This window comes from Arachis duranensis, chromosome 10 (genome assembly GCF_000817695.3).
Source record: "Arachis duranensis cultivar V14167 chromosome 10, aradu.V14167.gnm2.J7QH, whole genome shotgun sequence".
NCBI lineage: Eukaryota > Viridiplantae > Streptophyta > Magnoliopsida > Fabales > Fabaceae > Arachis > Arachis duranensis.
The window spans coordinates 15,496,647-15,550,355 of NC_029781.3; the positions used below are offsets into that span (position 1 = coordinate 15,496,647).

General features: G+C 30.4%; 2 protein-coding genes and 1 pseudogene across 2 annotated transcripts; all 3 read left to right on the forward strand.

Annotated features, from left to right (window-relative positions):
- Positions 1-5,359: 5,359 nt before the first annotated feature.
- LOC107469249 (RING-H2 finger protein ATL7) lies at positions 5,360-6,212 on the forward strand. The gene has a single exon (XM_052255484.1). The coding sequence runs from the start codon at positions 5,473-5,475 to the stop codon at positions 5,962-5,964; it is 492 nt and encodes a 163-aa protein (XP_052111444.1). The 5' UTR covers positions 5,360-5,472; the 3' UTR covers positions 5,965-6,212.
- Positions 6,213-17,548: 11,336 nt separating this feature from the next.
- LOC107469233 (phosphatidylserine decarboxylase proenzyme 2-like) lies at positions 17,549-19,245 on the forward strand (annotated as a pseudogene).
- Positions 19,246-23,337: 4,092 nt separating this feature from the next.
- On the forward strand, positions 23,338-25,178 carry LOC107469234 (alcohol dehydrogenase 1-like). Its single transcript, XM_016088609.3, has 4 exons — positions 23,338-23,433; positions 24,605-24,718; positions 24,804-24,965; positions 25,062-25,178. Exons 1-4 carry the CDS (start codon positions 23,338-23,340, stop codon positions 25,176-25,178), a joined length of 489 nt encoding a protein of 162 aa, XP_015944095.2.
- Positions 25,179-53,709: the final 28,531 nt, after the last annotated feature.

A 53,709-nucleotide genomic window follows, 5' to 3' on the forward strand; every position in this document is an offset into this window, starting at 1 on the left:
GAAAGTTTGCATTATTATTATTATTATTATTATTATTATTATTATTATTATTATTATTATTATATGCGCATGTATATATATATATAAAAGGCGGCAGCCATTTACTTAAGGAAAGCTATTGTATGCGTATACACATATATGAAATATCTAGTTATGATTATCTGCCGCCATATACATATATATAGTATATGAAGGAATGAGTGGCGAGAGAGAAGAGTGACCGAGAGAGAAGCGTGAGAACGTAAATCCCTCCAAACTTCCGGTTTCGATTTCTTGCAATCCGTAACTCCAATCAAAAATCTAATCCGGTGAAAGTATTCGTAACTTCCTCCTCTACACGTTGACACCATTTTTGATTAGTGGAAGTTGACAATAACGTAGCTCCTCTTTTCTTTGGATTTGGCCAACGAGAGTTTTAGGAGGCAAAGACGATTTTGGACGTTTTCTTCTTCAATAGCTCGGTCAGAAAGTTTTTCCAGAGCTTTGAATATTTTGATTCTGTACGAAGGTATGGTTTTGGTTTCTCGTAGTTAATGTTTAATGTCACGTGAAAACTTAGGTTAGAAAACCTTAAGATAGGAATGAAACGAATGAATAATTGATAGATTGTGTATATGGTATAAAATGTGAGGTTTAGTTGTTGTTAATAATTTGCTGTTGAAGTTGGTTGGTTTTAGGAAAAGATTTAATATTGGTATTTGTTTGATTATAAAATAATTTGTTACCGGAAATGATTTGAAGGACTGAGAGGTGTTTGATTTGATAGTTGGGACCCTTGAAGGGTGGCAGAAATTCGAGCTTTAGAGGAGATACTGCCAAAACTTCTATAAGAATTGGAGTTTGATTTGAGGTGGTATTTTAAAAAGAAAGAGATTATTATGTGGCTTGTGTATTTGAGACTATTTGTTGACCCTCTGTCGCAAGATGTGACCAGGCACTTTAACTCCCTGGATTCCCCCATAGGCATGCACATATATATGAATATTGAATATTATATTTGAGCTTGGAATCATATGCATTTGTTTGTTTGTTTGAGTGTGCATTGTTTTGGTTTGCTTAACTGTTTAATTCTTCTTATCCGCTACTTGTTCTACTTGCTGTAAATGCTTCTCTATCTGTGTTTTCTTTGCTTGAATTGTATGTGTATGTTTTTGGGAAATTCCTCCTGACGAAGGTGTGATGAGAGAGGATTGTTCCACCAATGATTTGGAGGATTAGAGGAGACAGAACGTGAATTATTAGGTTAAAGTTAGATTCAGAATTAGAACACCTTAGACAACTTACCTAATTTTCTGGTTTAGTTGAATTCTTAAGCTGAAATCTGAGTGTCGAAGTTCTAGGAATGCCTCTGGCTTTCCCGAGACCTTTTATATTAACTATGCGCAGTGACGGACCCAGAAAATTTTAAAAGTGGGGGCAAAAATATATATACTAAAATAAATTTTGTTAAATATTATTAATTATATAGAAATATAAAAATTAAAGAGTTAGTGAACACTTTCATTTTTAAAATACTATTCATTATATATAATTTATAAAAAAATAATTTTTATTTCTAAAACTTTAACTTAAAATATTTTAATTAAATTATAAATACCTTATTATCCTAACTAATTTTGTATACACATTTAATAATAAAAGACTGAATTAATTGGTATATTAGCACCTAATGATACACTAATATTTATAATTTGAAACTAGAATTATATATAAATACTAAAAAAATTAAATCTATATACGAAAAGTATGTTTATATAAAATAATAGAAAATAATTCACTATTTTTTCTTTCTTTCTTTTTAAAATAATTAAATTTGTTATATATTTTTTAATTTAATTTTGATATAATGTTAGATGAAAGATTTTATACATCTGTTTAATTATGTATTGTAATTAAAATATTTTTTTATTACTATTTCTAAAAATAAAAAATATATTCTAAATTAGTAAATTAATCAATTCATTTTAAAATTTTATACGTAACATAGGTACATATAATAGAACAAAAGATAAAAAATAAGTAATAAAAATGAATAAATCGAAAATAAAATAAAATATATAAAGTCACGAAGAAAATAAAATATTAGATTAATACCTAAACTACAATTGTTTGAATTAAAATTTGTAATTGAAAATATCAAAAAGAGAAATAATGGAATTAAAAGATACATAGGGTCATAGAAAACTATATAAGAAACATAAAAAATTTAAAATTTATTTTTTGATAAAGAGAAGATGACCACTAGATAAGGAATAGAAAAAAAAGTTAAAAATATAAAAATACAAAGAGGGTTTAAGGAAATAAAGGAGTGACGACACAAGAATTAAATTTGATTAGGTTAAATAATAATCAAAATAATAGAAAAATAAAAAAAGTGAATTTGAAACTTTAGCTAATTGAGTTTAATTTATTTATAGTGGGGTCATTTAAAATTTAAAGTGGGGGGCATATTATATATAACTATATATTTTTTAAAAAAATTAAAAACACTGTGGGGGCAACTGCCCCCTCTTCTTAACTAATGGGTCCGTCCCTGACTATGCGGGCACCTTTACCATACTGAGAACCTCCGGTTCTCATCCGCATGTATATTTTGTGTTTTGTCCCTCCTAGAGGTCGACTTGGAGATACAGGGGTTTATTTTGGGGTTTGAGTTTTATTTTGGGTTGTATATATACATAATTATATACTCTGGTCGGCCTTAGCTTCGCAGGTCGAGTCTGGAGCTTGCTATCTGAGTTTTGGAACTCTGATATGTATATATATGTGTTCAGTTATCTTTCGATTTTACCTGTCCGTTTTACGAATATCCATGCGAGTGTGTCACGATTTTCTGTTTATCGATTTTTTTAGCTTGTTCTTCAAGGCTCCTAGATATGATTTCACCCAACTATATCTATGTAGATATCATCTTCTTTTAGAGGTCGTAATACCTTGCCATCTCTGCTTTACGACTTAAGCGTAAGGCCCTGTGTGGTAGGGTGTAGTGACTAGATCAAGCACAAAAGCAGAGTATAGGACATTAGTAAATTCAGTGGTAAAGTTAATTTGGATTAAAGGCTTGATTAGTGAGATAAAGTGTTCAGTACAAGAAGCACCTATGGCATACTGTGATAATCAAAGTATTGTGCTCTTAGCAGCAAGTCTGATACTGCATTAAAAAATAAAACACTTTGAGATAGATTTGGACTTTGTAAGAGACTGTGTCACAAGTAAAGTGGTTCAAGTAAGGCATGTTCTCAATTTAGTTCAGATTGCAAATATTTTTACCAAAATTCTTCCTTCCACCGCATTCATCCAACTTCGGGACAAACTCAAAGTGCAGAATTTGGAGAAGTTAGCAACTTCAAGTTGGCAGGGGCATGATAGAGAATGTGGGTGAAGAGAAATGTGAGAGTCATGTAAGAAAAGAGTATGATTTCAATTACACACTAAGCAAATATATTGTCAGCAGAATTAATTACTTACCCCTTTCTATTATGTTAAGATGGCAAAGTCTGTTGGTACCTCACCAAATTTAGTCCACATATATAAACCTGTAATAGAATAATTGTTGTAACTACTTTCCATCATAATGAGAATCACACTTTTTCTCTTTCTCTTTCATTCTTCTTCTACTCTCTAAAAATTAATTTGTTCATCCTCACTCACTAATTTTTGATATTTTTTAGAGAGAAACATATATTATTGAATTGGATAAAATCTTGATAAGTGTTAATTTTATAAATAATAAAATTATTATTAGTAAAAAAAATTTTATTTTTTTAACAAATACAAAATAAATATATTAAAAACTTAAATTTTTTATATTTTTAATAAAACTTTTTTCTATATATAACTTTAACATATATTCTAAGAGTACAAAATAGTTAAATTGAATTAGAATGATAATTAGGTTTATCGATTAGTTCTATCAATATTTTTCTATTATGTGAAATCATCAAATCCTAAAAAATTCTTTTAAAATAAATCGTATCATTTATTATTTTATTTTTAGGCGTTATGTTTCTCTATTTGTTTTTTGAAAATGAAAAGTAAACATGATACATGTCTTTGGTGAACTCACAATGCTCATTTTATAAATGGGAATGTAACATGTGGTCATGTCATGTGGATATATAAAATATTCACACAATAAACGTTAACATTCTGTTTATTTCACTTTCAAAACATTGTGTTTATTCCGATTTTATTTTGTACACAATCCACACATCAGTTTCCACTGTAAAACCAAAAATTATTTACAATTTCGTATTTTATAAAAATTTCAAAAAATTTTGTGGAAAAAACATCTCCTTTTTAGTTCTGGTCCTCATTTATTAACAACCTTAAAATAATTACCCATTTTGGGGATTTTCTCCTTACCATATATCAAGGATGTTGATGTTGATGTTGATATTCATCAATCATTGCCAAGCCTTTTGAATGCGAGGAGAAAGAGTGGATGCCAAATGTGAGGTCAGAAATGTTGACTGATGTATTGGATTCTTTTGTTATGATTTTTTTTTCCATATTCATAATCATTGCTTTGTGTTATGCCTTTTTCCCTAGTCATGAGTGGACAACACGCTAATAACACCAACAGCTGCTATTTTCTAGGTTCCTACCTCAACTCTATAACCTCTACCACTATATCTGTCTTGGATAATTCTAAAAATAATATTTCCACAATGACCCAATTTTCTAGTTTGGTTTACCCACCATAGTCGTTAAGCTTTTTTTACTTTTTAGAGCTCTCTACATCATTTTTCAATATTTTATAAAAAATGTATGTCCAGGGGGGCTTCTTTTTCAATGAACAAAATATTTAGGTAAAATACTACTAATTGAATAAATAAAATATATTGTATAATATTTTTTTATTGCAGTAATTGAAATATATTTTAAAAAAGTATTAAATTTTGATTTAATAGCAAATTTTAAATATTGACATGATTTTTATATTAAAAATAAATAATAAGTAAACAGATTATTTGATAATATTTTTGGCATAAATACTAATTATTTAGTAATATATTTTTAACTAATATTTTTAAATATTATTTTCTTGTAATATTAGTGTTACATTTATTGTACTTACATAAATTATATTGTAAGGTGGGTTTTACGTAGCCGCATAATTCAACTCAAATGGTCACCAAAAGAAGAATTGAACTCAAATTGGACTATTCGAGAGAGATTCTAGTCTTATCCTTTACGTTTAATTGTTTCAACTGTTTTTTTTTTAAATAGTAAAAGCCACCAACCACGTCATCTTTTTCTCACTATTTTTGACTTGTATTCAAAAGTTGAAGGTAATCATAGGGTTTATAACGCATTGAAAGGTAATTATTATTCAGGCACCCATCATACATATATATATGTCCCATCATTTCAAATAAGAAACCAAACCATGATGATGATAGGTATGGCTATTATTATTCCATATTCCAATTAGAAATAGAAATCTAGTATTAGCATCATCAATCTTCCATGGCAATTTTTTCTAAGCTCTTCCACAAGCTTTGTTACAAAATCATAATCCTATTGGCATTCCTTCTGACTGAAATAATCATCCTCATCAGGAAGCTAAAATCATCATCATATACAGGTCCAATCACAACAAAGAAGTACCTCAGATTCATCGAAGAGAAGAACCCAACAATTTGCTACAGCAAGAAGAGTAGTAAGTTATTGAAGCTGAAACCGCCACGGCACGTGGAGTGCACGCTATGCTTGTCGGAGTTCATGGAAGGGGAGAAGCTGAGGAGTCTGAAATGCCAACACACGTTTCACAGGGATTGCTTAGACACATGGCTCAAAGACTACTGCGCCACGTGTCCTTTGTGTAGGTTAAAAGTGGTGTCCGATGATGTTGTTTCCCAGCACCGTGAGCTTAGAAAGCAAGCTGATTCTAACGGTAACGGTGAACAGCTAACGTATTTTTTAGCCGTGTTACGTGGCGGTAACACTTTGCAAAGTTAGCTGCCATTCCGTTGTTTCCATCCTAGTTACATGGAGCGCAATATGTTTCGACATGTTATCTAATTGGTAACTTCATGTAATTATGATTGGGATTGCAGGCATGGTAGCCATTACCATGTAATGGAACTTAACATTAACCATTGTACTTTGAAATTATGTTGCTAATGTTAAGTTTCAAATTAAGTTGGGAATATGTGATCATTGTTTCATTATGGTGAATTAGATTATTATTCTTGAGCTGTTCTCAATTACAATTGTAGAGAATGAAATTCTTTGGAATATATATTTCCCTTGTGCTGGGAAGAATGTCTATGTACTCTGTTCTTTAATGTAAAGAAATATATTAGAATCCTGTTAATAATTACCTTAGCTTTTATTAATAATGTTCTGTCTTGGAAGGCTATTCTTAATAAAGTTGAATTTGTTAAGTTGGATGTTGCCACTTGCCAGCTTGGAATTCATAAATTTGAAAATATATATCTCGATTTTTCTTTGCGAAAACAGAAAATAATTCTGTTAGAAAATTAAGAGAGGTCCAACCAACAATAAGTCAACAAGTATTTTTGAACTACACTTTACTAATTAATTGTCATTGATTAGTAATTATTTAAATAATTTTTAATTATATAAAATTAATGATTATTAATTACATTTTCTTATTCTAATTCACCTTTTATTATTTTTACTATTTATTACGTAAATCCTAATTCCTCTTTTCAAAAAAAATTTAAAATTCCAAAAAAAAAATACCAAAATATAAGATAAATAATCATCTAAATTCTAAGAAAAAAAACATATAAAACATAAGAAAAAAATTCATCCAAAACTAATAAAAAGAATCATCCAAATCTAATAAAAAGAATCATCCGAAATTTAGGAAAAAGAAACATAAAAAACTAGTTAAAAGAATCATTCAAAATCAAATAGGAGAAGGAGAAGAAGAGCCGCAGGATAGCCGGAGACAACGCCTTGGACAGTGTTGTGTGGACGGCGGGAGACTCGCGGTGGCGCATTGCGAGGAGGAAGCCACGAAAGCCGTGTATCGCGAGTGGAAGAGTCGCCATGGATCGGAGTAGTTGATCGCGTATCGCAAATGGAACCCGGCGGTGGCTACGTCGTAACGGAAGGAGAGTCGTGGGGTGAAGAGAACGGTAGCTCCAGATATGATCCGTTGCTGTTCATCAAAAATTCATTTTTTTATAAAAATTTACAAATTCTCCATTCCTAAAGATTCATAACCAAAACCAAATCAAGCCTCTTCCATCTCATCATACAACATTACTAAACATTATACTTTACCTTTCTATCATGTTTCAACCATCCAAATCCAATATCCATCAATTCCACCTCTATCACCCCACAATTTCATATTTTGCATATCAACATTCAATATTACACACTTACACCAGTTCTCACCACTCACAAGCTTCATCTATCATGCATCATCATAATTCTCACTTCTAGATATCAAAACCATCACAAACATTAACATCATCACACATTATCAAGTTAACACCATCATCATGCATCATCAAAATCAAACAATCAATTCAATCCAAACCTATCCTATGAGTCGCTAATTTAAGTGTCCATAAATATTATATATTACATAGAAAAAACCGAAACCATACCTTAGCCGATTCCCAATATGTACCAAAACCCAAATTGAACGCAATTCAAGCTTCCAACCACAACCAAGTCACCAACCAACTCCAACAAGCATCAACAATCATTCCAAAGCTCCAATCAAATGTCAACAATCACAAACTCAATCTATATACACATAATTTACAACAATTCAACCTAGGGTTCATCAAATCTATAAAACCACAAGAGATTTGAATTGCTCATCTTACCTAATGATGATTGGGGCAAAATCCAATAGTAATCAAGTGCTAGAGTGTACCTAAACACCCAAAATCACAAAATTTCACTTAATACAAAATCCTAAAATTTCAAATTTTTGAAAAGAAGAACTGAGAGGGATTTCATTATTTTCTTACCAGTTTCTTGGGTGATTTTTGTAAAGCTCTCCGTGGTGATCGCGTGGCTGCAAACGGTGCGGCGATCGGAGCTCCGTAGCTCAAGTTATGAGTTTGGGAAGTTACATGTGAATAGTAACAATGGGGTTTCTCTCCTTCTTCCCCTTTTCAGCTGCATGTTCTGTGTTTTGTGGCTGAGTGTGGTTCATTAATTGGGTTATATATGTTGGACTTTGGGTCCAACTTGGGCTCGGTCCAACCCGTTAGCGTTTTAACTCGTTTGGCCTAACTTTGGGCCAAACCTTTAAAATTAATGCCCGGTTTTCAACTCTAAATATTTTTCTAAGGTTTTCTACTATTTTTAATTTTTCTCGCACAATACCAGACAGACTTGAATCAGTTCGACCGGTTCATCTGTCGGTTCGTGATTTTACTCGGTTTTTCACGAAAAATTATATTTTCCGACTCAGAAAAATCTACTAAGTCCAAATATCATATTTATATTTTCTAATTCTCATTCTAAATTTTTGGGTCCTATTTTGGACAATTATTAATCATTTAATTAAACGGTTAATTAGTCGCGGTTCTTACACACTGCGGGCATGGAGAAGGGAAGGGTGAAAAAACGGCGCAATTGATGAGCAAAAACAAAGAATGTGATTGGCATTGGTGTTATTATACAAATCCTAATTTTACACCAGTCTTTACCACAATAATGATGGAATTTTTACTATCTTTAACAAAGAATACATTCACCAATTTTTCTAAGATTCAACCCAATCCTATCTGGGGACAAATCCAACTTCTACCCAAATTAGATTTGATTAGGTTCACTTTCTAGATTTTCAACCACTAAGTGCTCACCCAACTTAGCAAAGAAATTTCCTTAGGATCATAAAAATAAAACAGAAAAATGTACAAAGGATATCTGAAATAAACATTTGCCTTTTCTCCAAATCTAATTTTCTTTGCCTTTTTTCTCAAGATTTTTTCTTAATTCCTCATGTTAATGCCTTTTTCTATTAAAACAAAGAAAAATAAAACTGAGAAAGCAGAATACTTCAATAGAAAACCATGAAGAAGAATAAGGTATAGCTTGTAAGCTATGAAAACCCAAAATTTATGCTCTCACTCCTTGAATCAACCTCTAGCCATTTATCCCTTTAATAGAGGAGTAAAGCTTCCAAAGCTTAAAGCTTGGCTTCGGCAATTTGACTTATTCTTTTTCCAATTCAGCAGCAGCGACGCAAAAGAGAGATAGAGTAGTAGCGGTGATTGAACCTTACATGCGTACATACCTACCATCTTCTCTTTCATCCTTTTTCAAATTTCTTCAAGGATCTAAGCCATTCATTTGTGCTTTGGCTCCAAGTTTCTTTCTTGTCCCTTGATTTGTAGCAGATCTCTATAACCTTCAGTTTACCATTTCAGTGTATGCAGAGAGAAGACTTATTCAACAATCTTTAATGAAGCACAAAAAAGAAAACTTTCTCTAATGTAGCCTTCAAATTTGATCTTTGCTTAGTGCCCTAGCTAATTGACTTTCTTCTTCTTATTTGATTTTGGTAACTCACTTTTCATCTTTAATTTGAACCCTAAATAGAGTTTCCTTTTCTTGCTTTACTTTTTGGAATGCTTCACATGGGTGAAAGAGAAGAAAGAGACAAAGAGAAGAGAGAGAACTAGTTCAGTTACTTTATATTATGGTTCAGATGAAAGTGAATCTTCCTTCCCTTGATGGTAAATCTTCCCATAGGCCATGAATGAGTTAAATAATATGAGCATGGGCTTGACTCATCTTTAAATCTTCTGGGCCTGAACCACTTAAGGACTTTGCTTGTTATTCAATTCTTTAGATTTGGCCTGATGATTGCTTTTGTTTCTGATGAAAAATTATTAGTGTAATCAACAAATATTTTCTTGAGCCATGAGTGTATGTGGGCCTAAAACTTGTTATTAAGCATGTTTGCTTTCTATTAATTCTACATAGTTAACAAACTAATCACACATATAATTGAGATTTTATTCTAATAATTAATATTTGGTCATCATCAATTAATTATTATTAGTTCTTTAAACTCAAAAATCTATAAGTCGCTTCAATTAGGTCATCGGAGCCAATTTTTTCCTGTAGTTTCAAGCCAAGCCTTTCGGTCAACATCCCAAACTCATTTATTTTGGAGGAAAGATTATAACTTTAGCGACTAAACAATAATTAGAATTTAGGAATGAACCAATTGAATTAAAATCTAGGATATACAAAAATGGGGACTAAAATGGTATTTTTATTAAGCAAGGTAGAGTGAAAAAATAATTTGTTAAATTTATGAGAGGAACTAAATTGATAGGGTGACAAAGAATTAAAATTTTGGTATGAATACATAGGTTAAAATCAAAATTGTTGTTTGGGAATAATAAGAAAGTGAAAAAGAGAAAAAAACATAGAAAGGAAAGGGAAAATGAAATGAGATTATGATGATACCAGAGCTATGTGAATATCGTCAGAAGTAAGATGAAATTTGAATCCGTAATTTGAAGCAGAAAGTAAGAGATAATGATGATATCCGAGCTTATGCAGCCATGATACTGGTATGGTGGTGCTTTTCTGTTCCAAAAGATGGATGAGAGAAAGAAGGGTAAATTAGGAATTTAGAAATTTAGTAGTGTGAGAATAAGAGTAAATTAATAATTTCATTTAATTTGAAAATTACGATTTTTAAATTTGCTATATTAGTCTTTGTGTTGGCTCAATATTTTTTGATATTATAGAGAAATGTGTGATTTTTATCATTATTTTCTTACATGTAAGTTTAACACTACTTTAGAAAAACATTTACTTTTCAAAAGATAAAAAATGTCATTGCCATTTTTTTTGTTAATTTTTTAATAGGTTAAAAAGAATACAACACCATTATTTTGTGAAAAAAATAATTTTTAAAAAAAATTTAAAATGTGAAAACGGCAATGCTATTTTGTTGAAAAATTTTTAAATTAGAAAAAAATAGAAAATGAAAATGTTGTTTTGTTTGTTAAACGAGTTTAAAAATAAAGTTGGTCAAAATGTCACTAACCTATTGAAAAAAAGTGAAAACGTCAATGACATTTTGTATAGCCACAAATAGAAAAAATATAAAACTAACTATAAAAGGAGCCTTTGGTGTTAGCTAAAACGTATTAAGGAGAATAGAGGTGAACAAGTTGTTCTTCATTTTGAGATTTTGAGAGAGATTTTTAGTTCTTCAAATTGTTATGCATATTAAGAGAGTAAAAAAATTTGTGAGTGAATGTAATAAGTGTATAAAAGAGAAGGTTATGTTAGTTTAAAAATATACTACAATTGTCAGATTTTGCCTCATACATATGAGGGCGTGAGCTTTTTATATGAGAATCCATATGTTATTGTTATTCTTCTTTCAATAACATATGAGCGACCTAAAATTATATTTTCTCAAAGTGTAGATCATCAAGTGTTGAAGAGAGTGACAAATATTTTGTCGAGGCAACTTGTAATAATATTTGGTGGTTTCGTTAAATTTTAAATAATGCATATGGTTGATAAAGCTAGTATGCAAGAAATATTTTCGGCCTACCATCAGCAACTATTGAGTATAAAACTCATATGCTTATCGAGAAAATTAGTTGGTTGAGGATCTCTGAATTTTGATGCGAGTGTTTTGAATTTTCTACCCTTGTATTAAAGTATTCAGAAGTTGCAAGTCAGTGGTATAGGTGATGGCACACTTGTATGAAAAATATAAAAGGTATTTTTTAGTTGCGATATCACAATATAGCAATGGGAATATCATGTCTTTTGCATTTGTCATAGTTAAAGGTGAGACTGCTGATACTTGACACTTTTTATTAGCCATCTACGAACACATGTGGTTAATCGAGATGGTGTTGGTCTTATATTTGATTGACACAAGTTCATTATCTCAACTATAGGTCGTAGTAATGGAACATGGCAATATCCAAGAATTATTCACATATTTTACATCAGACACATAGCATCTAACTTTTTGAATAGGTTCAAGGCATCACATATGACTGTTTGGAAGGTTGTTAGGATGATTGTGAATTTGTTTATGTGTACGGTGGTAGGTATGGTTATGAGTACAATGGCATATAAGTTGTGTGAAAGGTTGTAAGGATTATTGAATATGATGGTATAACTGGTTATGAATATTCATATGTATATGATAGGTGTAGATATCGTGGTGGATATAATATGGAGGTGGGTATGGTTGTTGCTGTGATAGTGAGTATGGGTATGGATATAGTGGTTGTTGTTCCTGTAGTTGTTACTCTGGTTGTTGCTCAAGTTGTTGTCATGGTGGTTTGATCTTGTTATTGGGGTTGTTGCTCTTGCTTGAAAAGTCACATGGGATCACCAATTTACAAATATACTAATATTTGTACTAGTTGGAAGGTTGATAGTTCTCAACATGTTGACCAGTTAAGGTGCACATAGAACTGTTTGTCCATTTTAAGATTCATTTCTCATGTTCAACTGTCTAATTTTTGTTTTTTAGACTAGTCAGCACTATGTTATGGGACGCTCCAAGGTTCATAACTTCTCATGGGAGCTCTTGATAAAATCCAAACTTCTTTCTTACCCTATCAGTCGGATGTCACTCCACAACCTCAAAACATATTAGAGGCATTATTGCACTCCAGAGATCTGAAACCCTCGTTCAGCTCAAGTGGAATAATATGAGGTGCAATCCAGTTAGGATTGTATGCATCCCACACAAACTTAAATAACATATGAAAGCTCAAAGGTATAAATATGCAATCATCAATTTAAGTCAATATAAGTAAAAGTACAGATGACAAAACATATATCCCGTCCAGAGAAAGATCATCCAATATTCTCCTAATGTCAACAGTTGTCAAATTTCTATATTGATCTATGGTGGGTTGATAAATCATTCTACTTGACATATAATGTTTATATTAGAAAGTACCAACAACAGAAATAATAATCAAATTCACATCTTATTTAAATTTTACCTATGAATGAGTGAAAAGCTAGTATCCATCAGCTAATGCCCTAATGACAACATTCCTATCCATTCCCACACAAGAAGCAACGCTAGAGGACCATCTATATCATACCTTGATGCTCGATATAATGATTAATATATGTGTACAAGGTATGCAGAACCCCAACTAAACCTATTAATTTATGAAAACTAGTGAAACAACGGCAAATACTTCCAGTGTATAGTAATTCCAGACTTGTCATTGAATAATGTCATAGCAAATAGCAACATTATATGACATTTCACATATATTTCCTTACTTAGTTGGTCCATCAAATGTTGGTGTTGTTTTAGGTTGCAAAACCATGATAGCTTATTTCACTTCCTCTATGGTCGTGAGATCCAAGAGCACTACAAATTGGTTTATCCACTCTATTTCTAACCCGCTTGTGTTGTGATCAGTAGATCCAGTCGTCGGGTGATCATGTGTTCAAAGTCCAAAGATCATGGCGATATTCTCCAAAATAATCATGCATTCGGCATGTGGAAGATGAAAAGTGTACGTCTCAAGACGCCACCTTTCAACCAATATGTTTATACTCGAATTGTGAGTCATAATCTTCCCAATCTAAGATATATGATAAAATCGGTTCTCTCTTAGTTGTTCTTCCATCGTGAGTTCGTGACATTTTATAAGTATACTTGATTTAAGTGTCTGTTATGCAGGTTTTTTAAACTTTGAAAATAAAAATCATAATTAGCAGTCAATAACTATAAACTACTATGACTAATAATATAAATTAATATTCATATTAATTACTAACTACTCAATTCAATAAGAACTATAATTAATAATGACTAAATTAATCGTTAATTATTAACTACTATTATAAACACAAAAGTTACTTACATATAAAGAATGTCGAAGATATTCTAATAACAGTCTAGATCGCAGCATGTGTGATGTCATATTTTTCTATCTTCGTCTTTTCTTAATTCCACAATAAAAAAATATACAAACAATTAATAATAACTCTATTCTATTTGCTAGTGATTAATCATTTATAATCAATATTTAAAAACATACACTAAAAATTAATAATAATAATTCTATTTCTCCTAATGAATATGCAAAATAAAACTAAAATTACTAAAAATGAACACTAATTGTTGCTAATATAAAAATTAATAATAATACTATTTTGTAACAAATATTTAAGGAAAAACTAACAAAACTGAGTTAATAACATAGGTTAATAATTAATAATATTGTCATTTTGTAACTAAATATTTAAAATAAAATATAATTTACTAAAAGTACGTCCTAAGCATTAATAGTAATAATAACAATGTTTTTATTTTTAATAAATATTTCAAATAAAACTAAAATTAGTAAAAATATATGCTAAAAACTAATAATCATAATTCTATTTTTTTCAATAAATAATTAAAATACAAGACAAAACTCTAAAAATATGTACTAACATTTAACAATATTCAGTTTTATTATTAAATATTTTAAACAAAACAAAAAATAACTAAAAATATAAATTATAATAATTGAAGCTTCTAACATTTTATGTAAGATAATAAAATTTAAAAATAAATATTAATCATTAATAATAATCAAAGCTAACATATGTTAATAAATTTTCAAACTAAAAGCTAAATCACTAAAAATTATATACTAACAACTATTAAATAAATAATTTTGCTTTTGAAAAAAATATTTCAAACAAAACAAAACTTACTAAAAATATGTAATAACAACTAATTAATAATAGTTACCAACAACAATTAACTAACACTAATACTATTACTATTGCTACATCTACAAGAACAAATCACATTATTTAACTAGGTATAATCATATTTTTTTAACTACTTTCAGCTTAAACAAAGTAAAAAAAAATCACAATAACTAACTACTAATAACAACAAAAAAAAAAATAAAAATAAAAATACTTACTTGGTTGACTTAGTGAATCTCCCTTCTCTCTTAACGTTTTGTTCGACAAGTGACAAAAAAATTTTGAGAAAGGGATGGAAGAGAATCGAAGAAGAAGGAGAAGAAGAAATAAGGGTTGAAGAGAATGGTTTTAGGTTAGTTTTTTTTTTTGAATAAATATCTCCGAGCTAGAGAGCTCCCCACATCCCACGCCGGTTCCAGTCCCAGGTGGATGCTCTCCTCCACGGTGGCACCTCCTCCACCTGGCTTCTCACATTCAGGGATGCATGTACTCCTCTGACAGTAGTCGTCAGCCATCCCTTTCACCTTCTCTCTCACGCAACCTGGCATCCTTTTCAAAGGGAGTGGGCGAGTTACTTGCTGCCCACTCTCCTCCTTTCTCTCTTCCCCTTTCCTTCTTACCCTTCAACCCCAAGAGTGATCTTCTTCATTCCAATTTAGTATTGGCCAAGCTGGATAGGTACAGAGGATACTGCTACAGAAACAACAACAACAACAATGATGATTCTCATGGCCACCATCATTCTTCGAGGCCTCACTCTCGCTTCTTTGATTCTCCGATGACGTACCACAACCCTTGTCCGAGTCCCATGCACTTCCGCTCTGGCGGCCGGGGCTTCCAAAGGCCGCCACATCGCTCTCCCAATAGGACTGTAGGTTTCCACCCAATCGGCCTCGGTGACGGGTTCGGACTGATGAATGGTGACAGTTTCGAGGAGTTTCGCCCGGTGAGGTGCTATACTTTTTACTGTGATTTGGATCTTGGTTGTCCTTCTCCTATTTTGATTTTTTTACCTTTTTTACATTTTTTGATTATTTTGAACATAAGCGGTCGTGCTGAACATGATAATGGAAAACAATGAGTTGAAGTCATTTCTTGGGGGTCTCGAGCTTATGATTATCATAAATTTTTGGTCATTTGAAATTTTCCAGGTTTGAGATCTGAAAATTACGACGATAACGTTTGATCTAAATTTTAGACTGTTGGGTATAGTTAATTGGGCGCTATGGACTGAATTTTACAAGACAGAATATATCATCTCTTTGGTTTTTGTGTAAACAGGTAACATTTTTTCATTCTCTTCTGCTGTTGGTTTTCACCATGTTTTTCTTTCTGAGTTTATATATAGTCTTTGATGTTTTAGTCAGAAGAAAAGGAAAATCTTAGTGATGCTATAGAGTTTGATTCTCTTATTACCAATTAAGCATGTAGCCTTTTTCGCCCTACTGAGGTACGTTTGTAGTGATGCTGTAAGTCTATTTTGTGACCTAATGATCTACTTTTTCTTTATTTGTATGTAAATTAAGATAGATTAGAACTAAGTAATAAAAATCATACAAACAATAATACACCAAAAGAAAAATCAAAACTGAAGATAATAAAATGAAACTTTGATATATTGATATGGTTTTTCCGCTTTTTTTAATCTTGAAATGAAACTGCAGATTCCATAAAGGTGGTTTGCTGTTAAACTGAAGTTTGAATGCTTAAAAAGTTGCTATTGTTGAATGGGTATGAAAAAATTAGCTTATTATTCCTGTTTCTGCAACAACCATGTTAACATGTCATTGCACTTTTTTCCTTGCTGTTTGCATCCATGAATTTTTTAAAATGCTCATTCTTGTGTAAATAGATTATGCTGCTGGAGTGGACAGATGACTTGGAGGCTTATATTCTTAAGGGTTATGGTAACTCCCTCAACTATAGAATGGGATTGCAGTCTATGGAACAAGCTATTCAAGCTGAAAAAGGTACTTCAGATGCTGTAATGTTAAGTGTGTATTATATCTTCTTGTGTATGGCATATTCATTAAATGAAACTTTTGAGGCTATGAGATTTATGTATGGATTAGTCTCTTTTAGTTAATGATATTTCATCTATTAAAGATTTTTAAAAAATAGCTTTTGATGGTACTAGAAAATTTGAAAAAGGTTAATCAAGTCCTAGGAAATTTAAAAACTTTTCGTAAACTAAAAAAATTTTGCTAGAGTAGGTCGGTCAAAATTTAGAACAATTCTCCTAAATTTTGAACTCAAAATACAAGAACATGAAAAACTGAAAAGCATTTGATATTCATATACGGGTGAATATATTCATATATTCATTATTCTATTAGTTTTTCATTTAATTAAATTTTCTTTATTTTTGGCAGCTTAGCCACTTACTCTTTCTCAAATATATAACAATATAATTCAGGTTTTAATCTTAATTTCCAAACTATCAATGATCATATTTCGATTCCCTTGTGAACCTATCTTAATTTGTCTTCAAATTTTGATCCCCCTTTTTGACATTTTTTTTGTTCTTTTGAGGATAAGCGGTACACAAATTGAACAATTCAGAAGAAGAGTCGGCCATTTGGTTTATATTCTTCCACATTTGCTTAACATCAAGCAAGAGATGTAAGAAGTGTAACATATGAAACCATTTGGTTTTTACACAATATCAAGTGATGCATGATGAATACTAGTTTCAGGTAACTATTAGTATATCTACTACCATTTCTTGATCACATTCTATATTTCAACTTCTTCCTTAATTTTGAAGATTTTATGTTCCTTGAAAATTGGAATATATTCTGTCGTTTAATTCTTTCAACTTAAATTATGTATATTTATGGTTGTTGATTGTTCTTTTTAGGGTCAAAAGTTTTCAGTTCAAGGTCTTTTGGAAAAAAAAATGTGTTATAATGCTTTTGTTAATGGAACTTTAGTAATATTCCATTTGGCACCACAGGTATTTGTTGCTTTCTTTGTGTCTTATTTCTTTCAAATTCACTTTCATTTTACAAGTAATTTGATTGCAAATTTTTATTTGAATGCTTCTTTATTGCAGGATTATCACCGTTTCCATGTTCCAGTATCAGGAACTATTGAGCAATTTGTTGACATCCCTGGATGCTTATATACGGTATGAGATAATGACCTAAGGAGAATCATTTAACATTTATGTTTTCTACTTTTCTTGGTGTTGATTGTCATTAGTATTTTTTTAAGGTCAATCCAATTGCTGTAAATAGCAAGTACTGTATTGTATTCATAGAGAATAAGCAAGTTGTTTCAATAATTTCTACTGTGGATTTTGGAAAGGTTTGTCATCCCTATCAATTTTAATTTACAAATGCCCGAGTTCATAACTAGGTCCTGCTCAAAATTCTGCCACGTGAATTTATTGGAGAATATTACTTTGTGGATAACAATTCCAATTTGTTATTTCACCATTGGCTGGGTTGCGAAAAATGTAAAAGCTTACATTTCTTACCTTGAATAATTTATAAATAGCCATCATCCTAGAATTGAAACTACACATTTTTGTGTTCACAACAAAGTTATCCCATAGCTGCGCGCCTGATATTTAGTATTTTTTTAACCTATATCTAGGAGTAATATATGATTTGGATTCATGTGGTATTTGTTGCAATAGGAGCTACTATGGTTGGCAGCATTACTTTTACAAGGAAAAAGGGTGATTATGTCAAAAAGGGAGATGAGGTTTACAAGTTACAGTTTGTTACTGATGTCTCATTTTTCTGTTGCTTGAGAAATGATAAATTAGATTTTTGACTGTAGTGTCAAAATTTTTTTTTATTTGAAATTTCACTAATATCTATTAAACGGTCGTTGAATATTGTGGATATTACATATAACATGATGAGTGGAATTTTAAATTAATAGGATTGTTACACTTAACATTTAGAAGCTATATCAACACTATGTTGTTTTTGCTTCTAATCAATATTTATTTACTTAATATACAGTTTGAAAATTTTAATTATATGAATACATTTTTTTTTGGGTTTGATAATTGGTTCAACTCTTTGAATACATGCAAATTATGCATGGGTTGAAGTCCATTTTGTTTTGATTTGTTCTCTGCAGAATTCAATAACAATTGATGAAGATCTTCTAGCAAATAGTAGGAGATCACTATAGACTTTGGTTTGTGTAGGGATGAGATTGGGCATCTCTATGAAACTGTCTTGAAATCTGGTTGACCAACTTGGAATTGTTCAATTTGTGTACCATTCTCTTCTAAATCTAACCAATAACCATGACATTGCTAATTTGACATTTTTTCTGTTCTTCAGCTTCAGGTCTTCTTGCATAAGGGAAAAAGAGTCGGCGAAGGCCGAAGAAGCATGGGCCCTCGGTAAGTATACCTTTTCTTTGAGAAATCATTTTTGGCAAAAAAATGTATTATTTCTTTCAAAAATGGTATCAGTACAGTTTGTAAATCGAATATAATATTCTTTCTATTTGATGAATAGCTTTCTGTCTTCATATTTCTATATCTGCACAGGTGTTTTCAATTTTGAATACTTTGGCATATCTGCTGAGGCGTAGCTAGAATCAAGTCCATTGAACATTAAGACTTTGAAGAGAGGTATAATCCTGTGAATGCGAGGGTCCCTGTTCTAATCTGCCATGGCAAACCCATCTCTAAGTCTCTCATCATAGTCGAATACATTGATCAGAGTTGGTCTAATAATAATGCCCCTTCAATCCTTCCTTCTGATCCTTATGACAAAGCAACTGCTCGCTTTTAAGCCACTTATATAGATGAAAATGTGATTCCTTTTTGTTTTTTTCTGATATGAGTTTTTGCTATTTTCGCTATTTTTTTCTCATTGTTTCATTAAAGTTGGATTATTTCTAATTATTGAGTAAAAGATCTTAAAAGTTTATTGTAACACCCTAACTACCAAAGCTCACACTTCCGGCTGCGCAACTCTGATAGCTCGGACATTACGATGACACTTATAATATTTAATACTAAAATATGAGCCTGTTTAAAATTTTAAACCGCAATACCGCTCCCAAAAATACTTTTGCTATACAACATACATCCATACATACCATACAACATACAGAAAATCATAAAGAGTACATCCATATATACATACATATATATAAATAATATTACAAGCATTACCCAATACAATTCCTAACCCTCTTACAGAATATATCAGGATAAAGGCGAGGGTACAAAAATAATAATCTAAAGCAATACAGAGCATCTCAGTAACAAATAAATAAACTCTTCGTGACTTCTGCGCCCATATCCTGAAAGGGAAAAAATGTAAGGGGGTGAGAACATCATCCTCGAAAGGGTTCTCAGTAGAGGGTTTTTGGGAATTACTATAATAGGATACGTGAAGATAACCGCGCCAGTGATTAATAACTGACTTATGCCTCTTTTCAAAAACAACGGTTTACAATAAAAGAGAAATCTGAAATCTTTTCTGAAAGAGAAAACTGTTTATTTAAAACAATATTCAAAAGCCTTTCAAAATGGTTTATCTATGCTGAACCAAATTAGCATTCCATACTTTTCCAAACCAAAAACACAAAACCGGAACCAATCATCGGTCCACCTCATTCTAACCACGGCCCTAGGCGCAAACAAACCAACCATCAACCAATCACTACAATCCAACAGAGACCCAGATGCAAACACAGATAGGAAGTTCAAGCACAAACAAACAGTTACAGCAAGTAGAACAATTAACAATTAATCACAAAGGCAAACCACGTACATTATGCACACCCAAACAATGTCACATAGATGCATATGATGCATGCCTGTCCCTAGTGGCTGATGATATCATCTGTCGGTTACCAAGCCAATCCGACGTGTCCGGTAGCTAACCCGGGCACAGTCTCTCCATTGCGCATTAATATCATTAGAGGGTATCTGCGCCCTGTCGCCATTATTGGGTATCGGTGCCCTGTCACCCTTACAACCAGAGAGAAAACACAAGCATACTCGCTTACGACATTCATCTCAGCCATTCGGCTTAAATTCACAATTCATTCAATTACATACATGCATTTATATTCAACCATGGATCACCATCCATCTCAGCCATCCGGCTCACGGTTCAGTCCAGAACCAACCAATATTCATAGCATACACAGCCATTCCGGCTCATGATTCAATCCAGAACCAGCCAATATTCATAGCATACACAGCCATTCCGGCCCATAGCAAAACAGCACTTCCACCATCCAACATCATTAAATTCATAAAACTGGCATTTTAAGCCACAAAATCACTTTTTCTCAAATCGTTTCACTTTGAAATCAAGTTTCAACTCTTTTCAGCCTTGGCTTTAGAAATCTCGTTTCTCAAATCATCTCAGGCTCATAAGCCAAATTTACTCAAAGTAAATGTCCCTTTTAAAACAATGTCACTCTCGGCATCCTCTTTTCAAAACTTTCATAACCATGGAAAGTTAAAGATTCATTTTGAAATATTCAAAATCATCCATCTAACAATGGGATTTTATAACAAAGTTTCTCGACAGAGTCCCAAGTCTTTAGGGGAGAATAGCATAACTCATTTCGCCAAATTCATTTAAAATCATTAAAACCTTGGCTTTCCGATTTAAGTAATAAAATAGGATCTAAGCCAAACCGAGTCACGTAATCATTTACTTCTTTCAAAGCCGTTTCCTTTACTTAGGCAAAACCAGCTTTAACCCCCATGATAAATTCTGGAACGTTTCAACGGTTCAAAATTACTTTAGTCTTGCAAGAATTCAGAATTCAAAGAATACTTAAAACCTTTCTCAAAACATTTTAAAATGAAACTTGTAAATAGACATTTAGGTTCTTTCAAAGTCATTGAAACCCTCAAGTCAAATTCAAAGGCAATGCCCTTATCACATTTAAAACAGCTTTAAAACATAAGTTTCATCTAAATAACTTTCTCCTGAAAGAGATATAATGCCTTTCTTAAAAAGCAAGACCAAATCACAATTTCCTCTTTAATAACTCATCTCAAAGGCATGAATAGTCCTTTTCTTGATAATTCAAATATAATAGTAGAAGTCTTTAATTCATCATTTTTCCATACAACATTTTAATAAGGACTCCGATTTTATAGAAATTTCGGCAGCATCTCCCCTAAAACTTGGACGTTTGCCACCCGATTCGGGTCCCAACTAAACCGTTTCTCATTCCTTTTCAACGGCTCAAAACCTGAAATCAATTCAAAAGCAAGCTAAATCCAACAGTCGCCTCAGTGGCATATCTTAAGGAAACCATTTCAAAATCAACTCAATATCAACCAATTTAACTCATTTCCAAAGTTTAAAAGAATCGATTCAGCAATAAATCATTTAACAAAACCAAATTAATTAAAGCAACCCAGGCTGAATTTCAAGAGTATTCTATCTTTCACATCATCAAAATAATTGACTTAATTCAAACCAATCCCTCAACAGATTAAACTCATATTTCAAATCTTTAAAGAATCAACTTGAAAAGCATTCTGTTTCACAAAACCACACAACAATCCGTTCATCAAAACCAAATAATAATCCATTCAATCATACAATTACATTCATCCAGGATAATCAACATCACATAAGGCTTATACAATCACCAAATACATTATCTCACATCAGCATCCATATGTAATAATTCCAACATATAAAATATAGTTTTCGAAAAGCGCCCCTACCTCAAAACGCAAATCCATAACCCAAGTGCGTCACAGTATCCTTTCTGCCTCAACCCGAAATCGACAATCAAAATCTCGGTTCCGCGTGTCTTTCTCAATAGTAGAAACAACCTCAACGCCACAAGTAAACTCGGATTCTAACCCCTACAACCATCAAGATTACAATTACTTTATTACACGGAACAGAACACTAACGCAGAGCTATCGAAATAGGAATACTTACTGAAACTAAGAAAGAACGGCTGAACCAAACCGCAACGCCCTCTGAACCGGTTGGGCGGTGGCCCCGGCAGCCACTTCCAGCGGCTGTGGTGACCCGACTCCGGCAACGATGATTGAAACCAACATGCCGTGACAATAAGATTCCCATAATCTCACAAGAAATGAAGACCAAGTTTGAAACCCTTACCGGCATTGGATCTCGACGGCGGCAGAGGCATTTTTCGGCGACGACAACGGGGGTCTCAAGTGGCAGAAACGGCCAGAAGCTCCAGTGTGGTTCTGGCAGCCACAACCACTTCTCCGGCAGCCATAAGCATAGACGCACAGCTCCCCTTTCCAACAGCGTCACCTGCGGCGGTGGCTGGTGCAACAATTCAAGACGCAAGCAGCAACGGTAGAGATAGAGAAAGGCAGTTTCTTCCACTCTCATCCATCTTCAACCACGATGGAGGTGGAAGCTGGCAGTGATGGCATGGTTCCGACAGGGGCAACTCTCCTCTGTTTGTGGTCCCAGTGGCGGCGGAAAGAATGGATTCGGCGATGGTTCCCCAGGCGGCGATGGTCTCCCCTGTCGCGCTCTCCCTCTCGCTGCTGTGCGAACTCCCATCTCCCCCTCTCTTCGTGCTCGCCGGCAGAGGCAAGATGGCAGTGACAAACCCCAATAGTGGTGGCGGTGACTCAACAAGGATGAGCTCCTCTGGCTCGGTGACAGAGGCGCGACTCAGGATTCTAGGAAGAGGACGGCAATGGAGGCGAGGAAGACGATCGGCATGGTGACGGCTCGGCGGCTGCGTCGCCCTCCTCCCCTCTCGGATCTGTTCCTCGCTCTTTCATCCCTTCCGGTGCAACACGGCGGCAATGGCTCCTCGTCGGCCCCATACCTCCCCTCTTCGCTCTCCTTCCCGGCTTCCTCCTAACCCTTTTCTTTCTTTCCGTTTCATTTGATGGCAGCTGCTGCTGGGTTTAGGGTGACCGGGTAATGGGTTAGGGTTTTAGAGAAAATTAGGGCTAGGGGCATTTTAGCAATTTCACATAAAATTGGGAATAATATAGTAATTGAAACCCAATGTAAATCCAACACTAATAGTATATGGAAAAATACTATTTGCTCATCAATTTTTACAAATTATTTTCAATAAAGTGTCTCAACCAAATAATTAGAAATAATATACTTAATTTTTTCATTTTCCAAAATAGTAATATCAATATTCTTAAATATTAATTATTTAGTCCAAAATCATATAAAAATCCTTTTTATTTCGCAACTACCAACTATATGATTTAAATATAGAAAATAATCCAATAATTGTAAAATTGGATAATAATCATAACTTATCTCAAATTTAATAAATCAAAACTTGCTCTGATTTTCTTTAATAAAGAAATTTCTGAAATTAAAGCTACAGAAATACTGAATTTGAAATTAGCTAATAATAGCCGTTTTTCAAAAATTATGGGTCTTACATTTATGTTGGTGAGTTTTCAGAGACTTTGAATTGTTTAAAGACCATCGGTAACTCCATTCTTTATTAACAACTTTATAACTAGCTCACTATGATTAGATTATTACTATTAATTATATTGATTATACTATTATTTCAATAAAATAAACTTCCATGGAGTTCAGATGGAAGTTTGTTACATGTTGTCAGTTAATAACTTAAGATTAGTTGGTAGGTTATAGTAGTTACTCTAATTAGTTAGCTTTCTCTTAACAATTTTTTCCTTTCTGTGCAAATAGGGGTAGTGGTTTCCTTCTATGAAGAGCATTATAACTATTAAAACAGAAGAAGAGAGGGAGCAATATTATAAGGTGATGGAAGAAGTGATTGAGAGGGTGGAAGAAGCTTTTGGGAAGTGCAGCAAAAAGAAGCCCTTCTTTGGTGGGGACAGTGTTGGATTTCTTGACATTGCTTTTTATTTTGCTTAACTTTCAATTTTGTGATGTCTTGTATATTTTTTGAAAAGTTTGTTTCATGGAAGAAAGACTAAGATTTTAATGTTGCTCAACAGGTAATTGCTGAAATGACCAATAGAGGCGTGGATCGTTCTGTTGAATGTACTAGCAGCATCCAAGCTATGATCTCAACATTTGAATATGTCCATGATATAATTGAATCAGAACTTGTTCTTTTTTTAATTTGTTGCTATAATGTTGTTATGATAAGTTATTTACTAATACTGAAACTTAAATATTCTATTCCCTTTTCAGGGTTGGGGTGTTGCTATTCTTGTTGGTGTGCCAAGCAAATATGATGTTTTCAAAACTCATCCTATGAACTTCTTGAATGAGAGAACTCTCAAGGGTACCTTCTATGGTAACTACAAATCCCGAACCGATCTTCCTAATGTTGTGGAGAAGTACATGAAAGGGGTAAGCTTTTTATACTAAACTCTTCATTATAGTCTGAACAAGTTGATAAGTTTTTATTCATGTTGCTAATGGATATCTTCATTGGTTATAATTCAGGAGTTGGAACTTGAGAAATTTATCACTCACACCGTTTCGTTCCCAGAGATTAACAAGCCTTTTGATTTGATGCTGAAAGGAGAGTCCATCAGGTGCATCATTCGGATGGACGAATAAACTTAACAGTGAGGAAATTGTCCTTGATAGGGGACATTTCTCTTTCAGAGAAAAAGAAAAAATACAAAAATAAACATCGTTTGTAATCCCTTTTAAAAGTTATCGAGTTTGTAGAGTTTGATTTTGAATGTAGAGAATGGATGGTATGCCTTTTCCTACTATTATTGTGTAGTTTTTATTTCTGATAAAAAAATATTGTTGTCAAATTCTTGTTCTTGTCACATATTTAGTATCTCTTATATCTCAGTGGTAGAGCTGCATGTCTAAATTCTTAGTTCCCAAATTGGCATATTAATGTTGATTTGTGATAAAATGCAATTGTTTATGGTCTTATCAACGTAGAAGTATATACATAATACATCATCATTATGTTAAGAATTCATCAATTTTTACAAGGACGATATTATTGAAAGAAGAAAAAAGAAAACATAGCTTCAGTATGAACGATTAAGATCAAATATTTAATTGTGTTTTTTATGCATGATATATGTCCTCTGGAGCTGCAGATTCTTGGGATAGTTTGGCTTAAAATGCACAATTGATTTTTTTGAGCTATTTTACACGTTATGATCATTTCTATCTACTCTCTTTGAAATATAAAATGTGAATTTTAGTTTTCATCTCTTTTATTTTCTCATAACTATGTGTTCATGGATTAGTTATATGTGTGTTTTCAAGTTTTTTTAAGGTTTGTTTTGGTAAGAAACATGCAATCATAGGAAGATAAAAGAAAACATTAAAACTTGTGTGTTAGTTGGTTATGCAAAGAAATATAAAATCTTTTTTGATTCAATAGTCAAATTTGCGGGAAAGTGGACAAAAGTTAAATATGAATGAATACTTGATTTTTTAATGATAAAATGAAAACTTGATTTTCCCATGTTCTAATAGTGGTTTTATCATTACTACGAAACTTATTATATGTTCCTTTTTTTTTGGTTTAGAACGAGCGTATTCAAATTATATTATTAGTTGTTTAAGTTTCTTTATTTTGGATGAAATAGTTACAACTTCGTTAGTTGGTGGTAATAAAGTGCAAGCAAGAAGACACTGTTAAAGTAAAATTGAAGTGGCTTAGAATGCAAAGAATTTTAAAATTGTGTATATGCTTCTAATTCCTATTTAAATCCCTAAATCTTGATTTAGATTATTGGTTGTCATTTGTTGATATTAGAAGTGTTTATAACTTTTGCGATTAGTACTTTTTTTTATGAAGTGATTGATTAATTGATTGATAAAATATGAAAAAATTTTAGTCAAATAGAATAAAGAGAGTCAATTTATACATGAGTCAAGGAGAGTAGTTATGATGTACTTAGGTAACTTGTGACTTATTCTTATCTCTTTTAATTTTTTAATTTTTTTTAAATTAAAACCTCATAAGATTTCTTTTTTCTCTGAAGAAATTTTCTTCTTTTCACCAACATTTGGTTTGCTTATTAAAAAGTGTAGTATGTCATGCTTTTTAATCATCTGAAGGTTTTATAACAACATACAATTTAAATAAAAGTGTCTCAATTTGCAAAAGAAACATTGCACATCATGCTTCAAAAATAAAGCACACAAATGATTTCTCTCTTCTTTCTTTCTTTCTTTCTTTCTTTCTTTTGTTTTATATATTTTTTTAAATTTTTACTATTGAAAAAGAGGACTAAAATTCTAGAAAAAAAAAAGATACATCAAATGAAAAAAAATATATTAATGAGATTATGTTAGGAGAAAGGAAAGTTTTTTATTTGAGTTTGTATATTGTAGTGTTTGCTACTTATTATTTTGTTAATATTTCAAAGTTACTCACCATGTGTTTGATATAAGCTCCCGATTATACCACTCTCTTGTTTTCTTATTTATAATTACTATCTTAAGAAGATATATTGACTTACAAATATTTTATCTTCATATTCTGCTTTGATTATTAACAATATAGTTTTTCTTGACCATATCAATTAGTTGTTCACTGGAGTCCTTTTTTTCTTCTTCATATTGGTTTATAGCTTTATTAGATCAGTAACTGAAATTGATCAAACTTATAACGTATATTATTATATGCTTTTTTAATATAATGTGAATTCACCAATTTAGTTAGCGTTTAGTTCCAAGTTTAGTTGCTGCTTCAATTGCAAGTCTTCTTGCAAAGGGAAAAAACATGCAATCAAGGCAGAAGAAGAAGGGACAATAGTTAGAAGTTGGCCGGTGATTCAAAGGTTAGTCCATATTTTTATTTTTATTTCTTCAATTACAAAAGGAGTAAAAAAAGATTTAGCCTTTTCCACTTCAAAATAATTATTGCATTAGTATAACTCAAGTGATAGACTGCTGACTAATATAAGAGCAAGCCAGCAGGGATGCCTTTATCTTGACTATAGCAGTTGGTTGAACATGGAGCCATTTTTTTCTTCTTTTTTATATTGGTTTATAGCTTTATTGGATCCGTAATTGAAATTGGCCAGAACTTATAATTAATGTATATTACCATCTTTTTTAATATAATCTGAATTCACTAATTTAGATTAGGGTTTGGTTCTGAGTTCAGCTGATTCTACAATTGCAGGTCTTCTTGCGGAAGGGAAAACGGATCGGCCAAGGCGGAAGAAGAAGGGGCGGCAGTTGGAAGTTGGCTGCTGACTCTTCAAAGGTTAGTCCAAATTAGAATTTCCAATACATAATTATTTTGCGCACCCCTAATTTCAAGTTCCAAAACTTTCCTACACCCAACCATTGAGGATTCTATTCCTCTTTCTTTCCTTCTTCAATCAAATTATCTATTTCATGTTTAAATCTTTGTGATTGTTTTAGTGACTGAAAGAGAATCAAAAGCAAAAGAAGAAGAAGAAATAGTCTTGCAGAGAATGAAAAGTTATTATTGCACTTCTTATTCAATGCTATTTTACAAGTTTGGGAGTGCCATATTTGTGATTTTAAATCAGTTGACAAGTTACATTACATCTATTATGTCATTGTGGTTACTCGTCCAGAAACACTTATCAAGTATGTTATCTTATCTATAGACCCTTTTTTATAAAATCAATCTTCATTTTTTTTGATTTGGTATTTTTTTTAAAGATCAACTCAAATTTTTTTCATTAATTATTTATCTTTTGTGTCAAATAGATATGTTTCAATCAAAGAGATTTCAATTTAATATGGTGGTCTCAAGAGGGAAGATAACACAAAGTTCTCTTTTAAAGATGATACTGTTTCAGAACGCACTCTCAAGGCTGCATCAACTCCAACTTTTGAGATTTTTACATTCGAGGTACCTACTACTATTATTACGCTTACAGAATTATTACATTGAAAAATTAATTTATTACATGAAATTTTTTAATTTGTTTCCAATGATTTTGAAGGTGTGTTTTATGAAAAAAGAATTTAAAATGACTTATAAGAACTCTTTCATTTGTTGTGCAGTTATTTGATTTTTGAGTTCTTTTAATAGTGTAAGTTGTCAAAGAAAATTGTTCTATAGTAGAATTTGTATTATAGTGATTACTAATTTTATTATTGTTGTCATTTTCCTTTATTGGATGGTTTCCTTCAAAGTTAAAGCTCCATGCCTCCTCGCATTCTTTCTTTTTCCAGGGATGATGACAAGATTAACCCTACACATAAACACGTAAATATAGTAGTGTTCCTAGAGTTTGTTTAAGGATTCTGTGGACAAATTTAAAAATATTAAAACTCAAAGCTCATTTGAAATGGTTGTTTTCTTGCTATATTTTCGAATCAACTATATTATTGATTTTTTCATGGGATTGAATCTATTTTTACTTTTCAAAATTTTAGTTGTACACGTATATTTTTTTTAATAAATTTACGTAAATTGATTGTTATAATGCAAATCACAAATCCTTCGAATATGTATGAGCTTTATAAGTGATAAGGATAATTATAATTAGAAAATACGAAACTAAATATTTAATTCTATTTTATTGCTTGAAAAATTATTGAATTATTACATGGCATTAGGGATTTTAATTTTCTATCTTTCGATCTTTACTTAAATTATTAATTTCAAGTTTGAATGTCTATGGTTGTTTCCATGATTGAAACATAATCAAGCACAAAAGAGAGAAAATGGGAGAGGTGAAGGTGTTGAACAGGTACTACCCACCTCTGTCGCAATGTTTGACCTGAGGCATACACTGGGTAAGATAAAATTTTATTTTTTACTGCATGTTTTGCCTTGAAAGCCATATTTAAGTGAATAACGATGCTTATTCAAAACTGTGAAGTCATTGCTGAAATTTCTCTTTTTCCCTTTTAGAGGGTAGCAATATATGTGTGCAACAATATCATAACTGTATGTGATTAATTAATCCATTTGCTCATAAGATGTTTGTGTATTTGTCTATGTGAACTTTGGAGAACAATTAATGCCAATATTTTATTTTGAATCATCAATTTTCTTTCTTTCTTAGATGTCGAAACAATGGTGCATACTGGGGGTTGCCATAGCAAGAGTGTGAGGTGAAAAATGGTTTCTCGTTCAGGTGTTGTTACTTAGGAATGCAATTACTCTGACTCTTTCATGAGAGCTAATACTCATTCTGTTGTGTTTGCTACCCAGTAATAGAGAGGCTTAGTGGCGTTGGTGTTGCTGCTGTAGTATTAAGGCAACAGTTCTGTAGCAAGATGGCGATGCTGAAAATCTAATATTGGATAAGTACTTCCACTACATTTTTGCAGACCAAGCATTTTTATTTTCATGCAATTTCATATTTTTTGTAATTGTTTGCTGGCAGTTTTAATTTGATTTGAGTTGGTTCAACATTTGTTGCAATCGGTTGAAACCATTAGAAAAGATGATCTCAATAAAGATTGGTTATATTTTACTGCACTCATCCATGGTACATTAACTTGAATATTCTTTTTAAATATTTTTTGTTATAAACTTTGCTAAAAGAGCAATTAAGAATCTTCATCATAAGCATATATAAGCTTTGCTAAAAGAGCAATTAAGAGTCTTCATCATAAGCATATATATTTTTATGTCTTCTAATATGTTGAATCTCGTTTGCTTGAATATTTTGGGTTTCACTATACATGAAAAATAAGCTTCTCTTGTTTACTAAGAGAAACATTCCATTTTAGACTTATAGAAATTTACAAATGATAGTTAATTTATTTCAGATTTTGGAAGATTTGAAGCATTTTGATTATTGATATATTTTCTATGAAAAATGTGAATCAAATATGTGAATATCTTTTAGATATTTAGTTTGTTTTTATCATTAATTTTTAAATATTGAATGGTATCTAAAAACTTGATGTCTAGAACCTATATTATTTTTGTCACCACCTTAACATTTAATATAGACAAAAAAATTGTGGGATAAAAATCGATCTTCTTGAATTGTGTTTGTATCAAAATCTATATATATATATATATAAGCTATAAATGAATTTTATGAGAGCCAAAAAGTTAGTTAACATTTGCATTTTGCTTAACTTAAATAAGCATGTTAAACCATAGACTTTGAAATTTCTTGAGTTTGAAGTTTCATATTAGCAAGCTTAAACTCTAAAATATTATGACTGCAGTTGCTCTACTGACACCAGAAATTTTTTATGCCTTCAAACAAAAGTTTTTCTGGTGGTGTTGTCGAATAGGTAAATACATTATCTTTTTCTACAATATTGCTATTTTATTATGGTGATTATTATTTTCACAATCTAAAAGTTCTCCAATTTTTATTGGAACTAATAAAAGTATTTCTTTTAATATTCTTTCTTACAAGAAATAAGACTTCTTTTGTTCTCTCTTACTAATGTGAAAATTCTTATTATTTTACATAATGAATAATTGTATTAAACAATATTTACACAATTAATTTCATTAGTAGGATTTTGATTGAGAAAAAAATTTGCGAGCTATTTGTGGTGGTGACTATTATGATAATTTAATTTGTTCTCAACTTTTGGTGCTAATGACTAGCTTGTGGTTTCGGATTTTGTTATAGAATTGTAGGGGAAGTAAGTCTATCACTTTAAAGTAATAGGAGAAATGGAAAAATCATGATATTTTGCTTTTTTGAATTACTTGCAGCTTCTGTAGTTATCATTTTATTTTAAGTTCAGGACTAGGTGTATAAAATTATGAGAAACTATGCAATTTATTATCTACAGTTCTTTAAAAAGTTATAGCATTTGACATCATGTAATGACTTTAAAAGCTTTGATTCCAATAATATTATGTTTCTGATTCCAAGTTGTTTAACTTGCAGTTAAGTTAGTTTGTAATGAAATTTTTTGACAATTTTAGAGCAAGGAGAATTACAGAAAAAAAAATAATAAAGCAAAGAGGATAATGTATTTAAGAAAGGTTACTCATGTATAATTTTATATCTAGATTTCATGTTTGATAAAATTTATCAGATTCTTACTTTTCTTCTTATTTTGAATAGAAATTATTTTCTTAAATTTTGAATGATTTGTTTTTTCATTACTAACTTAGGTGATTGAATATTTGCCTAATTTGATTTTAATTAATCTATATTATGAATAAAGACTTTGTGCAAAGAGATCTAGATGCCTGAATTTAATTTCTATTCCTTTTAATAAGGTTCTTGCTAATGTCCAACTTTTGTTGTGTTTTTTTTTTCAGGATCCCTTATATACATAAAAGATATTTTTTAACTTTAAAATTAATTTGATATAACTTTGAGAATAAATATTATTTAACTTTGGTTGCTTTACGTTATAGAGGGTGAATTTATCATGATCACATCTTATAAAATGACTTTAGAATGATCACAGTTAAAAAATAGGCGTGTATGAGATGATCATTTTTTTTCTAAAATAAATTCGCTACTGTTAAAACATATTTTTTTAAATTGCAATAATAAGACTACAGAATTCTTGTGGTTATTGAAATATCTAAGAAGTGAAGATTTCTGCAATGAAATATCTCCAAAGCCTGTGGTTATTGGGAGCTCTACTATCTTTAAACGCGAGAAATTTGAAAAAGGTATACCGTTTTTTATGTTCATATCTATGTTAGGTTGAAAAAAAAAATTACCAATAAAAAAAATAGTTAGTTGATTTTGAATTAGTGTGGATAAGAAAATCCCTTTCAAATTTTGTTTATTATTTGTTTCCTTTGTATGGTTGCCGAGTATTTAGACAATTAAGGGGTTTAGCTAATTGGTTCATGCTTTGGAGAAGAGCATAGTGTGTTAAATCTATGAATTATAAACTTTGTTATTTGAAAACTAAATGTTTAAAACTTTTTGTTCCTGTGCCTAATGATTTGGTTATGTTTAAGGAAATAGTTAAGTAAAAAACTTAAGTGGCTTAATCAGGTTCTGTTTAAGTTCACCTTGAATCTTTTTTCTGTATCTCCTTTGGATTCAAAGGTGTGTTATGAATTCACTGTTTTGAAATGTAAGGTTTTTAGATATTGAGCCGACCATTGGTAAGCAGAATCATCGGGTACAGCAGGTTCGCTCCATATCCTCTAATGACACCATATCTTTTCCTATTTCATACGTACGTTATTTAGACTTCTAGCTGCCTCTGAAAATTCTAATTTTAGCTACTTCTATACCATATCTTTACCTATTGATTGAGATTTCTTTTTTGATGTGGAGGCAAATAATTGTTTGAAGGCTATGACTTAAGTGCCTGAGTCAAGGCAAAGTGTCATTCTATTGTTTCTAGGTGGTTTTCGACATCTCAGAATCATTCTGGTTGTTATCTGCTATTTTGTTTTGAATTTATTGTGTGAGAGTACACTGACCTGATTGTTGGACTAAATTTTTACTTTATTACTTTCACTTTATCTTCTTTTTCCAGACAAGTGAAGGAAAGTAAAATATTTTAACAATCCAATGTGACTAGGTATGTGATACATACACTTGCATGACTATGATGTTTGATCACGAAAATTACAAACTTTTAGATTTGTAATGGCGATAATAATTCTTCTTTTGATGTCGGTCATGGTCGAAAAGGGGTTTGAATTTTGGCTGCAATTAGGACTCATTCAGTGGAATATGGTTTAAGGAGTTTCAAGTAGTTGCATATTTAGAAAATAAATGGTTCTACCTCATTTTTCGACTTTCTCTTTAAAACCAGCTCAATTTCATAGACTTTTTGTATCTGACAATCTAACCCGAAGCTTTATTCAGTTTAATCTACTTCTATTTTAGTTGAAGATTAAGATTGGGCTGGGTTGTCAACGGAGCAAATGGTGGTATAGCTAATTTGCCTTGATTATGACAGCACTCCTTCTGGCAGTTTTAAATCATCTTTAACCGGTACGTATAAGGTATCCTTTTTTTTATCTATTTGGATTTTACTACTAGCTGTTTGTGTCATGCTTATTAGGCTGTTTTTTCTTTTTGTTGATTTTATACTATTATGTTAAAATTTTATTTATGTAGTTAGTGCAATATTAATCACCTAGATGTTATTTATTACAAAATATATTCTTTTTGTGCATCTTGCAAATAAAATGTAGATAATCCTAATTACGTATCATAGTGATTTCATATTAATATATAATAACATCTTCTATTTTATTAAGATTTTTGTGTATTTGATAGTTGTTTATTTAATCTTTTATCATGAAAGCTCAAAGATGAATTTTTTTAGGAATATTTTTTCTTCTTCTTTAATATTCATTTTTTCTTTCCCCTCAAAAGATAGACTAGAGCAAGAAAAAGTCTCAAGGCATTGAGCCAGTAAGACAGGAATATTTGCTGGTTGGAGCTGAATTTGAAAGGAAAAGGCTCTTATGCATATTTAGTAGATGTTCCATGTTATGATTTGGTTTAAGTGAATTTTCTATGAAAAAAATTCTGCTTCATTTGTAAATTGGCTTGAAATTTAGCTTATTACTATAAAAATTTTATGTCTACTACAGAATATTAATATTTATTTTTTAGTATCTATTAATTGAAAAAAGGAGTTTATATTTCTATGAATTTTCTTAGACTTTATATTTGATGGGCTGGTGTAGTTTGAGTAAGATGTATGTAATTCACTTGAATTTTGATGGACTTTAACTCATTTCAAGTATTGATTTATAATATTGAATAAGATGTATAGCTTATAATCAATTTTATGTTTTTTGTTTAATAGATAGTCACATGGGAGGATAACATGAGGGTGAATGCTACAAATTTGATCAAAAAAAGTATTCCGAGCTACCCTCAAAAGAGTACTAAGATTCGGGAGGCACAAAGCAGGCGGTCTTAAGAGCAATTGCTTAAGAACTATGTTTCACCAAACACCGAATCCAAGTATAGCACACAGGCGTATTATAAAACGTGAGTCCCTCAAGTATGAATACCTTATAGCTTCTCTCATTGTAAAGGATTTGATCCTCCCATCCTCTGAATCATTAATTGTTTCTAACAATCCAGACTTTTTAACTAAGAATCGTATGAGTGGAGTACAATAATGGGTCACTTCAAAGGGGAGTGCCTCCCACGCTTTAATTAGAACAAAGTTAGCAAATGTATATATGAGCTAAAAATTTCTACTCTTCCATACTCTTAATTATTTATTTAAACTGGCTAATTTTATTATCCATTTGTGTAGATTACTAATGAAGCTGCGTTCTTTTTATTTGGACCCAATGACCTTACCCAAATGACATTTGAGTATAGTAGAGATGATGTTGTAAAATTTCTTTTCATTTACTTATCAAGTGGCATTCTGTAGAGTGATCCGTTCGAGGTTAGCTGTGTAACATTTATTTACTCATTGAGGATATGTGAAAGATGGTTCCTAAAATTTTTTACTCTTGCAGGGTTTTAATCGAAAGGCTCGCAACACCTCAAGTTGTAGTTTAAAAAATTTGTTAATTTAGTGTAAGAGGGTTGAATGACTAGCTTCCAGTTCTTTAGTTGTTCTGTTGTTAGGGCTCCTTTCAGTTCTTAACTAATTTGTTACATTTTAGCTTTCAGTCCTTTTTGTTTCATGTGAGCATTTGTTGAAGAAAAGCTTAATATGTACATGGATCTGATGCATGACACTAATAGTGTACGTGTTAATGTAGTCACATTTTTTAAGTTGTATATGAAATAGTTGTCATTTCATGTTCTTAATTTTGCTATTGTGATGCTAGCTTGGTGGAATCAATTTCTTTCTTTCAATGGAGTGTTTTCCTTTATACTTTTATTTCATATTGAAGCTACCTTCATTGTTATGAAAATGATCAATTCCTCTGAGTATAACAATTGATATATTTTAAGGTTTAATTACTCTGTTGATCCTTATAGTTTTATGAAATTTTCAATTAAGTCCCTGTACTTTTTTTCTTTTTAATTGAGTCTCTGCACTAAATTTTTTTCAATTAAGTCCTTCTTAGTAGTAATTGGCTTAATTTTAGAGGGACCCAACTAAAAAAAAAATTGGTATAGGGACCTAAATAAAAAGAAAAAAAAATGTAGGAACCCAATTAAAAAAAATTTTGGTGCAAGGACTCAATTAAAAAAAAAAGTATATGGACCTAATTAAAAATTTCACGAAACTATAGGGACCAACAGAGTAATTAAACCATATTTTAATGCAACATCCAATATTTTTCAATGATTTCACTAATCAATCAATAATTTTGTTTATAGCTGTAGTCAATTATATCTAGCGTATATTTTGTTTAATGCAAATGTTCAAGAAGATGATGCTAAAGCTATAGATATTTGGTTTTTTGAAAGGTCCATAACTATCCTAAGGTCAGTTGATGGGACAAGAGGTTACAACAACTAAAAGAGCGAAACTTTAGTTCTTATGATTTCTTTGATAAAAGAAATTTGTATTTTCAAGTGAAAACAAAATGAGAGTCCAAATATATTTTTTATTTGGAAAAAGAAATTTGGATTCTCAACTATAGTGATTATTCTTATGAAAAAGTGTGTTAATTTAACTTATATTTTGCGTTTTGCAATTTTTTTTATAAATGTATCAATTTGTAACAGATTCTTTTTCAAACTATATTTTTGGGCAGTTTGAAGAGTTGGTTCAAATATTAAAGGTCAAAATAGTAGTTTTTTTTAAATCCTTAAGTTCTTCATCTTTTTATGCATTCGGGCCTTTCTTTTTGATAAATCTCTATTAACATTGAAAAATGACAACTTACATTTTTGTTAAAGAAAAATTTTATCCGACAGATAAACTATTTTAACACAATAAATCAAGAAATTTTTTTATATAGATAAATTATATTGGTTATGATTCTTATTTATGTTTATCTTTTGAACTGTGTTGTTTATATTTTTAAATTGTATTTGTTGTCACATAATTTATGAAGTTGAACAAGATACAATATACTGTGAGGCATGATCTCTATAGTCAATTTTAAGAAGTCATCATCAAATTAAATGTTTCAAAAAGCAAGAATAAAAAGAATGAGTATAAACTTCGTCCTAATTGAAAAAGTTTCTGCAAATTATGAGAAGTTAAGAAAGGATACTTATGTATTTTGAGTAGTGATAGAGTAAATAAATCTTTTACCTTTGATTAAAAATTGAGCAACAAAAATACTTTTACTATTGTAGATAGTGACGATCTAAGAGAATTGGAAAAAAAAGTCGAAACAGGAAATAGAAATTAAGTATTAGCGGCTGATATTATTTACTCTCTAAAATATATTAATCTTCTATTATTATTGTTAGTTTCAATATTTTGTATGCATATATTATCAAAAAGAAATTTCCGATCATGGTTGAAATTGAAAATTTAAATACATGTAGTCCTTAGAACTTGCAATCAGTAATGCCGATTTATCTAATCCTTTTCAATATCTTTATCCTCCCCTCTCTCAATTATGAATGCTACATCTTTTCTATATGTATTTGTTGATTTTTAATTAATAACCTCTTACGTTGATCATTCATTGGGAACAATATTTCTTTTCCTAATTTTTTTGTTCAATAGAAAATTCAGAATCAATTCAGATACACTCTATATGCTTATTATAAGAAGGCCATGATACGTTTGGACTTGAGTGCATCTAGATTGGCAAGTTGATTTTAAAAAAGTTTTTTTTAACAAATTTGTGAAATACTGGTTGTGTATCTCTTATTGATTATATAGCAAAACTCTCTCTAGAAACTAACTATGAATCATTTATTGCAATATATATCCTATTATTTTGCTGTATATCTTAAACCGTTTAGATATGGTTTGATTTGAAAAATCACTGGTCCACCTTTTAGCATAGACAAGAATATATTCTTTTTTCACCTACTAAAAACTGGAGGAAGAAATAGAGAATGGAAGTTCAAGGTTAAATGGAAAGAATGCTATAAACTATACAAGTTAAATAGAAGGGATAACATTATCCTGAAAAGTTGGCATTCCTACAGACTCAGCACATAGAGTTATTAATTGAAAGATATTAGACCCTATAAAAAAGGACTTCTTATCTATTACTCTATGTGAAAAGATTAATTGGAACTTTTTGTTTTGATTCTTTTTTGTGGTCTTTGGTTTCTCAAGAATGAACACTGTGTTATGAGAATCAAATCAAATACTACGATGATAAGTTAAATTTTTTCTGCTGAGATGATTGTTTTAAATAAATTATTTTTAATTTGTTCTCTTTTATGTGGTTTATAATATTTATTTTTTGATGATAAGTGAAAGTACATGTTTACTTCTAATCCTCTCTTACGTGCTGCTTAAAAAAGTTTGGTTTCATTGAGACATTTATTTTGCTGGGTTTCTTTTCTATTTAATGTTATTTTGTTTTGTTTTTCGTCTTGGTTATTTCTTTATTTATTTTTTCCTTATTTTATGTGAATGATTTATTTTATCTAAAATGTTATCTATCGCCGGAGAACTTTTCATTTCATTTTCTCCTTATACTATGCATTTTTACTATTATTTTTCATTGGTCTACAGCTATTGTTTTATGGACTTGTGTTACTATTTAATCACTTGAAATTGTTTGATTATATTTTCGGGAGGCAGCCAAAATTTGGTTAGACATGAGTGAATAAATGGAGCGACATACAATGAGCAAGTTAATAGGATCGCTAGCTTACTGATTCTCAGGTTTGTGAATGTTGCTATGAACCTTAATTTACTAAACATTTTTACATGAATATCTCATTTCTTCGTTTCCTGCATCTTCTCCAAGTAAACAAGCTACTAGTGTCCTTATTTTTATATTTATTGTTTGTGAAATTGGATCCGACAGGATCGGCAAATTTCATTTAAAAATGCATTGGTGTTGATGACTTCAAATATAGGGTTTAGTGCCATTTCTAAGGGGTGTCATAGCTCCATACGTTTCTTGATTGAAGATGACAAGAAAGTATCATACAGTGGCTTGAAATCGATGGTAATGGAAGAATTGAGAAATTATTTTTGTTTGGAATTGCTCAATATGATAGATGAAGTGGTTGTGTTTCAGCTCCTTGAAAAGTCACATGTTAGTTCAGTGTTAGTTGAGTCTAAGTCCATCAATTAGTCTTACTTCAAAGTCTAATTATTTTCAGTTTTTACTTATAACCACCCTAAGAATTTTAACTAAAACTAATATCTCTGCATTTTAGAAACTTGGCGATGAAAAAATCTAAAGCTGTTAATTACTACAGGCTTTCTTTTAATTAAAAAATACTAAGGTTTAAAAACTAAGAAAGGATAAAGTGTCTTTCAGTATTTTAAAATCACAAATTAGTCATTTTGTATTTTGTTGATTATCTATGTTAATAATTTTATTTGACCAATTATTGTTACATGTGATATTTTTGTTTATGTAGCATGTATTTCGATTTATCATAGACAATTTTGTTTAAATTACATGAAGCATATATTTAACTTGTCCGAATAAATTGATGATTAGCTTATTATGAATAGAAATTGCAAAAACTGTAATTTCTAATTCCAAATATATATTCCAAGTTTATTAAAATAAACTTTAAAATTAAAAGTTTTTACATTTTATTTCATATGTAATATTAAAAAATTTGATTACAATTATTGTAAAATTTATCACTTTTTTTATAAGTGCATGATAAATACCACATAATTCTATTTTGGTTAGTATAAAATTATTAAAGATAAGTTTTTAATATTTATTAGAAAATGAAGTTAGTACAAAATTATCAAAGAGAAGTTGTTAACATCTATTAAGAGACAAAGTCTTAATTAGTCCATACAATTGGACGAGTTATTTGCAAGTACGTAATAATCTATGCAATGTGTCTTAAAACTTAAAATATGTATAGTATGTGAACTTATGTGAACTTTAATATGGTATTACTTTTTTTTGTTATTCAAATATTAATATAACTTATGATGTATCTTAATTTTTATGTTACAATATTAATTAACATATTAAATTATTGTTATATTTTATAATTCCCCCTCCCTACCCCCACACACACACAATAAAAAAAATAAAGTTCACAAACAAGACACATGCGCGATAAAAAAAAATGTCAGAAAGAAGACCTAACGTCGTCACCCTCCATCCTCTCCCTCTAAGGTCTCAGCTCACTCAACCCAGAAAGACACCGCCCTACTTTTTGCAGTGTTAAACCTCAAATAATCCTACAAGATACAAACTTATCGTCATTTCCAGTGGTCCCGGTGTCTCCATTTCTTTGAACATGTAAATTTTCTGACAATCGAATAACAAGTTAAGGTTTTGCCCTAACTGTTGCAGTCCCAACATAATCTTCTCTTCACTTTTTTTTCTTTTGCTTTTCTTTTCATTTTTCGTAGCTTTCCTTTCGGTGATTTCATCAACTAAAGTTTTGTCTTCTGAAAATATCCAGTTAATACCTTTATGTGAATAGCCTCAGTTCAAGTATCCTTTCTGATTATTTTTTTGACTGATACTCAAATTTTTGTTGCTCTCGCATCTTGCTGAGTCTTAATTTGAACCAATATAAGAGATTGTCATATATTTTGGCATACATGTATCATTCAAGGAGACGTTCTTCCCTGATTTAAAAAGATAGAAAAAAAATTTTGATTTCCAAAACAACGAATCTCTGATACTTGGATATGTACAACATCTGATTCTTATTAAGTTCTTTTTTTTATTGCTTTTTGTTAGCAGGTTGTCACACATGGGTAGCTGCTACTTTTGTTAATCATCTTGATTAGGAAGCTACATTTAAGGTAACATACTAAAATGTAAGTTATTAACATGAGAGAAATTCAAAGGATAATAACAGGAAGCTATTTTTTGTTAATTTCTTTTTAGCAAGTTAATTAATTCAGTTTCAGTGAGGTTGTATTGACTGTGTGAAATTCGATAATTTTGGTATTACTATATTGTATCCAATAAGAAAAAATATTAAGCAGATAATTTAAAACATTTTTAAGAGTAAAAAAAAAAGAAAATCGTATTTATAATTTTTGAATATTCATTCTGGTCTTTTATATTTTAATATTGATCTAATTTTTGTATATTTTCTTTTTTTCATATCGTTTGTAATGCATATTCTAATTAACAAATTCATAATTTATGATTGTTTTTTTAAATTATTATTAGTAATAGTGGTTAGCTTTCTGAAACTTCTCAACATTATAATTAGCATTAGTAGAAATTTAATTTACTAGAATAAATAACAATATTTTTGTTCATCTATTTCTTTTTTTGTTTATGAATAGTTGCTGTTCCTTCTTTATGTTTGTTCTTTATGTTTCTGGATTCAATTTTATCACCTGTTTTTCTTGAATTTGTTGAAATCTCCTATTAGGGTTTACTTTATTATAATGCTCTCTTTTACAGTACAAGATCTTTTCTTTCTTCTTGAATCTTTATACCAAGTCTTTCTATTTGATAAGTATGAATGGCCATGGATGCCAATAGAGAAGATCCAAACAAGTATGGTGCTGACCATTAGAGAAGATATTTTCTTTGCTGCATTTTCAATTCGATTGAAGTCTCATTTACTTTTCCATTCAATATATTTCAGATTAACCTTTGAAAATTTTAATGTCAATTAAATATTGATGTTATGCCATCTATAGTTTTTTTTTAATTCTTTCTCAGATATTTTTCATGTTATAATTTAATTTTATTGGCTTCTCATTTATATGTATGCCAGATTTCAGAAGTTGTTGTAATCTGTAAAATATGTTGTGTAGTAGTTTTGCAACATGGTTTCTTGGGTATTTTTCATTAATGTACATTTAATTTGTTAGTTAACTTTTTTTTGTATACTTAGTTAGTTGGTTTCTTGGTTAAAAGTCTCAGTCTTATATTCTAATCGTACCATTATGTGCTAATAGGAGGTTTTTAGCAACCCAGCAATATTGGCCCAATGGAAAAGAAGTGATTTAGATTTCACCTTTTCAGTAAGCATGTAACGAAATATATTATGGAATATTATATCATGCATGTTAACCGATTAAAGAGGTGGGTTAAATCTTTAACTTCGAATGGTTTGTTTTTAATTTATATTCAGTTAGTGGTCTTTTCTACTTTCCTCCTCTTGATAGGTTTTTTTCCCTGTTAGATGAGTTTGATTAGCTAATTCTAAGTTTCTGGTATTTCTAATCTCAAATGGGTGTAGACTAAAACAACTCTAAAAAGATTAGTTTTCCTAAATTATCAATGTCCATTCAAAGTAAATAATATAATCTTTACTAATCATACATATATTGATACTGACTTTAAAAATTCAACATTTATTAATACGTGAAAAGATGATTTGAAGTTTATGTACATAATTTGGTTTCAGAATCCATCAAGATAATAGCAATTTCTTTTTCATTGTTTCTTTCAAAACTTTAGTATATTTTTCTTGGACATTCAAAAAGACCTCATATATGTTAGTTACTTCGTTACCTGTTTTTGTGATGCTCATTATAATGTCAATTTATGTACGTGATTATTGTTCTCCTGTGTTGCTCAGTTGGTAATAATGGTAGATTTAAAGTTATATATACATCTGTTTGCTAAATAATTAGGTAAAATTATCTGAACCATTTTTAGCATCTTTTGTTAGACATGAATTAACTTTGGAAAGAAATTTGAATATAGGGTGAGAGACCTCTTCCCTCAACTTTTGTTTCAACTCATGGTGAAGGATTTTGACCAATGTTCTATGTCATTGACGAGCTAGATAATTGTCTAGTGCTGGAGGTGATAAGAAAGAATGATTAGTTGCTCATAACTAACTACTCATTTGAACATATTAGAACTTTCTATTTTATCGATAGAGGGGCATCTGTTCAATTTAGGTATGTCGGTTTTGGAATTTTTTTTATTTCATTATGGAATAAGGACAACCAACCCATCCAAGTTCACCTTGATCCTAATGCATATGTGCCTGAGCTAATGGACCCAAAGACACTAGATAATGTTTCAAGAGTATTCCACATCAAGTATACCAGGATTGATGAGGACTCATCAGCTGATGTGATGGTTCTATCTGGGTCTAAACCATCTGATGATCAGTTTTCATCAGATGGTGATGAAAACAATGATCAAGATGGGACACTGGTAGGGGTTGATCTGCATAATCTGATAGATTTGTCTAGTAGAAGCAGTTTATCATTAAAGGTCAACGAACAAAGTAACACGGCAAACGAATTGTCTGATCCTAGGTAATGCTAGATGTAACTTTTTTTCCTTCTATTTTGGATTTTAATATCATGGGATATAGCTTGCTATTTTTTAATGTGGTGACTAACATATTTAAATTATCCTGAATTAGATACACTCCAGAGGTTTCTTATGAAAAGATCATCACGGCTTCGGATCTGGGTCAATCTAGATTGGTAACTTCATCTCAAAAGAGTGATTTCTTTTTTTTTCTTGCAAGCTTATTGGATGTTCTTCCTAAATCTGTTATTCATTGTGTATAAAAATATTATATTTATGTTAACTATGAATTATTTGTTGCAGTATTTGGCTTCAAAATTTGCTGTGTATCTTAAACTATTTGGAGATCGTTCGATTTGGATGATCACCAGTGCAGATTCCAATATAGAGAAGAATGTGTTCTTTTTCCACTTACTGAAAAGTTGAGGAAGAGGTGGAGAATGGAAATTTGGGGTCAGGTGGAATAAATATTGTAGAGTATACAATTTAAAGGTGGGTGATATCATTACCTTGAAACTCGGCTCAATAGCTAACCGCCAGATAGAGTTAGCGATTCGGCAATGTTAGGCCTCCTATGTATAACTCTACTTGATAGATATTTTGAATTATATGTTAAGTTATCTTGAACATATTTTGTTTTTTGTTTAATGAACAAATTTATATATGTTGTATATATTTTGTTTTGCTATTAGTAGGCATCTTGGCGTTATGTGTTTTTAAGATAATAGGTAATAGTAAACTACATCTCTATTGGACTTCTTTTTTCTGTTTTTTTAGTGGCTAACAATTGTTTGAATATTTTATTATCTTTTATTATCTTTGAAAATATGTTATACCATTTATTGACATATTGAATAATTGTTGTATTCTATTTTTTTATTTTAGTGTAGTGATAATTTTGTAATTATTTAAATTTAATACAACATATCTATTTTTATATAATACATTTTAGTTATATGCTTAATATTTTTCTTTTAAAAAGATTTAAATTTTGTGAATACCGTGCATTGCACGGGTTATCACGCTAGTATATATATATATATTATTTGTATTGTAAATGAGATAAGGCACATACATGAACGTAACGAGTGAACACATGTTATGTAACATAGAGCTTTTTTCTTGACATATTTGACTTAGTTGGGAATTATGGTGTGTATAGATGCACAAAGAGATGATATCAACCAGTTAAATACAATGTGGCATATCGCAAGAGCAATTGACTTCGAGGTTAGTATTGTTATTTTTTTAAATAAAAACTCATATCTGTTATAGTTAAAGTACTTTGATTGGTTTTATGTTGTACCATGTATGACTAGAATTGATGTTGTGTTAGGAGCATGATATATGTTAGATTAGTGGCTAGTTTATTTTAGTAATTGGCCTCTACATTTAGTTGAGTAACCTGTTTTAGTGAATATTAGTTAAAATAATTTTTTAATAAATTTTATTTTAATTTGTATGCTAGGAATTAAATTCAATAATTTCAAAAAAAAAATTAAATTATGACATTTGAAATAATTTTATTTCTAATTTGATTTTTAAATATGATGACATTTTAATTTACTTTTTATTCGTGTGAAGTAATATTATAATTTTAATTTATTTTTTACCTTAATAGAGGCATCGTCTCCTACTTCCTAGGCGAGTTAGTCATACTCTTGTACCATCGAATTTCATTCTCCCTTACTTTAGGGAGGCTGGTTTTGGCAACATGGTGTAAGTCAGAAACTTTGTGCTTGACAACACCCTGATTTCTACATTTATAGAGTGTTAGTGTCTGGAGACCCACACTTTTCACATGCCTTAGGGTGAGTGCACCATCACCTTGCAAGATGTTGCGTACCACCAAGTGTTACACACCAATAATGAAGAGTCAATGGGTGGCTGCTTGAGGGACTTCCAGACATAGTACCAATACCCGACATGAAAATGGATAGAGAAGTTCCTCAGTGTTAGGCCTTCGCATGCTCTATCAAGCTGACATGGCCTAGTGAAAAAGTGTAGCATATTCCAGGTGGTGTAGATCCGGCCACTCTTCGATAATACACAAGGTGCTACATGCTGCTGCTGATCGGTAGTTACCTGATGACAGATAAGTCGTACAATCAGGTTCACATAAGGTGCCTTTAGTTTGTCTTGTGGATCCATCATGCAAGCATAGACATATAATTCTTTGTGCTCAGCAACACATCGAGCAACCACAAACATTGTTGGATGCATGCTACTACTAATATCATGGATATTCCATCGGTTTCTAGCATGGTGCCCACCTGAGTGGCAGACACTGACCTTTTCATTGGCTATGAGGTATATATTTATTAGCTTATCATATTGTCTTTCTTATTTGTTAACTTTAATATTTTCGGCAGGTTAAGACTCAAGTGGGAGAGAAAACAACATTAATATTTATTAACTTCTCATATTGTCTTTCTAGAATGTGTGCATGTGTCACACATGCAAAGAAAATGTGAACAATATTTTCAGAAAAACAACATTGTCGTTTTACGCCTCAACGGTGTTGACGATGAGTCTCAACACTAAAACCTCCCACAATGGCATATTCACATTATTTTGATAATTTTTTAATGTAACACCACACTCCTTCCAATATTAAAAGAAATAGTTCCTCTATGTTTGCTATTTCATCTCTCCTGTTAGCCAATTCAAGGGTTTCCATTAACAGAAATGTGAACATTTAATAGTTGGTAATTTTCGTCAAACTTAATATTCTTTCAGAAACTAATTTGCCATTTGCATATTTTAAAATTATTGTCGTCAACAAGAGAATCTTCTGAATACCGATATAATGGTTTACCCTCATTGAAACTAATTTTTACAAAAGTCAAAGAGCCAAATTATAATTTTTAATTTTAGTAAATTACTATTTTAGACAAATAATATATTTTTTCAAATCATTGAAAATTACACAGTTGTACATATAGCTAGAGACTAAAGACTAATATTAAAATTTGGATGAGTAGTTCAATAGTTGTTATGAGTTTGTTATTGAATTAAAACGATTAAGTAGGGTCTATTATGTTTGATTAATAATAAAGACTTACATATAATTATTTTCATGTAAAAATAATATTTGAGAATTATTAAATAATTTAATGTGTATTTGACTAAATTGTCATATAATAATTTTTAATTATTAGTATCCTACGAAAACAATCGTGAATATGTGGCATATAGTTTAATAGTTTATAGTATGCATTTGTTATGTTGTATTCTTGTCTTTATTCCACCAATTTAATTGACCAATATTATCATGATTATGCTCTTTGTTTGCATCAAACCGAATGCCATATTTCATTTTTTCTCAAATGGGGAACCGAATTTAAATTAAATTTCATTTTGATTTTGATCTTATAAAGATGTTTAGCCTATATTTTACTAAGTCGCAGAATTCAAATATTTATTATGATCTTTACAAAAATGTAGAGTTTATTTACCTTCTTCATTCATTCTTTCGTCCTTTACTTTTATGGGTTGGAAAGTGTAAGAGTTGACTACAACAAACAATTTAGTTGGTATAATTTATATAACTAATTTATAACTTTTGAAAAATATTGGTAACTCTTGAAATAACAACAAAGTCTTTTATATTAAAAAAAAGGTTTGAATTATATATTGCAAACAAAGATTTGGATTGTAAATTTAGAGGAAACATGACTTATTCAGTTATTCTTCTTCTGTAATTGCTTCCGTGAGTATATATATTATTGATTATTATTATTCTATTTCTATAATATATATACTCTTCGCTGAGTCCATAGACTCACATTACTACTAGTGAATTATTTCTGCACAGACGACAGACAATGTTGTTAAATATTTAATAAAGATAGGAATATATAAACACACCTAACGAATGATAAACATCTATATTCTAACACAAAAGAAAAAATATCTATTATATATTCTATATTTTCTGTGTAGTTAGGCTACCATAAAATAAGGAATGGATCCTCTCATTTTTTATTTTTTTTTAAAAAAGATCATACTTTACCAAACAATCGAAAAAAATTGAGAGAATCCGCTCCTTACCATTACTTTATTTGTTGTTGGCTTGCCATTATTATCCCAACACACTACAAAAAAGTTTGTAAAGTTTACTCACGATCTCCTTGTTAAGACTCTTCTTTTCACCTAGTATCTCAATTCTCAAGAGTATAATCAACTTTTTAATATATTTAAAATAGTAAATTATTTCAATTCTATTTAAAATTCTCTAATTGAGATTTTGTTTTTTATTTATTTCAAATAAAAAAATTGATTTACAAATAAAATCAATTTTAATTTTAAAACTTTGTAAAGACATCCAAAGTTTTGTTGAAAAATAATGTTCAAAGCCATTATTAGCGATCATGATGATGATGATACACTAAGAGTAATATTGGCATGTATTTAGATGTATTAGTCAAAATTAATTTTAAATGTGTAATTTTCAAAAGAGTACAACATTAAATCAGTTCCTAAAAGAAGTTGAATAGAACAATTTAGTTCTGAACAAATTTTAGCTACTAAATTAGTTTCATAACTTTTTATTTGGTTAGACAAATCAATTTTCACATCAAATTTTGATAAATACTTAGATAATTAATCCTTGTCATCATTTAATAAAGAGGAAAGAAGATTAATTTTTTTAGGTATGGAAAAAAATGTGCGTATAACACCAAAATGTAAAAATAATATGTAAATACAAGTATAGGGATGTTAGAGATAAAAAAGATGCAACATCCATGTTGCGAGTTAAATCTCGCAGGTTGCGAGCTGACACCACGTATGTAGCTGGCATACTGATATCACGCAGGTTATATGTTGAGTGAAATTAATCATTGATTGGTTGGTTTTAGAACAGGTAAACTACATGTTAAGTATTTTTATGATGCTATCCAAGAATTTTGCTGATAAATGACAAATTCTTTATCATTATGAGTTATGTCACTACAACAAATATAGGCTTTAGTAACGCCAAAATTTGTAACACATTAAAATTATTCTCTTAGATAGTTTTAGATAACGGTTTTTTACAATGTTACTGTTAAAGTTCAATTTTTTATTGTTTTATAGCAACAAAATAAAATCGTTACAATGATTCATTTTTAGACAACGATTTTTTAATATTGTTTAAATAGTTATATAAAAGATACGCATAAAAGCCATTACCTAAGAATACTTAATTTACAGTACACATAAAAACCATTGCCAAAATTCACTACACTTTAAAGTCGTTCTACTAAATGATCTTAGACAACGGTTTTTGCAGTGTTGCTATTGAAGTTTAAATTTTTATTATGTTATGACAACAAAATAAAATTGTTCTCTTTGACTATTTTAAAGAACAATTTTATAGCCGTTATAACGACTTTTTTTATTGAGCGATATTTTTTAATGTTGTTTAAATAATTATGCAAAAGATACGCATAAAAACCATTCTCTAAGAATATATAATTTATAGTACACAAAAAAATTGTTGCCAAAATTTGCTACACTTTAAAACAGTTCTATTAGGTAGTCTTAGACAATAATTTTTATAGTGTTGTTGTTAAAGTTCAATTTTCATTATTTTATAGCAACAAAATAAAACCGTTCTCTTTGACTATTTTAAAAATTAATTTATTAAAGTATAAATAATAAATTATTAGAAATTTGGGTTTCAATTTCATCCAAAGACCTGCACCTCTCCCTTACCTCTTGCAATTCCCTCTCTCTCGCAGTCGTAGCACAGGCAAGACGCAACGCTGCAGGCGACAGCGTCTCTCTCTCTCTCTTTCTTCTCTCTCTCTCTCTCTCTCTCTCTCTCTCTCTCTCTCTCCCTCTCAGTTCTGCGGTAGACAGCAATGAGATGCCCCTATTCTCTGCCAGAAAGGTCCTCCTTCCCTCTAGCGGCGCTTATGCTCTGAGAAGAATCTTCGCCGCTTCTGTTCCACGACGAGGAATCTGCTACCCTGCCGACCACCTCCTCCATTGCAAGTTAGTTGATTCTACCATTTCAAATTGATGAAATTGTTGCAAAATCAAGGTTTAGGGTATGGATTCTATTACTGTGAAATTGGGGTTATACTTTGGAATTGATTACTGTGAAATTGGTTTTAGTATTTGAATTCTATTACTTTTAAATTGAGTTTAAAGTCTGGAATTGATTACTTTGAAATTGGTTTTAGTGTTTGGATTTTGTTATTTTGAAATTCAGTTTAGAGTTTGGAATTGATTATTGTGAAATTGGTCTTAATGTTTGGATTCTATTAGCTTTGCTCAACCTGCATACTTTTCTCGCTCTTTTTAACCTAATTTAAATTTTACTCTTTTTTTCCTTGAACTTCTTCTATGCTTCCTGTTTTGTTATGATTTTATTTTAGTCTAAGAAAAACTCATGTCATAGCGTATGGTTTGAAAAGTACAATAGCTGAGGTAAGGCTTTCCCGAAATAAATAATAATATTTTTTCCATGTCGATGTTTTATATGAGTTTATGTTTTCTTATTTAGTTTCGTAAGAATATTGTTTTTGCTGGTTGGGAAGTCTTACCTTAATAGATGATTAGATTGCCTTTAAGAAAGCGATCTCATCCAACTTTCTCATCCCTCCAAATGAGAATATCTATGGTGGCATGATCCTTGCTCAACTTTGTTGTGATTCTCTAAGACTTGAATCCTATGGTTCAAGTTTTCATCTCAAAACATTTTTCTCTAACCATGTCCTTGCCTTACTATCTCTGCATTGATTTATTTATGCCTTTTTTTGGACATCATTTCTTTTGTTTGTATTACTTTCAAGTGATTTATAAAGTTTCAATGTAGAATTCTTCAATTTCAATGTTGTTATTGTCAGTTCTTGCTCACTTCTAGTCAAAGTAATGTTACATCTTTAAGAATTCTAAATCAGTAATTGCAATATTATGCAAACTCAATTTGTCCATTATCTGTCAACGTTCTTGTTTGCATTTATTTTTCTAAATATGTTTCTTTAGACTATCCAAAGCAACTCCTAACTTGAACACCTGTCTTATGGGTTTGTATCTTAGAATTTAGCTTAGATTATTTTCATGTGTAGCTTGTTGGCATCTCATATCTTGAAGAATTAAAAGTTTCATACTGATATGACATCTCCTTAGATACTGAATTATATTGAACTCATTATTCTAAAGTTGTTTTAAGGCTTAACAATTTGTTTATGGATCATTATATCCGAGGTCAAAATTATTTTATATTGACTTTTTCTATGGAATAATTGATAATAGAATCCTCTTCAGACATATTTTACAATCTCAAATAATGGTTTACGTGTCTTTTCATTGGTAGCTTGTTTCTTGTATTATATTTAAGTGAGATTATTAATTTGCTTGACCAAATTAATATTAGCTATTATGACCTAGCTATTAATAAGAAAATGCATAAGAAAAATCACTGGTAGTTATCTTTCTTTCGCTCTTTTCCTCTCTCTGTTAGTAAGTATTATTAGCATTAAGTTTAGCATTATATTTAATTTGCTAATTTTTTTTCATACGAAAATCATTATGAAGAAGAGAAAGAATTTAATCATACAAATTGTGAAGATCAAATACTAAAGAGTAAAAATATCAATTTATGAAGATGATGAGTATCTTAGTTTATTTTACTTATAAAATCTCTTTTATAGGTTACAAATATGTATGAATCTTACATAATACTTATAAATCAAATTTGATGGTAAATATTTAATTAGTTTTTTTTTATTGACACTAAATTAAAAAAATAGTTGGAACTAATTTCAATACAACATGATAAAACTATTGTAAATAAAAAATATATAACAAAAAATTGCTGTCAAAAGTTACAAAAAGCAATGGTATTAAAACTGTTGCCAAAGATAGCTACAAAATGGCAACAATATGAAAATCATAGCAAAAAATACAACACCAAAGGCAACGCTTTTAAACCATTGTCTTTCTGAATTACAAAACTACAACAGCTTAAAATCGTTGCCTATACCGTTATGGTTTTAAACCATTACGTCGTGAAAGAGAACGGTTCCAAACTGTTGTCAAAACAATTGTCTATGCTAATAACTATGGCAACGATTTTTTTGGTTGCCGTTGCCTTAGGTAAAAACCGTTGCCTATGAGCATTGGCAACGGCCGCATATACCACAGGTTAAAAACCATTGCCAAAGCATTGCTTAAAGTTTTAGGAATGGTTTTCTGATATATGGCAATAGTTTTCGACCGTTGCGAAAACCCTTATTTGTTTTAGTGTGTGCATAAGTATCAATGGTGTGAGGCTAGATAATTTCTAAACTGAGTTCAAGGAGATGATAAAAGTGGGACTTTTCGTGAGTTGTACAGAAATCCTGTTATCATATTTGGTAGGCTACGCTAATACAGTTTGATACAATATCCATCGTTGATGAAGAAGCAAGTATGTAATAGATGTTTCAGATTCATCAAAAGACTCAAGCTCAAATGTCGATGTTGAATTGTATGTTGAGTTTGAACATATAGCTACAGATAAAATTTAACACGAGTCAAACATGGATGATAATAGAGTAATCTGCAAAGCAAACAACAATGAGGGTTAAGAGGACTTCAGAGCCAACTACGAAGTCAATGACGAGAATCAGGATACTAACGAGGTAGGTGATATGGTTGTGTAGAGTGCAGTAGTTTGACATGCAAGCCAACATCCTTTTGATGTTCCACACACCTTTTATGTGTGCCTTGGATTTTGACGTCATGTATGCACTGAAATGATACGCAAACCCATGACAGTTAGCTTTATATAACTTGCTGAGTTAGTACTAGCTTAGCTTCAAAGTTCTCTGCCAAAAACTGCCATGCGCTTGTTTACCAAGAAGGCATGACTATTGTCTGTTCTATCGATAATGATACCCACATCAATAGGGAGACAAAAATGTGTACTACATATAGTAAAAAGTGTAAATTTCAAGCTTTCACCTTTTTGACTCAAGTAGTAAGCAATGCAACATGTCTTTTTATTTCACTCATTCTTGAGACATGATAGAATTCAGTCAATCAGAATGTGTCGACTCTAATCTCATTTTACGTCTCTAATAGATCAAGTTTTTGGGGCAACAATATTTTGGTGGCCGATACAAATAACATAACACTAATAAATATAAAAAGTTCAATAAAAATAATAATTATAAAATAATTATTATTAAATACAACACAATTATAATTAAACTATAATTACAGAAATATTTAAAGTATAAAATAATTCTAAATTATCTTTGTACATTAAGCAAAATAATATAAAATAATATATAACTTAATATAAAAGCTAAAACAAATTTGTATAAAACAATTTTTTATAGAACATATCATAATTATAAAATGAAATAAAATATTAAACTGTTTTTATAAAAAATTAAATTTTGAAATTATTTTAATTTAGTTACAGAACAATAAATTATTAAGATATTAAGTAATTACAGAATAATTTTAAATTAAATTGTTTAAAATATAATTATCAAGTGGTAAACATAAAAATTAAACTTTAATTTTAAAAATATGAAAATTATAAAATAATTATTTACAAACTACATAATACTATTAAGATAATTATAAATTACTTACACAATAGTTATAAATTATGACTACTTAAAAATATTAACATAATTAAATTATAAAAAAATTATAAAAAAATATAAAATATTATTAATTACATTATTACAGTAAATAATGAGATTAAGCAAATAATGAGGAGTATAAAATAATTAAAAAAATAAAAGAGATTAAGCTGATTAAAAGTTATATATTGAGAATGATCCAAATTCTTAATAATATATTCTTTCGATAATGTATAATTATGCACCATTTTATAACACACACTAACTGTATTAGAAAATATCAAAATTCTCTATAAAGATGCTACCTGCCTGATTTGTCTGCACATCTTATTGTTCCACATCTGCTATGTCCTACCACAAGCCAACATAACTACATTATACAAAATTTTTAAAATTAATAAATCAGTCCTTTTATAAAGACAAACAACATAATGTAAAAATTAATGTCTAACAAAATAAAAATTTAAAATTGATTAAATAATTAAATTTTGTTAAAAATTAATGTTTGCCTCAATAATATTTCTTAGAGACTGTATTAGGGTATTACTCTTTTTAAAATTTTCAATGTGCAAAATTGTTCTAACCGAACCAAAATAAATATAAATATATATTTAATCACAGTCCAGTTAAACCACAATATTCTGATGAACCATTATTATCTAGTCTGGCTTAATATCCAGTTCGACTTTCATAAAATTGAATTTAACTGTAATTCACATGAACTTAGAGAAAAGAAAATTTCATGGAGAAAGAAAAAAAAAGAAAAATAAAAGGAAAATATATAATTAGGTAGCAACTAGTCCGACTACCAAGTAACGAAAGCGAAAGCAGCAAGATATTTTAAGCAGAGAAGAAACTGTTTGAGGCAGCAATGGCAAATTGGGTCTTTGGTTCCCATTTCAAAACCCACTTTGGAAACACCCTCTTATCCTTAACAAGCCTCTCAGTGAGACCCAATAATAGTGAAGAAGAAACCAACGTCATTTCTCCCTCTACCTTCTTAAGATTCTTGGTCCTCCTCTCGTACTCTTCTGCCACCAACATAGCGATGTCAGACATTCTTGATTTCTCTCGCTATATTATTGTATGGTACCAAATATATGATGTTGCTTTGAGTTATGATTCTTAAGATGAAGAAATGCAACAAGATATTTATAGGAGCTAGGGGACTATAGAAACGAGTGTGTGAAAAGTGGATGGGCTTTTTCTTTTCGGATAAGAATGAATTGAACGCTGAATTGAAGCCTAAAAATGGAGATGCTGATTTTAGATATTTGGGTGGATACACTTTTTAAATGGGTGGGTCATGGAAGTGGTTTTTTTTAATGGTATTTTTTAATTCGATAAGTTAAGAATTAATTAATTATAAATTTAAAGATTATTTAAAAATTTATTGTTAATCAATAAATTATTAAATAGAAAATCAAATGAA

Excerpts from the sequence above, each read along its gene's own strand:
- LOC107469249 (XM_052255484.1), top strand. The coding sequence starts at position 5,473 with ATGGCAATTTTTTCTAAGCTCTTCCACAAGCTTTGTTACAAAATCATA.
- LOC107469234 (XM_016088609.3), top strand. The coding sequence starts at position 23,338 with ATGGAGGCGAGGAAGACGATCGGCATGGTGACGGCTCGGCGGCTGCGT. Across the intron at positions 23,434-24,604 it reads TCGCTCTTTCATCCCTTCCG|GTAATTGCTGAAATGACCAA; the intron begins GTGCAACACGGC and ends GTTGCTCAACAG. Across the intron at positions 24,966-25,061 it reads TGGAGAAGTACATGAAAGGG|GAGTTGGAACTTGAGAAATT; the intron begins GTAAGCTTTTTA and ends GTTATAATTCAG.